The following is a 65,538-nucleotide window of genomic DNA, read 5'->3' on the forward strand; positions in this document are numbered from 1 at the left end:
ACACAATAAAAGACTGTCTGCATTTTTATTTACCGCTTATTTCCCTTCCTCCGCCACTATGATTGCGTCGCTCAGCTCTGCCGCCTAAATATTCGTAATGATCCGCTCTTTACTGCCCTAGATGTACCACCGTTTTTCGCCCATTTTAGTCTTAATCACCCGATAGCATTCCTTTTGACATTGCCTTCTTCGTCTCTCTCCAAAAAGTCCCAAAGCTCGATTATGCCTGAAAAGCAAGCAGACTTCGGGGCCATCATTGTTCTGGTGAACCATCCGGTCGCGATCAACGCCCACCGCTCTTGTTTCCGTCCGCGCATATTCTTCCGCCGCTTCCAAGGCCTCACTTTTTCGCCAAAGGTTTTCGCCCGCACGACGTTTCCACGAGATACACGACCATTGAAGCGTACGGCCCGGAAAGACGGTCCGCGTACGCACTTCCTATTCTACTTTCATTTCCTCCCCCCTCCTGAGACAAATAACCTCGAAAAAAAAAAAACCAGCTGCGACAAGGAAGCAGCAAAAGAAGGGGGCAGGTTACGGGTCGATTCCCCTGACGACTTTTCGCCTTCGCCTTCGGGGCAATCGGCAAAAACAAACCAAGCGCGCGGCATTGTTTTCGACGCGCCTTAATCGCCGCGAGATGACGACCGCTCGGACGAGTCTCCGTCCGCGTTCTCCTTTGCATAACGGCACGACCGGAACAAAGGGGCGGCCAATGAATCCCTCCGCCCGGCGCATTTGCACCGTAGTGGGCGCTAGAGAGCGCCGCAGGGGAGAGGGTACGGCACGCGCTCACCGCCTCCCCCCTTCCTAGTTCCGTGCAGTGGGCGCTGCACCCCTACGATATTGGCCCAGTGAATACTCAATCGGCCCACGTTACTGCGGCCTGATAATTCCACTGAAGTAACGCGTAAATAACTGCATCTCAGAGATAGTTGACAGTGTTACGTAACATAGCCCTGACCATACGAGCAGTGTTGCGTGCAACGGGACGAAAGAAAAGGTCTCTCCCCTGCGGACTTGTACGGCCACTTGGACGGAAATTGTTCGCGGACGCACTGCACGCAACCAGTCGGCTCGAAGCATACACCTTTCTCGCTCTCGCTCTTTCTTTCACGGGCGCCACAAGAGCGAACCACTTTTGACGAAGGGAAGTGCGGAGCAAACCTCGTGGCCGAGCTCATATCGGGGCTCAGCCTCCCACGCTCGGTCTCCTGAGTGAGCGATAAGATTTGAGACAGGCAAGACTATTGAGAAGCGCGCCGGATTTATTGCAGCGCACGGGATCGGCTCCGAGTGTGGTACTGAAGCATCAGCGGGAGGTGACCACGTGAGTAGGTACTTCCAAATAGTAGTTCTTTAAGTGTTCATGTCGATTTCGTTGGCTGCTAATGTTACAGGAAAGAGTTTAAAAAGTGGCAGCAATATGCAGTGCTGAGAATTGGTCGGTGTGGCTCCCATCAGCGAACTTTCCCACGCTCCGTGTGGCTTCCCCGCGAGCGAGCGACGTCTTAACGCATGGCCATCGTGAATGGCTTGAGCGATGCGGCGTCCGCCTTTGCGAGGCTTACCTCAAGCCCGTAAGGTCAACCAGTTCTAGTAGCGCTAACGGGTCGGCCAGAAGCGAGGATACACCAATACATGCTCATAGGGAAGAAATATTTTTAGGTGCCTGAATTTAGGTGAATTTTTTATATTGGTAAATAATTGCGCATGAGGCACCAAATTGTTGCTATGTTTTGTGCCGTTGATTGCAATGGCTACTGAGAAGCACATGCACTTAAGGAAACCGAAAGAGTGATGAATTGCTGTTAAGCTTGGTGAGCTTTTTTGTGTGTGTATTTATGTAAGAGGTATTTGTTGTACAGGAAAGCTGCAGCAAGTAGTTTCACTGTAGCGCCCACTGCTGTTTGAAAGTATACGAAGAGAAGGTTGTTAACCCAAATAGCGCAAGTAAATGTGGACAGGTCAGTTTAGTATTTCTAAACTTGATCAGTCGCATTTAAGACCATCTTTTTTGCCGTTTTTGTAGGAGCTGCTGTAATTCACAAGCATGTCACACACCCAGTTGTAAGGGAAGGCAATTTTTTTTCGCTTAAGAGAGAAGTCTGAGATATCACGAGGGCCTCCTCTTTGGAGGGCTGCCAAAATAAATGTTAACTCACTTCTGCCTTTCTGGCACGACATAATGTCGACTCCGGCGGTTAAAATTGAATTAGTAATCCGTAACATATCAAAACCGAATAAACGTTGTTGGTTAGCATTACCGTTACTTCAATCAGTATCAAATTGGTTAAGTAACATATTATCGCCAGTAATAAATTTATAGCCCCCATCCGCTCCCCCCAAAATAACCCGGTGGAAGCTACAATTTTTACACCAACGGACACATTGTCCCGCACTGAGAAAAAACAGTTCTGCAAACCGTTGGATCACCGTTACTAACCATACTGCAAAGGATTCAGGTTATGGTAGCAAAGCGGACGTATCGGAAGTATCAAAAGCACTGCAGGGGAGCTTTCACAAATTGTGTGCGGGGCACCTCTGAGCGAGGTTTCAGGAGTAAGGACCCATCCCACATAATACTTTTCACATTTGGCACATGTTGTAAAAACAGGACACGAAGTTTCTTCCCGTAGGGGTAACCTACTCGACTTTCTTCTTTTGAGATAACGTTACCAATGTCTCTGCCTCTCGTAATTTTACTAATACAGCGCAGTACAGCCCGTAACGCGAAAATCGTTTATGTTCCCCGAAAAAGCTAATTACACGAAGTAGAACGAACAATACCATATTTACAAATCAGCACTATTGGATGATATCTGCGGCAGTTTACGCGTAAAACAGCGATTACACCCCATAACGCTTTTTTACAGAATTTGTTCGGAACGAATTACAAGTGTGGTACTTTTATAGGGGATACGTTTGTTGGGTGTGTGTCGCCTTGTGTACGTGATTGTGTGTACATCATTATGCGTGCGTCGACGTATGAATAGTGTCGGTGTCATGGAGGATGCTCTTCCGAGCCGAACACTGAACGACAAAATTCGTTTGAGGCTTCCTAGGTTAAGCTGGGGCAGAGGCACGAATTATGACTGCCCGGCCACGAGCTCGCGTTCACTACTGCTGGTTTTGTGGTTAGGTTTGGCAGCCGGTTCTGAGGCGTATGTTCTTCAGCAGGGCTTCTGGGTTTCGGCGCAGCTTCAAGCAGGTACAAAAAAATAGTTGGCATCGCTGCTACATACCTTTCCCAGCGCTCAATTGCCGCAGAAGTTCTGTTCACACAGGCAAATGGCCAACAAATTAGTCGTGGCTTAGCTCGGTTATGCCAGGATGTCCGTAGCGTAAGCTAAGGTTCAGCAATTATCCAATCCAGTCCAATCCAGTCGAGTCGACTCGAGTCCAGTCAAGTCACTGCTCCTCGCGCATGCGCCACACGGCTCTCCAGAAGCCACGCGAAACGGCTATCAAGCGGCTTCGGTGAAGCTTCAGGCTTGGCTACTGCGCAACGGAGACGCGCAGCTTGGCACTCGCCGGCGCCTGTGCATCTGCCGCGGCTATGACGTCACTCCTCTGAAATGCGAAAACCGGCGAAGTTGCAGACCCAATTGTCCATACATCCGTACTCCAATTCGATTAGATTTCAAATCCAATACAATCCAATTTAATCCTCGCGCTTGTGCAGCACGACCCTTCAGGGTCCACGCGAAACTGCTCAACCTCGGTCAGTGAAACTTACGCTACAAAATGCATGCAGCTTCATCGCCCTATTACCAACAGGCGGATAGTTTGAACATGCCCATCTCAGCTACATGTTGAACTTAAGGAAAGAAATATTGCGCATGGAAGCGCATTGTAATAGCTTTTGATGAAGTCCTGTTTCTGAGGAGGGATAGTCTGCGATTTTTTGGCGGTGACAGGTTACCTGCTAATGAGAGCTTGAGAAATTGCGACGGGTGCCTCGTGCGAGAAAAAAAAAATGCATTTTTAAAACTCCTCGGCGTCACGTGAAATTCGCCAAACACACACGCACGACGATCGAGAATGAAGGCCGGCTTCCTCTCAGGGTCACAGGGGGCCTGTTGACCTCAATAAGCGGCGAATCTCTCCACAAGGAAGCTCCCAATTTCACTTCCGCGGCAATCGACGCGTAGGTGTCTGGTGGCATCACGCGCAACGTTTCTCAATCGCCCCCTAAGTGTGGGAAGCTTAAGTGGCAACGCAAGCCTCCTATATTCAATTATGAGTGTCCACGTCCACTATAAATTCAATAGGGAGACTGCTGCCAAGTCCTGCCTTCAAGACTATTGCAATAACCACAGGACCAGGAGTATAAATAAAATAAAGACCCCTTTCTTACTGTCGAAAGCGCAAGCTTTCTTTTATGCAATCCCAGTGAAATACGAAGTCAAGAATAGAAAATCCTTTGACCGAGTCGGAATGACGGAATAGGGTAGACGTTGGATGCATAAAGCGAAGAAACCAAGTTTTATTCCAACGGCAGGAAGGCTTTTTTTTTTTCTGCAGGAGCTTGTGTAAAGTTGAATTTTCTGGAGTGCGTTTCGTAGGAAGAAGGATGCCATCAGTGACGCAAAGAAATCTTCGAGATAAACACGCGGTTGTTCTGTGCAATTTGGTGGATATTTGGAAGCCGCTCAAGGTGGACCACATAATATCAGGTCTATATTTATTACTTCTGTACTAAACACTGAATGTCAAGTTGTTTAGATGGATTTGCTAAACTCTTTATACTTACTGTATTTGAGCTTTCGTTCGAACAAAGAAGCCGGAGCAGCTATTTAAACATGCACTTTTTTTCCGCTCTCTTCTGAGCTCTGCATGTTCCTTCAAAGAACATACGTTCGAAACAGCTTAGCAACCGGGTAATTTGACGTTAGTTGGAATGTCCAGGTTATTACAAAGACGCACGTGCACGTGCACCTGCAATCAAGCATGCAACAAGAATGGCTATTTTTTATGCTACCATTTTTTTGGTATTGTGTATGCTTGTTTAAAAAATATGCAGCAAAAATAAAATACGACTGATATATCTTCACATTTCCTGGCCGCATCGTGTAATATCACGGTACTCTGGCTGCATTTAACGAGCATTGGCTTGCATTAGCCGTGGCTTAAAGGATCAGGCGGTGTGAAATAAGAAAGAAAAACCCGTAAACATTATTCCCTCAGTAAGTCAACCAAAGAGGCCTGCCGGCCAGGGGTTATCTCGAAAGGCGTGTATAGTGAAGTGAGTGTGTTGATCAAGCCCCGCTGTACGAGAGAAACGGGTGGGAGTGGGGCTGGCGTACATCTGTAACCTAGATAGTGTGTGGCGAGCGCGCGAATTTATGGGCATGGCTGCGGAACCTTGTTTATACGGGACCCGTAACTTCCAGTTCGCGCTGGGAAACGTTACGTCCCTTCGCCCCAATCTAAATTAGCAAGCCTCGCCGTTTGTGGGGCTGACCTCTTCAGTGTTCATTAAAACTTTCTCTCTCTCTCTCTCTCTTAAATAGGAACGACGTTATAGAGTGATCTAGGTTAGTTATGTCTGCGAGGCCTTTAGGACAGCAGAGTTAGGGCTGATAAGCACAATTATCAGGGTTCACTGAAGGGTACCTGCAAATTTATCACGGCTCTCCTACTTCTCTTCCGTGCGAGACGATGGCGGTTGTAGCCTGGAGGTAGCTGCAATTAGGATAGGTAGTTCCGGCTCAGACGCCTTAGCGGAGCACGTTAGGTACCAGCTGCTAGCGGTAAAGGCCCGAAGCAGGAGCCTGGGTAGGTAATTCACTACCTCTGCGAAACTCGTGGAACTGCTGTGTCAGTTGCAACGAATATCCTTCTGATGTGTCTCCTGTTTCGTGTATTTAATCTAGCGGTTACGACGGAAGGCGCCTGGCAAGTATACTTTCACCGGTTTTGATGATAAAAGCGAGGCGTTACCTATGATTTGGGTGGTGCTTTCACTGAGGAAAATCAACGTCCTGGTGCAGGTTCGGGTTTTTTCTTTAAACCCTGCACTACATAATGGTTGACCCGCCTCACCCACACCTATACCAAAGGCCGTAGTTCGAGTTCCCGGTCGATACACTAACTAAGAGCATAGCTGCAAAGGGTCTAAACACTTAGGAATTCACGGTACATAATAGATGGTATGTAGCGGCCATTATAGGGGCTTACAAATTTTTTGTCAAGTTATCCATATTAAGTACTTTTTTTGTCCGAAAGGGGGATATGCTTACGCGCTGAAACTACCCCTGGGCTATGAGCCGAGCCGTAGTGGAAGGGCTGGTATTATTTTCGATAATCAGGAGGGCTTACACGTAAGCGAATGCTCGACTCACGGACGTTTTCGTTTTCTGACCTTATTAAAAAGACGATCGCAGCAAGGGAGATCAAACCGGAGTCTTTGGCACCAGACGTACAACGCCTCACCCAACGAGCTAGCGCGCCGGGTTTTGTTAAAGTATAATCAACTGATCTGTTGATTTTCACCATGCCCTTATCTTGAATTATCTTTGGTGGCATATAAACTGAGGTGATGCAACTGGGAAAATTGTTGGAATTTTAATATTGAAAAAAGGAGTAAAAGCCAAAATTTGTTTCTTCGTCGCCATATGCATCTGATGCCGCAAAAAGCGTAATTCCCTAAACACGCAGAAATGTCGCGAGTGCGTACATTGCCTCTCAAAATGCGACAGGAAGAGCGCAGCCAATATACAAGCAAAGGCCGAATGTAAAAACTGTAGTGCCTTGGCATCAGTCGCTTTGTCGTGGATATGGCGAATGGTGTTCTTACGTTTTCATTAAAGGGCGTGTATTCGAAAAGATCCTGCAAGTTGCAAAAAAGCTGTGCTCCATAATAGCAGGGGAGCAATTTAACTGCATTGGCTGGAAGCACAAACTAATACCGGGACAAAAGAAGAGAACAAAAACGAAGACAACACGAAGCGCTACTGCCAACTCAATTTTTATTTCGAAAGAACCCAGCTTATATACATTTGAAATAGAAATTCAGTTGATAGTGTCGCTTCGTGTCATCTGTGTTTTGTTATCTTCTCTTGTTTTTTTGTTAGTGTGCGCTTCCCGGCAATGCAATGTATTACCAATTCGCCCAAGCCTGTTCTCTTGCGAGCGGTTGAAAGTTCCTCACAGTGACTTTGCAAAAATGTCCTTCTCCTCGAAGTAAATACCGGCTGTAATTTCGTAGTTAGCCAAATTGGGTGTTTTTAAAAAGACGGACGCAGGGGAGACAACACCAGGTTATTAGCAGGCGTCCCTCATCAACCGTCCGCAGAGTCGATGTTTTAGAGGCTCGGATTGTATGTCCGCCTTTGCGCCGCGTTAACAGTGTTGGCAGCGACTGTTCATTTCATACGCGTAAGCTGGCAAACCTCTCGCGCTTTTGGGGGCGTGGTGGGATACCTTGAGGCTACAGAAACTAACTAGCTCTTGCACCACTCTCATGGTCAAGCCGTTAATTAGAATCCGGTACTTATGGTTCTCCTCCCTATGAAAGATAATTACCAAGGCCAGGTTGGTAATGTTGAACGTGCTAGGGCAGATTTGGCTGCTGAGCTTCTATCTTATGTTGTCGCTTTTTTTGTATGCAGAGTGTTTCAGGGAAGGCTTTTAGTGATTTGACAAAATAGCCTTTCCGAGGTGAAATTGTTAGTCTGCCGTGGAATGGCCAGGGGCCGCGGCGGACGCAACAAAACGAGTTCCAATTGCAATTTACGGCAGCAATTGACTAGTAGTTGCTAATTAACGTTTTAATTTATTTAGGTTAAGCGTTTGATTGTAACGTGGAATTTTTATAGAATCATCAGTCAACCCGATATCCTGCGCTAGGTTTGCGAAAATGTAGTTGCCCGCACACCTAGGGGCTGAGTACTTCGATCGTCCCGACGCGAGCATCTGAAGCTCGGCGCTGGCACAGCTTTGCAGCCATGCCGACGCGTTGACGTAGGCACTTGAACCAGCAGTTTCGCTATGTGTTTACATCACCTGTTTGGCGTTTTCGGCTCTTTAGGCGTGCTATTTTAGAAAATACTCGTCTGTTTTACTTGTGTTGGAGGCCGACATCCTCAAAATTGGTTTTGCGCATTCTTATAGGTAACGTTTATTAGCAAAAACAAATTGGATAAATCAATCAGTGAAACATTTATTTAAAAACCGAAATGCAGAATCGTACCAATACTGTCGCTTACTGCGGAAACACAAAACTAATTTTTGCATATTCTTAAGCCCTACATATATCACGAAAAATAATTCGATATCAGTACAGGGGCCTTGGTGTCATTTCTCTGTAACTCCAGCCTGAACGAAACCCTGTAACACTTACTTTACTTTACTACTCTGCGTGGGCTGCATGTGCGTTCGTGCGTTTGTCAGTTTGTTAGTGTTTGTATGATTTTCGTTTCTTCGCTTCCTTCACTCATTTTCGCACCTTTCATGTTCATGTCGAGTAGCAAGCCGAGTTTGCGGCGAAGCTACCTCTCTTCATCTTTAAATGCATCCCTTCTCCATCCTCATGAAAGGAATAGCGAGATAATACCGAATTTACGAAAACACAATTTGTGCTTTTCCGTTGGTTATGATTACAATTTCCAAAAATTCCGGTGTAGTGAGCACCCACGCCTTGACTCAAATGTACTCCCAAAATTTCAAGGATGTTGTCCTACCAGTTTTGGCTGGGCGTTGAAGAATTAGTAAATAATTCAATCAGTAAATGGGTCACTTATCTTTATAGGTACAGACTAAAGAAACCGGACCCCTGAAGGGGGCCAGCAGTACTACTGAAAATCATGTTGCATGATTTTATTCGTGAGGCAGTTATAAGCGGCTGAACTCATGAATTCGTGACGCACCTCCATGACAGGTGCTTCGCTCCTGCTGCCGTTTTTCTGGCTCGGCGGGTCTGTCAGAAAAGTGTCCGTTTGCATTCTACGACGACACCATCTAATTTTGAACATTTTGCGTCTTTCTAAAAAACAAAAAATCTTGTGGTATTATTCTTCTTCATTTTCGATGTTTCACTCAGTGAACACTAGCGCAGCTACGTGTGTGGTGAAGACCCGACAAAAAAGCCTTTACGGACGTCCCTTTTTTAGCGAAAAAAAGGAGCAGGGAGCAAAACAAAGAGTTTCGTTTGTGCGACGACTCCCGTAACTTGCCGCTTGCTTCAAGCTCTTAAAAAGGGAACACTTTTTAGATGCGACTGCATCTCATTCACTCGCCTTGTACATGCAGCGTAGTCGGCGTTGTTGTCTTCCGCCGCTCCCCCTACACTATAAAAAAAATAATAGCGGCTTTTGACCCGGTTTTGATCCCACGACCCTGTGGGCTGAACGCGAGGTACATGGCGCTCTTCCCACTGCGCCACAAAACCGAGACAGAATCAAATGCTACGAACGCGCCTTATATCCTTGACACATTCAAACTACGTCAAGATGCTACTGATAAAACGCATGATGGGGCAATGATTAACACTTGCAATAAAAGAAAAGAAGCTCCCACTTATAGCAAAAATGGTGGAGTAAAGGTCGTTGCGACAGCGAAGCCCCAAGCATACCACTTAGAGAGATTGACCAAGATTGGCCAATAAAACATAATAATCATCATAAAACATAATAATCATACACGTTCCCGACAAGTTTCACGCGATTTAAGAATCAATCTAACGGAAACACCAAGTGAACCCCACGATGCGTCGCATCTACTCAGGGTTTCACTCTCGGGGAGGTGGGCGCAACTTTTTCAAGAAGGGGCACGTTTTAAATCTATACAAAAATTATAGACTGAGCTTCGTCTCGATGTCTGAAAACATTGACATTTACCAGGACACGCCTATAGCATGCAAAAGCCCGCTGTGCAATTTAGTCATGGCAGCGTTCCCCTCACTGGACCAGTGATGTAATGAAACAGAAAATAATCGTAGCCGTCAGCTGTTTGGAACGATAGCATTTAGTAAACTGATGTAATGCAGACGCCTCGTAATTTGCTGGATTACGTGACTGAGGTACAAAAGCAGTTCATTCCTATATAAGCCTTTGAGAAGACATGATCATACCCATAAAATTAAAGTAAAATGCGTATAATATCCTCGTTACAACAAGGACGTGCGGACATTCAAACACAGCGTAACAAATTTCCTATAAGAAGCAAATGAAAGGTCCCCTAGTCTAAAATCACAACAGTACCACTGCAAAAACGTAACAAGAATTCCTGTCGCATGACAAAAAAAATTGTTGTGACAACAGAAGTCATATTTTACGTCACATCCATGTGTTGTTACGCCAGATATTTCTGTCGTAACGACAAAGTCAATTTTCTCAACGACAGACATTCCTGTAGTCACAACAGAACTGCCATTTGCGCTACTCTTCACAATGGGCAATTTAAAATTCAAACCATCTGCAAGTACTGATGGAACATCAGGATCATGACAAGACAGGCATCCGGCATGACGGAACATCCAAATGAAGATAGGAATGGTACACCAGACAGAACATCAGAATCACGACATGACAAGAATACGACAAGACGGCAGTACGACACGCGAAAATACGACAAAGTACAGAACTTTTTTTCGTCTTTTTCGACTGGGGCATTGCTGATTATGCTATGTAAACAAGGGATGGACGTGTCTGCTTTATAAATACCACAAAACAAATTGTGGTCAGCTCAATATGTTTGATGCTTTATTACAATCGACTCTTCAACTAGCCTCACGATAGGTTCCCGCGCTCCCTACATCAGCCAGGATTGGCACGTCACAGCCGCTGCTGGCATCTTGGTTATCCATGAGGAAAAGCTCGCTGTCTTATACCCCTGTCATACGGGCACTTTTAATCGCGATTGAAGTGAATCGCGATCGAGTTTTCGAGCGCGCTCGACGCACTACTGCTGCTACACGGCCCGTTTCAATCGCGAACGAGAAGTTGCACCGCTTGCACTAGTGTACGCCAGATGGCGCTAACAATGTACTTGCGCCCGGCGTCTGGTAACTTCTCGCGGTCGTAGGTATACGTAACTATGGAAATGTTAGCGCACGCTTATTTGGGTCAAGTTATTTGACACAATGTGAGGCGTTAGTTGAAGTTGTCACATTCTGTGCCATTACTGAGCGGGGATGAGTGTATCGCCGCTTTCGTTTGATCGCGCTTGGAAGCCTCGATCGCACTTGAGAAACCAGGATTGAGTTCGAGCTGGATCGAGCTCTATCGCGATTGAAACTGCCGTATAGCATGCGCCCAATCCGGATTGATCTCGATCCGGATCGTCTCAATCGCGATTGAAAGTGCCCGTGTGACAGGTGTATTGTGGGTTATTTCAATGCTAGATATATCTCTACCCTCTGCGAAGACAGATGTCATTTCTTTGTTGGAGGGTGGCCACCATGCGTCTCCTGCGGAAATGCTCCTGTCGAGGAAAGGGAGCGAATTTTCACCTAGTTACCATTAGGAGGTTAATGTCCCTTTGTGTTGCTCCCGCCCGACACGGTGTAAGTTACGGCACTCGGCACACAAAGAAAGCTCTTTGTTTGGTTAACCGGGGCTTTCTTTTTGTCAAACGAAAAGAAAACGCCCGCAACGGCGCGCTTTTTGTCGGATCTTAGCCGCAGGCCAGCGTAGCAGTGCTAGCGGAAAGTAAAGGAAACAACGCAAATAAAGAAAAATAAAAACAAGGGTTGCTATTTTAGAAGAATGTCAACAGTTCGGAATTCCGTGGTGTGGCAACAAAATGCGAACATACACATTTTTATCAAAGCGCCAAGCCAGAAAAGCAGTGGCAGTGGCTGAATGCGCCTGTTTAGCAGCGTATAACTTTGGTACAAATGAAATAATTCAACGTTTTTTAGCTATGTTGCTAATCTTCTTGAGGAGTCTTTATTGGGCTATTGCCTAGCCTGCGCATCACTCATAAAATTATGACCGAAGGCAGAAAATGCGCGTGCACACGCATGTTCGATCTCCCGTTGAATCAGCCTGTTTTGACTTCACACACCAAAGATATGTAGCTTCGATTTGGACAAAATGAAAAATGACGCAGCTTGCAGTAGTGGTGCAAGGGTGGAGAAACATCAGACCTGATGGACTCCCTTTCTTCGGGAGAGAACCGGCTATTGCACCTCACATGGATTTCATACTTGCAGCTGAAAGTTCTCCATGATTGGCACGACTGCATGGATCGTTTTGTCCGCAGGCGTTCACATCTCTCCCAAAGTTGACTGCGATAGCACACGCTAGAACCCGCGTTAGCCGGCTTGGCGAACTAGGCGTCTGTAGCGCGAACTCAGCGTCTGTGCTACGTACTTCAGTTGCGAATAACGTGAACTGGCAAGGAGACCAGCATGCCAGAGGTCACGCTACGAACGCTGGAAAAGTGTTTGTCGAGGGTCTTGCCGGCAGACGCCTCGGCCTTCTCACGAGGTGCACTTCGACGTGTGCTCGGTATTTTTTTTTTGTGAGCTCCTTACGTGGCGTACGTCCACGCGAAAGCCTGGACGACGCCTCTGCACACGAACCTTTATGCGATGTGTTTTGGAGCTACATCACGGCTTGGCGGGCGCCGGTGAGCCTCAGCCAAGCCACGCCTAGGCTAGCGAAGCGAGCGCGAAGCTATGCACAGCTGCAGCAGGGGTTGCGAGGCAATTGTCAGGTGTCATCATCGCTCAGCGAGGTTTTTTGGTGTGACGGACGGTAAGTATGGGCTTAAACAGCTCTGCTGCTAATACCGAATGGGCATGTTTCACCTCCCCTGAAATCTGTAAGCAAAGGCGTTTGCTCTTCCGTCACTCCCAGAAAATCACCCCCAATTGTGAGCCCTGAAGCCGCCTCTTTGTGATGAGCATTGCGGCCCTTGAGCACCTGACCGCACGGCAACTAAATAAATAAATAAATAAGCTCGATTCAATGAGAGGCGTTCGTGGCCGAGAGGTATTCTTAAACTATATTGCACTCCCGCGATAACAAGTATAGTAGGAACGTTGGCTTCTTACTGATTCGTTTGATGCTCAGGCGGTAAGATTGTCGGTTGGAACAATTAAAGTGCATTTCAAATTATTAGCAACGCGGTAACATTTAAGGCGTATTTAGCCCCCACTTAAAGTGGGCTAAGGTTTTTTTATTGGAAATGGTTATGATGCGGGAGTCCTCCAGTTAATAAATATTTCATTGCTCGGTTTACGCGCTTCCAACATTCTTTTCTCCGGAGACACGTTTCCGGAGTGCTATGTTTTCAGATCGTTAGCTTGCGCTCGGTTTAAAGTTACAAAAACAGTGTGAGAACGTTGAGGCCAAAAAGACCTGGCACAATTAACCATAGTACGAAGCCCAAGAATTGAATATGCGTTACAGCAGTGGTTGTACACACCCTCCAAAATAGCGATATAGGCGCTGCCATGTTTCTTCTAAAATGGTACAAAACTTCGCGCCACTCCACTCTGTGAAGGTCGATGGTCATCGGGGCTGCACGCGAGTAATTATCAGAATGAAATTTGTAATAGCTACTGTTCTACACTAGCGCACAACCACGGATTGTCGGTTTTCCTTCCGTAGTAGCCCACGTATTGACGAGAGACGGGAATCGCACAATACTTATAACTTAACTGTTAACTACGTAATTATGAAATGTAAATGAAACTCGTAGTTATGTTAGTATCATCTTATTGCCCAATCCTCAGATAATTTGTTTCGGATAGTTTCGATAAAACAAGAGATGCATCCGTTGCGTGTAACCATACTTCCTACGTAGGCAGCAACGTATTGGAAGCAGACGCGCATTTTGCAACCTTTGAAACTTCGCTGTAAACTAGTCACGACAATCAAATGAAACTTAGCATAATTATAGAGTCAGTATGTTTTTACGACCCGTATATTAGATTGAGACCTAAAAAGAATTCGCCGGAAAGTTGGCGTTGCCGTCAACTTTGTCGACGCACTTTCCGTCGACACATCCAGTTTTGGTCACAACAGTGCTTATAACAGCTCCGCTATAGAAGGTCGAACGGTCATGGTTATCTTGGAGCCGGCGCGTCTGCACCGACTGAACGCATGAAAGATTGTACGGCCGTAGGGAAATAATACAGTTATCGCACAATGGATAGATTCGCCCAAAAAATTACTTTTACGGTGGTGCATGCTCCGCTCGCAGGTAGTTCCGATAGGCCACTCTTGAGTGCCACTTCAGTATCTCCTTGTTTGTGGACGCGGAAAGATCTAGTTACCCATTGTTCATTTTCTGGCTTAAGGGCACTTGAAATGAATCATATGACCAAAGCAGTCTCAGGCTAAAGCAACGGAAGCGTCCACTGCGCGTGGTTAGTTGTCATCCATTGTCAAGGAGAGTATGGCGCTAAATGAGAAAGTGACAGACTCATGCTATCGATTGTTCCCTCGGCTTCGAATGATATGAAGACAGGTTTTATTGGGCGAAACAAAAGTGTGCAACTTTTTGGGCTGCCCTGAACAATGTGTGTACGAATTATCAAATATCAGGCATGCAGGTAAAATATATTCGGTGTCGCGGGTGTACGTAACCTTCGTCACCATTATAAACAACATGCTGTCGATACTAACGGGATTACAAATCCAGTCCTTATAAGCTTGTACAAATTTGAAAAATCGACAATTAGAACCTCTAATTTGGAAATGTTGTAAAATGTGTTACATCTATAGTTCAATCGCTTTCATTTCACATTTCTCAAAATCCACCGGGCGGAGTTAACCAGTTTACCTGAGTTAAAGAAGCCGATCACTGCTTGCGCAGCTGAATTATTGTTATTTGCTTTTTATACGTTTTGCACCGCCAGGGTTGGCGGAAGTACTTTTAGGGGCGAAGCTCCTTAAGGCGTGGGTCTGTCCATCCTCGACGTATGTATGTAGCCACCTCTAGTTTAGTTCTTGGATTGTTTACTAGATGGCGTGGCTACCTCTAGTCTAGTTCTTGGATTGTTTACTAGATGGCGGGGAGCGTTGTAATAAAATCCGTTCGCTGTTGGCGCGCGCTCGGAGTCGCCTGATGGATAAGGCTGCAGATGTCCGAGCCCGCGAGGCAGAAGCGCTCCGTGAAGCTGCGCGACGCCGCCGCCAAGATCCTGCCGTACGAGAGCGGGAGGCCGAAGCGTGTCGTCTGGCTGCGCGACGACGCCGCCAAGATCCCAGCGTTCGAGAACGAGAGGCCCAAGCGTCACGGCAACGGCGCGAGGACCCTGCCGTACGCGAAGCGGCACGGCTGCGGCGCCGCCAAGATCCCAGCGTTCGAGAACGAGAGGCCCAAGCGTCACGGCAACGGCGCGGGGACCCTGCCGTACGCGAAGCGGCACGGCTGCGGCGCGAAGAGGATCTCCAAAACGTCAGAGAACGGGAAGCGGCGAGAAAGCGCGCGTATCGGCAGGCAGACCCCGATGCAGTGAGAGCTCGTGAGGCGTCCGCAAAACGCATCAGGCGAGCTCAGCCCCACGGTGCCGACGCGCGATTTAAGCGAGACTTTCTAGGCGTTACGTTCGGACACAGGTGTAGTGGGCGAACTTTCACTGAAGAGTCACGGTTTTACCGATGATTTCCCCTCAGGAGCTTCGCCCACTCATCATCATTCACCCCGTGGATATGCTGTGAATTTTTTTTCCTCCTTGGATTTTGCTTGGCTTGACCTCGCCTGCCGTCGGCACTGTTTTAAGCCTGAAGGCTCTATATCTTGGTGCAGGCTTCACAGTGCAGTAAGAGTCAGCAATGAGAGGAAGCCGATTTCACTAGACAAAGTAGCAGTCTTTATGGAGTGTGGTGGTTCTTGTCAACCATTTAATTCCTCCAGACCTAGCCCCTAAAAACTGGAAATCACCACTTGAATGATGTAGCCCGGGAAAGCCTTTTTACACATGAAATAAATCATTTTAAATCTAAACATGTAGGCCGTACGACCTGTTCATATTTTGTTCATGTTTCCTGTCGCAGAAGTAACGTACGTATCGCTGTAAACCGCAAGACGTCCCGTTTAAGGATTTTCTGAGCGAAGAAGCCAAAGAGTGCGACGCAATAAAACTATTCGTTTGCTCCGTGCACGAGCTGCAAACGAGGAACAAATGAGCAGTATATGGAGGTTCTTGAGCTCGAGTTTATTTCGTCCCGCATTGTGGTAGCAGAAGCGCTCTGTGACCCGAGGCAACCGCACGCTTCGCGAAACAGTCTGGGTCCCAGCTGGTGTATCACTTCATGGGGGATCCTCGTCACCCGCAGCTGCGCAACACAATTGCCGCTCGTATTTGGCAGTGTTGGAGCCATGGGACAGTACTTGATTGTGATATGCGGCGGCAAAAACGCTGCCCTTTCGATTCTTAATTTGCAAAAAGAAACAACATCAAGTTACTTTTTCGAATGTAGCTTCGCTGCATGAGTGATCGCGTGTGTCTGAAAGACTTGGGTAGTAAGCACTGCCGCGTCCAATTGTTGCAGGAAACGCTGAAAATCATGTTTTTTTGGCTCTGAATCGTAGATCATTTTATGTCTCCCCTTTTACAGGCTATCTGGTTGAGCCGCCGGAACAATGACTGGGCGGTTTCAATTGCTGTTGCTGCCACTCGTGCTATTGGCATGGAACTGCGTGGAGGCTCATGCGCAATACCAGTGGCGTGCGGGATCTCCGACTCGCCCGGGCGTGGTGAGTGAGATGGCGTTATTGCACCAAAAAGACATAAATGGTTTTCAGTTGCAACGTCGTGAAACTGATGCCACTCAAGGTTGCGTATTGTGCTATGGAAAACTTTAACATTGATAAAAATATGTCAGGTAGAACTAACACCACGTGTTAGTACATATCTTACCGCGGTTTAACGCAACAAGGGCCTTTTTTTCAGCGGCCATGGAAAATAAAATCTGAGGCAAGAAGTGCAACATGTCTTCTTTCTTAAATTTACAATCTGTTTGGAGTGAGTTGATGAGTGGGCGAAAACTTTATTAAGACAACCTTCAGGCGCTGATGATTGGGTGCCCGTCTGTGTGTGTGGAGAAGGGGGGCAGGTGGCCCTCTCCGCGCTGGCTGCCCTGGCCCTTTCTACCAGGCTACACATGATTGAGAGCTCGGAGATGGCCACTTAACCTGTCCACTGCTCATACCTTAAGTAAAGATTGGGGGTAAAGGATCGGTTTTTCAGACACACTCCCATACCCTGTGGTTCAGGCTTCCAGGTTGGGAACAGAAATTAAAGGTAGCTTTATAAAGCGTTGGGTACATGGCGGAAAGGGGTGTAGCATGAGGATAATAATTTGTCTGAAGTCAGCGAAACGCATTGGCCTCAGTTCTGGATAAATGATGATAAATTATTGCCTGAATATTGCCTTACTGGTGTATGGTGTCTAGTACCCTTGTCACAGGGGCACTTTCAACCCGGATTGTAGCGAACCGCGATTGACTTATCGAGCGCGCTCGACGCGTCGCCGCTGCTACACGGCATGTTTTAATTTCGATTGAGTAGTTCCACCGGTTTCACTCACATACGCTGAATGCAGCCAAAAACGTACTTCGCGGCCCGCATCTGGTAATTTTGCGCGGTCGTAGGTATCGGCAAATATAAATGCTACGAAACGCTTGTTTGGGTCAAGTTATGTGCCTCTATGTGTGTGCCTCTAGTAGAAGTTGTCAACTTCTTGTCAACAGTATGTGCCTCTAGTTGACGTTGTCAACTTCTGTGCCATTACTCAGCGGAGAAGAGAGTATCACCGCTTTCCTCCCGTCTTTCTCGAAAACCTCTATCGCGTTTGGGGAATCCGCACTGGTTTCGAGCGGGATTGGGCTCGATCGCAATTGAACGTGCCCCTGTATCCGCATCCGATGAGAATTGAGCGCTATCCGGATTGAATAAATCGTGATTGAAAGTGCCGGTGTTACAGGGGTATAAATACAGAACTATTGATGCAAATTACAATATATACACAAAGTGTTCACATAAGCTTAAGGAATACAAACATATATGATTCAGCTCCCCAAAAAAGCGGATTTTTGTATATCTCTGTATCATGTTGTTTCATCCTATATTAGACGTTGTACACTACACTAATATTGGCACAGTTTTTTTATGGCGAATATGATCATCCCATTGCATTTTGTAGGGTAGACAACACAATTTCTTTCCATTAAATTACGCAAGACACAGCGCGCTTCCACGTACCGCGACCGAAGGGTCGGCTGGGCGACGACCTAGAGAGGGGGAGGGAGACTAGGGAAAGCCCTTTCGCTATGTGGATGACGTTCTATGTGCTTGAAGCGCGTGACGTCTTGCCAGAGGGCTAGCGACTTTCAACGTATCTCCTTACGCCTAGTATATCTCTGGGCACACGCCACTGATAACCATTCTGAATAATCAGCAAGTACCTCAAGCACCCAACCATGACGCAGAGATAATCAGAAAGATAAGAATGCGGTGGAGTGCACTCAGCAGGCATTCTCAGATAATGAATGGTAGCCTACCATTGTCCCTGAAGAAGAAAGTGTAGGACAGCTGCGTATTACCGGTACTCACCTACGGGGCAGAAACTTCGAGGCTCACTAAGATGGTTCAACTTAAATTGAGGACCACTCAGCGAGCAATGGAACGGAAGACGGTAGGTGTAACATTAAGGAACAAGAAGAGTGTGGAGTGGGTCAGGGAACAAACGCATGTTAATTATACACTAGTACACATTAAGAAGAAATGGGCGCGGGCAGGGCATGTAATGCGAAGTTGCCCAGTAAGGACAGTGGATCTGTAGACAGGGCAAGCGTGGCAGGGTGACGCAGAAAGTTGTATGGGCATATAAGATCAAGAAGTTTGCGGGCATAAATTGGTCGCATTTAGCACAGGACCGGGATTACTGGAGATCTATGGGAGAGGCGTTTGCTTTAATGTGGGTGTAGACAGGCTTATGGTGATGACAACAAGCACCATAACAGTTAAAACACGTTACACGCTATTTCATTGCGACCCTGGTATGCCATGCTGAATGCTTCGTGCACGTCGATTCCCGCCACGGCGTGGGGTCCGACAAAAGTCAACACAATGATTTTTAAAGGACATTGAAGATCTAATGAACGATAAGATATATCGAGCTTTCGCCTTATTAATCTATTGCCTCTCGAGGTATCCTCACGCTCCCACGTGAGTTGGGCGGGTGACCTGACATATACAATGGGCTATCATGGCGTGGACATCAGTCGTGTGACAATGTTTGGAAGGCGTCCCGGCAACTGCGCGAGGGAGAAAGCAGGCACCTACGCTGTGTAGCCTGGTACTGCGCTACTTTAAGTTGGAAACAATTAAACTGGATACATTAAAAAAAGCGCGCAACGTAAATAAAGAAATCCAACTGTATACGTTTGGCACATTCAAATAGAGACGTCCATTCAAAATTTAGGTGTGTTACTGGATAACTGCTCTCGCGGTCACAAAAATTTCCCCATATATTATTTACTCTACGAGATCACGTGCGCTGCGCTCGTATAGATCAACGGCCACTTTACCTTAAAACCATTTCGTGTTTGAGCCCTAGAACCCACCCGTCAATTTCTGGATCTTAGTCTGCCAGTGTATTTGTGGAATTTTTATGAAATTGTCTTCATTGCGCGTCTGCAAAACACACCCTTTCATGCCTGTTGAGATAAAGTGATTTGAAAAAGCTATCTTTTGAGCGTAGTTTAGAACAATAGAAAGTGACACAGAGGGATGTTACGGCACTGAAAACTGATAGAAACTTCAAACGAATTAAGTTCGCTTCCACTTAGGGAAGGATTACCAGCCATGCTGAGCGCCGTCAAAGGAGGGCGCATACGCTTGTTTGTAATTTCCGATTAAGAATTTTTATTGGCTAATTATGCTCAATGAAATCCGCAAAGAGTGCAGTTTATGATAGGGGACAGCCATGGGGCTGTCTCTCTGCTTCTTACGTACGTCGTAGGCATCTTACTGTCTGTGTAGCACGTATCCGAAATCTCTCGACCATGGAGGACAGCACTCACGTCCAACGAAGTCGTGATAAGTCAACTTTGATGTCTCGCAGCAACACGATGGACCTGTCAGGTTTCAGCGCACGTAAAATCACGAGGACGGCAAAAATTCATTCCAAGTCTTCTACTAAGGGACACCGCGTGTAGCTTTGCTGAGTCCAACCGAGTGTTATTTCAAATATCAACTTGTCCTTTAACGGGCATGTACAGGCTTCTAACAATGCTGCATGCTACATTGCATCCTTCAAATGAGCGTAAAACTGTAAAACAGTTCAGCACATCCGGTTTTCCGGGATCAAAAAGGGATTTTTTTGTGATACACTGCCTCTGCGGCTCAATACATATCATTTAGTTGTACCAAGCGCGAGAGTGCGGGCTGTATATGCTGCGGCCAAGGATACCTATTTTTACAGATATGAACATAACGCGGAACCGACCCTTAGAAGTACTTTCCAGCGCATGGCATGGAATCTCGGAAAGTCTGCATTATTGCAGTTTTTGTAGTATAGCGCGCGTCAAAGCAAACGTATACCTTCCGTGCAATAAGCCCCAATTTTACAGCCTAGGGCTTTCGTTGTCTAACGTACTGAGGATAATAATTTGGTGGAATAATGTCTGGCTTTGGGCCAATCCATTGCCGTCGCGAAAAGAAACCGCCAAATGGAGTAGAACTTCAGGGAAATATATGAATGACACAAAATGAAACTTGCGGTCTTCATAGCATTGATAAATCCTCGCACAGCGTAGTAGCATTGGATTGCGCGCTTCTCACTACGATTGCGTTGTCAGTGCCAGATAATTCGCTCCGTATCTGCAAGAAAGTACGAATGGTGTATGCAAGCTATTTGCTGTCCCTGCTAATCACAAACTAAATAGTTGATGGTTAAATGCGCGAAAGGGCTGACTATGTCTCCCACATATTAGGAGGGCGAAGATTCGTTGGCCAAAGAGGCTGGTTTTTTATAAACGCTTAACAGAAAAATATAACCTTTAGCGCTGGACCAGCCGAGTCAATGTGGCAAAGAAGGATCTAGAAAGATGCTCGTTCGTTGGGTGAGCCCGAGAAGGGAAATGCGTAAAATACGCACAAGACAATGTGAACGTCTTTGCCGATCCTCGTATGGTTTTCACTTTGTGTCTTCCATGCAATTAGCATAAAAATGACGCGACAGCACGTGAACTAAAGGAACTAAATGCCATGACTAGGCCCCTTTAGCTTTTATTTCGTGGAGTGGTGGCTTCATTCGCTCACTCTCGCCGCCGATTGATTGCGAAGTGCAAAGTCACGGCAAAAATATTTCGGAGGTCACCCACTTTCAACTTATGTGTGTGGATGCGAGACCATAGGTGTACTGGGCCGTACTAAAAAATGCGTGTGCAAATTGGCGGAACATTTGAAGACGCTGAAGACTTTAAGTGCTGATTCAACGTGTTCTGGGAAGTCCAGACAGGGGTATCTGGTGGCTGAATTCCACGGCTGTCTGTAATCGCGTCTAACGTACCTACTGTGCCATCAGCACTTCTGCTGGCTCCTTAACAAAAATGGCATCGCTGGTTTAGAGGCGCAGGAAGAATCTCGGCCATTTGGAACCGCTATTGTGGGGCTCACCCAGGATTGCAGCCAATGTTAATTTTTCTTCCATCGACGCCGTTTATCAATAAGCCAGTTTTGCTATGGCGTAACACATAACACTGATATAAAACTAAAAGTGGAACTTTTACTGGTCCGCGATATCCGGGCGATAAGAAATAGGGCGTGACCTTTCTGAAGCTATGCAGATGCTGACTTTTAATGGATGGTAAATCATTTCAAGGTGATATGTTATCTTTTTTTTTTTCCTTTCCTTGAACTGAACACATCGCGTACACCGGAAACACTGGGGCTTCACTAAAACTTCGCAAGTACTGCCGTGCGGGCCCGTCTTCCTCAAGTTTCAGGGCCTGAACAAGCACTTGTTCTTACGTCAACAAACGATGGTTATTATTTACTCTTCGCTTAGGTGGTGCCCACCCGCGGCGAGGTATGGCCCCGGCCCATGAACCAGACATCGGGTGCAAACCTCATCCTCGTTGACCCTAGCACGTTCGCCTTCGTATTCGTGGGCCCTCCCGGAGGCTGCGATGTGGCCGACCGCGCCCTGAAGCGCTACCGTGACGGGCTGCTCTTCAACGGCTGCGCTCGTCACGGACATCCCTACTCTGCCCGAGGCAACCGGAAGCCTCCAGCACGGGACCAAACACCGCCTGGTCGCGTAGTTTCCAGCATCAGCTCCCTGCTTGTGCATTTGCGGGGAAGCTGTGAGCACACGCCCCAGCACGACATGGACGAGAGCTGTGAGTGCGGCTAAAGTGGCGCGAGGATGCAGCCATTGATTAATATTAACACATTCCAGAGGGGAATCCGTCGCTGAAATCGCGTGCAGTTGTGGGTGCCGCCAAAGCGCCTAGAAACGTTCCTTTTCTCTTCGACATGACTAGCCACATGCTTCTTTTCGCTTTCGAAGACAAAAACAATAGAGGGCAATATTTTTTTTTTTCTAATTCGTCTTCAATGCAGCTTTTAAATATTCCCTGGGACATTATCACTCGGAGCTCCATTATTATAGTGATAAAATTATTTTGAGAAATCTTTAATCCATTATTCTGTTTATTTGCCGCTACAGCTGAGCTTTCAGCATGTGTATAAGTCATGCCAAGCACAAGTCTAACTTTCCTACCTGGGACATGCTGAAACGCGGCACGTGTAGTCACTGGCGGCAGATTCTCGTCTATTAGGGAAACTGGCACCAGAGCCTTTGTGTATGCATGTATGTATGTATGTATGTATGTATGTATGTATGTATGTATGTATGTATGTATGTATGTATGTATGTATGTATGTATGTATGTAAAGTGTCTCTGTATGTGGTAGCGTGAGTGCCTTACAGTATATATTACTATGAACTCGAGCTAAACACTTCAGATGGGAAAATTTACATTATTCCTTGTATGAGGATGCATACAGCTGTATATAGCTGCGTTGTAGTTAGCTCCACATTCAACATAACGTAAAATGCAAATTTCGAGGCCCGTATGTAATAAACCGTCTAAACATATATAGGCACCGCTCCCGTGTGGTCTCTAAGAGTATCTTTTTTGTAATTGTTGGCATTTGGAAGTACGAAGGAAGGAGGATGTAGAAGGAAGGCAGGAAAGTTAACCTAGCTAGACCCGTGTTTTCTCTCCTGCACGTGGAAAGGAAAAATTGGCAAAAAAGAGAAAGGAAGGAATGAAGAAAAGTTGGACCAGACAAATATGCCCAGCGCCGAAGCACGAAACATTCAAGTTAAGTAATTGCCAGTGAAGGCGTTCAGTCTAATGTCCGGTGTTTATGTTCGTCGCCCGTAGAAAGCGTAATACTTACTTAGTCGCCTTGTGAGCGTACCATTTGCAAGTAAAGTTATAACTATCTACTCAGTCTAAGAAACTGTTGCTCCGCGCTCTTCCTCACAGGATTAAAAGTCTATGTGGAAATTGCTGCTGGCTGTGCCTGTTGGATGGTCTTTTGGTGGAAAGTCAACCAACAGCCCCTAGTGGCGAAGTTTGATAACAGAGGCAATTGAGGGAAGCGTTTATTTCTTGAGGATGCGAGCAAAATAGGCTGAGTTTGAAGTTGACGTACGACCTCAGATACATTCTGCACGAATGTTTAAATACAACAAAAACTCAACACGAAGCCTATTCCGAGACCTTCTTGGGGACGCCTTCAGTGGGTTGTGTCAATGACAGATGTCGGCCACTATACGTGAACGTAACCAACATCTCAATGTCGGCTTACCGCTTGGAACGGCCGATATAGTAATTGAAAACTTGCATTTCTAAAGGACAATAAAGAGACCCTGCGACACTTTCGATAAACGTTTTCCCTCTTTTTTTAGCGTCTGCAACCACAGCGAAAGCTAAAGTTATCTCCAGCACGTAGCGGCACTGCGTGATTATGTCGTCGCACCAAGTACGCCTTCTATTGCTTTATGCTTGTGGCTTTTTTGAAGTTGCTAACCAAAAGCCTTCATTGCAGCAACTGAAGAAAAACCGGCCAACAGTCGCTACATCACCTTGGTTACTTAATTCGAGCCGTCGAAGAACGTCAAGTCCGGGAAAAAGAGAAAAATCTTTTGAGCGAGATTACACGTTATCTGATGAGCATATAGCAGTGATTTTTGGGTAAGGTACTTTGCGACCCCCTAATCTCAGTAGTGCGTGTGTTGGGTGACTAGGTTCTGCAAGCATTTAAGATTTTTAAAAAAGTTGAAAAAAGTGTTGCAGTGTCCCTTTAACCCAAATTGCCTGCTACAAAGACAATTAGAGAAGCTGAAAATTACATGGCGCATAGGAAGATTTCGCTGACCGCCGTTCATTTCTGAAAGTAAAACAAAGAGTGTCAGTGCTGCGAACCCCACTGGGAAGCAAAGAAAATCTAAACGTGGTAGTCCACCAAGTCTTCATTTTCGGGCATTGGGAAAGCTTTTTTTCGGGTTGGAGCGAAAACAATATTGTATCCAGCCCGCGCATACTTCTGGTGAAGGAAGCAAATTATCCGCCTGGAATGATTATCTTTGCATGGGTTGTATACACAAAAGAGTAAAACTAAGGCAATGAATCCTGACTGTTGTGCGTGTTTTGAAATGTGGAAAGAAAATACGTCGAAATTTACTGAAGGAATGCTTGTTTTTAGTACAAGACTAATTCACTACAGAAATACCTGTAATTTTCAAACATCGCCAGGCATTTACGGATACTGTAAACAAATAAATTGTTGCTTGCTCTCGTGATTGAACTTAGAAAAACTCTTACGCGCTAATCCGCTGGTACCAGTGGCCCGACGGCATCCCAGACAATACACATAATTTCCAACAATAACGCTCCGAGAACGTATAGCGTAGACATCAATTGTAAGTATGTTTGAAAAAACTGTCAAGGGGGTGACCTCTAATGTTTTAGTATTCTTTTTTTTCGGCGAGGCTTCTAACGCAAGTTGAGCGCTCGTTTGCCTCAATGGCATATACAACGGCCTTGTAGTAGCGTAGGAGTTCGAATGTTTGTTTGAAAAATGCGACGAGCACATGCCTTCTTTAAAACATGCACAGACGGCGGGCCTGCTTGCTTATAATGTGAAGTATTTTTATCGGCCCTTCAAAATCCGGGGCTAGCGATTGTACCGTAACAAGCCGCGTTTCCCGGAAAGGGCTACGACTAGGAAAACACAAGGATGTAGCACCGGTATAATGAGGCCCCAGCTATCACGTGCTTCGATACAACGAAATATGCCACCGACACCATTGCAGCAGAGATGGAGGAAGACAAGCGTGAAGATCAGATTTAACGCTACAATATGTAATTGACCGAACAAGACCTACCCACAATGTAGGCGGGCCTGAAGCCTTTGGTTTTGCCCGAAATATCATTATTTAGTGTTTTGTACAATTTTTGCTGAATAGTTTAGTACATATGTTTCATTTGGGTAATTTAATATTTGTTTTGTTTTTGTGATTCTCAGACAGCTTGGAGCTGACGTCGTCCTCACAGCCGGCCCTCACCTCTCGCTCTGTGTGGGGGCTACTAAGGGGCCTGGAGACATTCAGCCAAATTCTCTACCCATACGACGAACACCAGGTACGCCTCCACCTATATGCCATCATGGCATGCTTGAACAAAGGTGTTGCTCTATGCTAAGCGATATAGGTCCAATAGTTTAAAGTAGATGCACTCGGTGGCGAGAACTCCATGAATAACTGCAAGAATACATAAATAGGTTGCAGACTTGATCGCCGAAATTGGCGATGCCTAATTTGTTTATATTTTTGGCGCTACGCATCTTTAAGTACTCTCAAGGGAGGGTAATTAATAATCCTGTGATGACACAGCTCACCAATTGCTTGCCAGAATTCTGGCATACGGGCAAAATGTCATTTCCTGAAGTAGGTGTTCCTGTTAATTCAGGAATGTACCTTCCACACAAAGTGCGGGGAATTTTAGGCGAGCAGAGCGAGGGTATTGGTAATCTGCCGAGAGGCGCTACAGTCGCAACCTTGTTTACTTTTACCGGTCTGTTTGTGCGCTGTATTTTTGTGTCTGCTTGTATTTATCTTTCGCTATGCACACACTAAGCTTCTGAAGTAGCCCGCCCAGCAAAGTACACGGCTGACCTCTCTAAGCCTGTAAGCAGCACCACTTGCCATTCGTGCCTGTTGACGCGTCACCGTCTCTTGCCAAGATACGAGTGGTGCCGTCACTGATGCAGCGGCTATTCTATCGAAAACCAGCCCCTTATGCTCTTGTTAGCTTTATGATTCATCCGCATGTCACCAACGTAGATAATGTGTCTGTAGCGCTCATCAGTGGTTGCTCCTAGGACATTTTGGGAACCGAGCTTGCTACGAATCCGTAGCAAGGCTGTCATTTGCAAGGATTGTTGTAAACAGCCGCTCTAAAACGTGAAATTCCTTGGAGGGTTTCCGGATGTTAGATAAAAAGATCAGAGGGCCTCCGCGACCCATTCAGAAAGGAAGCGCTGCTTTAAAAAATACCGTCAAAAACAACTGATCAAACATTTCGTAAATATTTATCGATTCCTTATGTGCAGCAATGGTTCCAAGAAATTGGCATCAATAATTACGTGCAGACGCGAATGTGGACGGTGTACTGTGTTTTGAATAAAAACAAGAGAGTTCCGCAGAAAGTAAAGAACGGGAAGATTACCCATTCGGAGGAGGCCGTGAGACATTTCGGCAGTGCGTGAGAATTTTGCGGCCTATTCGCCTTTCGAGCAGAGCTGTTGCTCCCATAATATTTCCCACAATTTTGAGTGTAAGGTAGAAATTTCTGCACTGCAATACAGCAGTAGCAATTTTAGTAAACGCAGTTCTGGGTGCCCGTTGCGACTTGAAACACCACACAAAAAATTAGCCCCATATTTTCTCCGTGGGCTGCAAATTTTGTAAAAAGAAAAAAGACTTCGGGCGACCCTACCCCATAACCGCCTCTCACCTAAGCTTCACACCCCGCTTATGCTGTTCTGCTCTTGTCTCTGTCCCCACAGCTAAATTAAAACGAGGGTTGCTGAATTCAAATCAATTTTATACGCGTTCACTCTGCTTGCATTCTATCTGTTGGCAGCTCTTGTTATTGTTTTCTTACTCTTGCACTTCGCGCTCCAGCCAAGAAGTCTCTACTCGAGCGCGAGCCCTTGTATTTTGTGGTTAAAACATTGTATTGACATGACTTTTTTATTTTCTAGTGCGAAAATTACCCCGACGTGAATATCTGCTTCAGAGGTTACTGCAGGTGTCAGTTATCTAATGACGGAATGCCTAAAATATGACTAATGGGAATGTGTAGTTGAGTTACTTCCAATGATACATATTTCAAGCAAAACATCAACACATAATACTAGCAGTACTTCGGAGCCCCAGATGGGTTACCAGACTCGTATTTAATAAAGTAAATCAATCAATCAATCAATCAATCAATCAATCAATCAATCAATCAATCAATCAATCAATCAATCAATCAATCAATCAATCAATCAATCAATCAATCAATCAATCAATCAATCAATCAATCAATCAATAAAATGTATCTATGTATCCACTGTTAACAACGCCGACTAGTATGAGGTATACTAGAAATTACAGCAGCTCTGAAATGTTTTTTATATTAAAGTCTCGTTCAAGAATTCTCTTAACTTGTGGCTGGACGGCCGAATCGAGGGAAGAACAGACAAACGAAATGACAAATGAATTTTTTTCGTTCGATTAGCCCCAAAAGACTATTAGGACGTGAAAAAGGTTGAATATTGCAACTTAAAAAAATAAATTAAATAAGAATACCCGTAGCGCTCTACACGTTTGAAGTAACGCCACGAGCAAGCACCGATTAAACCAGTCAGACCAGTACGCGAGCTTAACCTTTTTCTGTAAACCCCGTCTCTCTATCGGGGCATTTCTGAGAACTACACATGAGAAAATTCTTAATCACTATTTCAATCACCTGGTAGTCATTCGCTTCCTATGCGTAACATGGGCACAATAGCTATGAGCAACGGTATTCGTATTTTTACCTATTTCTTGCCTGCTGAGAGAATTCACAGTTGGCCTTTCTTTTTTTTCATGGTCATTCCTGCAGTTTGCATTCAACGAAACGGTCATCTACGACGCACCGAGGTTTGCACATCGCGGCCTGCTGATCGACACGGGCCGACACTTTCTACCCCTCAAGACTATCATAGAAACTCTGGTGAGGATTAGCGATGTGAAAAAAAAAATATTTTTTCGTATTTGACAGCTTAAGCACTGCATTACTCATCCCCATCCCATTGGCTGCTTGAACCAGTGTTGCCATAGACGTTCAAACAAGCAAATGAAAGGATACTTGGAGATTTCCGCTGATTGTTACGGCGACGTAAAAGGTAGTGCACAGGTGTGATTTTAATGGTGTATTGGTGAACAAAAGAAGACATTCTTGACAGAAATTGTTCAAGTGCCGTCACCGACACCTGTTCATTTAAATGTGACGGCGTGAAAAACTTATGTAAACCTCTACAATTTACCTGATGACGTAGCGGCATTGCGTAAACATATTGCTTTTTAACATAATGAAAACTTAAACTCTTATCAGTAACCAGGAGGGAGGGGAGGGCTGGGGGACACAACAGTATGGAGGGAAGAGGAAAGGAGATGGGAGGGGAGGTGCGGTTAAGTGGTTTCAGTTAACATAAATCTGTATGCAACTAGAAGAGAACTGCTTGGGAATACCCCAACACGTCATTGGGAATCATCGCCCCTCTTTGTTTCCTTTCCAGGATGCTATGGCGTACAACAAATTAAACGTACTTCACTGGCACGTCACAGATGACCAGTCATTTCCCTTCGTCAGCCGGACATTCCCAAGCCTGAGTGAAAAGGTAAGACGTACTGGCACTATAACAATGCGCAGCCGCACTTAAATTAGTTTTCTCTTCTTGGTACGTTGATAAGTACCAGCCCAAAAAACGGAGAGAAAATCGTGCACACTGCGTTGGCGTAAAAATAGCATACCTAAAAGATGTGCATTATGAAAGATTAAAACGCGGCAGCTAAAATTACGTGGTTTGCCAATAACAAGTTGCCATTGAAATTGCGCTGCGAAGGCAGCAGGATGACAGCGACGTCATTAAGATGCTCTTTAGGTGATGAGAAAAGAAGGAGAGCGCTATCTTTGAAAATAATCATGCCCTGTCCTGGAAAACTCGGTGTGCTAAGACAGTGAAAAGAAACAGTAGTATGAAGGGAAAGCCGAGCCGAAATTATGATATGAGTTACTGCAACGTTCCCTTGTCTCCCCCAACGTCCACACGAACGGTACGAAAAGTCAAGAGAGGCCAAGCGTAGAAAAGAATGCTACCTGCGCATAATTAATCATTACCAGAGTAAGTAGGTCTGATTAGTTATTTACAGTAATGAATGGTTAGTGAGATGGAATAATTGTGGATGAAAATTAACATTAATTAGGGTAGATTACGGTACATTGCGAATTGCTTTGGGATATATAGTAATCACTAGGAAGGTAAAAATAACGTGATTCAAGGTGAAATGAGCTTCACTAAGGTAAACAAGCATGAATAAACGGTAGCTTAAGATAGGCTAAGATTGGTTAGAGATGTACATGGGTAGAATAACTATGGGTTAAGCCGGATTATTAAAAAAGCGCGCCTGCTTTGTGGACAGGTTACGTGTATATAAAAGCTACTCTTTAGCGGCACGCCAGGCTTTTGCCTTCAAAGCACGTAAACTGACGTAACCAACGTAAACTCTGCACTAACCAACCGCGCTGTCTGAAATCCACCCCATTCTTAACCAGACAAACTGAAGTTTTTGAAGTGTCTTGATGTTCAGTTATGGTACAAATAAAAAGGAAGTCCTGATGACTTCTAAAATCTTCTGCTTAGATGATGCAGCGACAAATTATCTGACAGATTGTAAACTTCCATCTATGTATTTATTAATTACGACGAGTAGACGAAGTGCTTGTCAAATTACAATATAGTTTACTTATTCATATAGGGATGCGAAAGTTTCAGTGGTCAACGTAATTCAGCGACGTTCTTTTTCAGTGGCACTGGAGTGTTATCCAAACATTGCGGGGATTTTTATGAAAGTTTGCCTTCTTAAAAATACTAGCAGGGTGGACAGCTTGCTACTTCGAAACCGAAAACATCCGGCGAGCAATTTCAGTTTAATTGCTCGCAAAGTACAATCTAGGCAATGTGCCTTAACATATTGATTGTGAGGTTAAGCACACCGAAGCCATACCTGATCAATGCGGCGCATAATGCAGAAGGTTTAGAGATATTTTCACTACCTGGGGACATTCAACATTACCCGAAATAACCAAAAGGTCTGTTTTTGCTTTGCGCCTCCATTACAAAAGCAGTCCGCGCGAACGGCGTCGAACCCGCGTTCTTAGTCCCAGCAACAGACTTTCTTAGCCTGTGAGCCACCGCGGAAGGTGCCTTTACTTATTCGCTTGCACACCTGCTCAGAAACAACATACACGCAAAAGGACCAGCCAGAAGCACTACAGTGATAGCATATTGGAATACAGTGGAGCCTCCTTAAACCGTACCCGAATAAGCCGTAGTTTTTTTTTTATACGTAATTAGCCGAATCCCCGACTCGGTTTCCCTTTAACCAAATGCATCCGGATAAACTGTAGTGCCAATTAGTTCGTACTTTCTTCGCGACCCTGCCAGTTAGGGTTTAACAAGGTTGCACTGTGAGTCCAATAATTTTTCTATTTTGCGCATAACTGTTCAAAAGCGATCTCTCATATCGGTGATGTCGTCAGCTGTTGTCCACTTTCAGTTAGAGATTAACGTCCTTGATTTCAGGGTGCTTTTGAGCCCGAAACGCACGTCTACAAGCCAGCAGACGTGCAATACGTCATCGACGAAGCAGCGGCAAGAGGAATTCGGGTCATGGCTGAATTTGACACGCCCGGTGAGCAGCCCCAGATGTTAGATTTCTAGCTGTGTTTTTTTCTAGAGACCATGTTGTGTGTTAAAGGAGCCATGAAGAGAAAACACAAGTTTGGTTCATTCGAAAGATTGCCTCGTTAGAACCATAACGACACCACTTATAACGCAAACTTCGCTCAAATAAGCTACATAATTAGGAAAAACGGGAATGGTCATGCGACCCACCAGCTCATTTCCCGCAACAGAACCTATGCCGTCACATGGGCTAAGCTCTGCGATTAGCGGCATTCTTTTTATGACAAAGAACGGTGGAGTAAACGGTTGAAGTTCCGAACGAACACGCAAGCGTGTGCGCCAATGCGTACGAAACAACCGCCTGGCCGAGCTCGACATCTCGCCGTCGCGCAGACGAATTTTCGGGTTCGAGGCGCTCTGACCTTGGAGGAAAAATGCCGTAAACACCGCGCATTGACGCTCGTATCTTTCTGGTCGAAGCAGAGAGCTCGCGCGAACGGCTTTCCATACACGACACCGGCCAAATGGCATAAGCGATACTGCTACTGAAGTTGAACTATTATTAACCGTAATAAAAATACGGCACATACGTACCAGTCTGTATTCGTCCGTGGCGACGGCGCTGACGAGGCAGCGGTGCCGACGGCAGGGCGTTCGTCTGTTGTGGCTATCGCGGAATGGTCGCTTTCCCGTCCACCGCGTATCCCACAACTCTTGCCGCTCGTGCACTTAGAAGCGTTGAGCGTTCAAGTGGTGTGAGGTTGTTAAATGCAAGCCCGAGCTCCTCGGCGAGAGTTTTGTTCTCCGGATCAGGCGATTCCATGACTAGGGCTGCGGGTGCACTAGGTTTTACTAGCATTTTTAAAATGGCCGCCGTCTCGGTCGACTCCCGCGTGTGGGTGCTATATGGAGTCGACATACTAAGTATCTGTTTCATGGACCGGCCCGTGTGACACCATTGCTCACGTCACCAAATGTGCAATTTTAGCGGGAGATTTAAAATTTTGGCTTAAATTGCCTTATTTCTCAGTGAATAAAGCATCATTTGCTTCCGGGAAAGCGCTTGGGGTACTATGAAACACCTAATCTTTCGAATAAAACAAACTTTTGTTTTCTCTTCATGGCTCCTTTAAGATAGTGCAGAGCAACATTTTCCTGGGTGTGCGCTACTTTATTGGGATGTTTGCGTTTTTCACAAGTAGTCGTCATAGTTATTTCATTTTGGGACCATGCGTTGACAAAACCCGCCCCTGCTGGAGCACTCCTAACAAAATGCACTTCCTTACGGGTGCGCAATAAACACCGATAGATATGAGCAGCCTAGTCGACATATAAACAATTGTGCATGTGTTTCTTTGCATAACAAGTTTTTAAACTGTGGCGACCTAATTTTTAATCTTTCTGTTGCAAATGGCAGTTTTATTGTATGGTTCGATGCTTTGTTCTAAAATATAAAGCATACTTGCAGTAAATCTCAGTTGCGCTAAGTGTGTATGCAATCTTTGCGTCGTAACATCAAAACTCCCAGGCTCCGCATGCCTCGGAAGTGCGGGGCGCTCTATAGCGTGACGCCATTTGCGTATTGTAATATACCCCAGCAGTAGCAAACTCGAAAACAGACTGAAAGTCCTCAAAAGCGTAAGACGGAAGCAGTGTGCAAAGCAAATCGTGTAATGCGGCAGGAGGACAAAGTAATTCGAGAATGAGCGGAGAAAACGAAGCGTCCACTTTCAGTCCTTCAAAACTTTCAAAGAATGCTTTAGAGTCCTTGGGCTGTCCTCAGATCATCGGTTAGTTGTAATAACACAGCCACTGTAGTTGTATGCCGTCATTTTAATGTGGATACGTTGAGACCGAAAAGAGGGTAGTCTAGGCGTTTCGTGTTGCAGACGTTTTGCATTCAATGCCTCACCGATGCGTCCCAACCGACCACGTTGTAAAGTAGGGAATCGATCCGAAATTATCTGAAGAATTCTCTCGTGTTGCGAGACTACAAATCAGCGTATATCACGACTACAGCAACTACATTGTCATGGCCGTTGAGAAGTGCCAATGATTGTAGATGACTGCTAGTTGTCTGCATTTGCACGGAAGAATGATCTTGAATTATTTCATACACCCCCCCCCTTTTCATACCCTCTGCTTCGTTTGAATTTAGAATTAGTACAAGTCTTTTAATTAATTTAGAAGAGTGTCACCGATCACCAAATTAACGCACAAAAATGCTGGAATTCAACTTTATACCCCTGACGATGTTGATAGTACTCCTTTGATTAATGTGTGCTAGCTTGGAATCTGCCAGCTGCAGAAAATGAAATTTCTATTGTGATTAAAAGTGATGTCCATTTAGCACTAATGCAAATATGTCAGTGCGTTCGTTCAAATCTTCTTTATGCTGATGTTCTCAACGAGAGAAATTGTTAGCAAGGCTGAGATTAATCGCAAGCTCAACGAACGCAGGTACTTGTATTCACCCAAAAAGCGTTCTCGAAGGAAAATAGATTGCCTGAATTGCTCTTGACAACGATTCCGAAATCAAGCAAAATAAATGTCCAAGTGTCTTCTTGTGTGCGTCTTATAATACCACAGGCCACACCCGCTCATGGGGACAAGGGCACCCGGAATTCCTGACGACGTGCTATAGTGGATCCGTGCCCAACGGTCGCCTGGGACCGGTTGACCCGTCGCGCAACGACACGTACACGTTCCTGGCGCATTTCTTCTCGGAGGTAGCGCGGGTGTTCCCCGACCAGTACGTGCACTTGGGAGGAGACGAGGTCGGATTCCTGTGCTGGTACGTGAGCAGTTTAATGGCGCAGCCCTTTGGCAGCCATCTCTGGGGTGAGCCGCGTCGTCGTTGTAATCGGTTTAACGATGGCAAGACCGACTAGTGAAAGAAAGCTATGGAGGAGAGTGTCGCGAAGACCGAATAGTGAAAGAAATCAAAGGAGGAGAGTGTCCCGAAACTGTGAGGGAAAGGTGGTTCGCGGTGGCGGTGCGAGCGCTCTCCGAAAGTGTGTGGTGGGGGAGGGTGGGGCAGTATGCTGTGCCCACACGAGACGCTCGTCTGCACGACGCTTGCCAAAACGTGAGGGGGACGTGTGAATGACGATGGTGTGCGTTTTCTATCTAAGACGCGGGTCGTGGTCCCTTCGTAAGATGCATTTCGCGCCGCTACGCAGAGGCTCATCATCGTTGCCGTCGAGAAAACGCACGAGTGAGTGCTGCCTCACCGCACTGCTGCTGCGCTCACATATGGCATTAGGGGGTATCGTATTCCCCAGCCAATTTTTTCTGCAGGTAAAGACTCCATAAATATATCACACTGCGAAATAAAAAAAATTCACTGGACAGGGCATATGCATTCAAACCAAAGCACCGAGGTAAATGTCGGGTAATAGGCTACCTCATTTGTAAAAACACATTGTTCACTGAATAGCGCCAAGTAGACGGTGAAATAAGTGATGATGAAGACGACACTCGCTCTGCTCTCATCGTTCACTGACGTTTTTTTTTTTATTTGACCCACTCATTCACGTCCACAATGTTACCAAACACACTGGCACAGCTTTCATGTTTTTGAAAATACAAAACTTTAAAAATCCCTCACAAAAACGTTGATACCAGCGTAAGTTGAAAGAAGCTTGTTTACAGACAATATTTTAACATTTCTCGACAGTACGAAGGATTCTTGTATAACACGTTTTATACGCCAGTCAAATACAACTCATATATTTTTACTGTGGTGTTTCCCTTTCAGGATGTCGAATCCCAACGTGACGAGCTTCATGCGCAGTATTGGAATTACTGGACGGTACGACAAGCTGGAAGAATACTACATCCGGAGGTTGGTATTTTTCCTACTGCCATAACACACAGTAGAGAGAATTAAAATATGTACCGGACCACCCCCTATAGCTTGTAGAGAAAAGTATTGTAAAGGAGTTGGTTTAGACACTTGTTACTCCAAAAAATACAAAGAAGGCACGGTTGCTATTTGGCGATAAGCACTTTAGCACCAGGTACGGAAATACGTTTTGTGAGCTACGCGAATATTATTACTACCATGTCGTACGGTTTTGGGCCTCAAACATTTTTTTCCTGATATCCTCTGGCCACTTAACACCATTGCTTGCTGTTCTCTTTCCTTTATTTTGTACAAAACATTCGATGTTAGCCTGTTCACGTCAAGATTCTCCTGGGCAGCTTCCTCAGCCGGCTTACTAAAGCCATTTGGGTACTACCCTTCTCACGCTGGTAAAAGAACTAATGAAAAAATGACACCATCGAACACGTTCTGGAACGGACGTAACAAAAACAACAACAAAATTACCCTAGCTGAATACGCATAGTAAGAGTCGTGGGAAAATAAAGCACAAAGCAAACTATTTTAATTAAAAACAAAGCCGTTACTGCTCTTTCAAACGACAAGCATAGTATGTCCATACCCAGCTTTCTCGCTCGAAATTCCGACCTCTCAAGGACCTAGCAAAACCATTTCAGGAAAGTAATATTTGGCAAAAGGCAAGAAGTCAACGTGAAGAAGAAAACACTAAAAGAATTTTCCATGGTTCTAAATATTTCGTGCGTACTTCGCTGTCAAATTTTACTCCCCATGCATTTCTATGGGATAGTTTCTATGGCTGAGGAGCTCAGTCGCGCAACGTGCGCGATTTGAAAATGTGCACAAAGCAAATTTTACCCCCACTATTAGCAGCGAAAAAAATGTTTACAGTAGTAACCACTGTTGAAAGGACTGCCATGAGCGGGAAAGATGCACATGTCGAAACAGGTTCATTTGGATCGGCTGTAGTGCTGTTCATGCGTAATATTTATATCCGGAGTACCCTCACCGTGCTTATTATTAGGTGGGGAATTCATTGTTTTACAACCTTCACACATTTAAATTTTCACTTTCTTAAAGCCATTGGTGCACACCGTAATTTGTTCCACAGTCGTGTTTCTAATAAGTCATCTGTGTCCAATAATACACAGGTGAGAAGACTATCATGCGGGAAGGACGTAAACGAAGCACTAGAAATTTTCTATAAGACTGGACAGGCATGTCTCCTAAGTTAGCAAAGTTGCGCTCGCCGGAAAGGTTAAGCATTGAATACCGTACTCAAAGAAAAGGGGAAAAGCAGAAACGCTAGCCCTCTTTAAAACGACAAATGTCATTCCTGCACCATTTCAGGTTGCTGGAGATCGTTCAGGTGCTGCATAAAAGCTACATAGTGTGGCAGGAGGTGTTCGACAACAAAGTTCAGGTGAGCACTTGGGGATTTAAAATGCGAATACCTCTCGCAAATTCTCATTTATTCGTTAAGAAGGGAAACGTTTTTTTTTTCTGCGATAAGTAATAACCTCGTAGCATGAGTTTACATTGCTGTGTTTTCCTGTGTCTTGCGATATTATTTTTCAGTTCTTCAGCTCCTGGCGCATATCTCGCGTCTTTTCTGTTGACTTCTTTTTTGTCGGAACGACTTAATGACTAGTGGCACTTTCCACATGATGACGGAGACGCTGTGATCTTAAAAGAAATGGTAGCACTTGTTTTAGCTCTTTTCAACATTTTAGTGTAACATTTAAGGCCGGGTTCAGGCTGTTGCCGCGACAGTCGTAATAACTTTAAAAAATGACGTCATTTTACGTCTCCGCCACCAGAACTGCGTGATATGCCTTTTTGTTGCGTCCATAGATACGATATGGCCATTACGTTAGTAGTCTGAACATAGGCTAATGTGACGTTTACACCTCCTCCCTCCACCCCCCTCCCCCCCCCCCCACAACTTCTTTCATTTCCCAAGCCAACGGATGTTTTCACCCTTTATAATAAAGTTTCGTTATGTTATGTTATTTGTTACGCCATGGCGCTGTCTCGAGATTCCATTACACGAATTGTCTGTGCTTCAAATTTTATAAAAATTACTCGGGCCTTAGGTACAAGTGGGATTGCGGCATTGCGAAATGCGGTTGAATGTAATTCCTCAACGGCCGCTTCATCTCATCAAGAATGCGTTAGTCAGAACTTCCCTCCCTAATCGCCATTTTTCAGAATAAATGTTTTTCTCGCACAAACATTCAAGCCAGAAACCATTTTTTTTGTTACTGAGAACATATGTACGTGCCAGTTTAAAGTGTGGAGCATTTTTACAGCCTTCTATACTGGGTTTAAGAATCCACTTGGAAAATAAAAATAGAGGGAGGAGGTACTGGACCAATAAACAAATTCGTGTGTTCGCCTCTCATATAATGTTTCTCAATGACAGTCTATGCTCCCACGTTCGACCTAATATCCCACAAAGCTTTTTGAATATATAAACTCTTAGACAGGTTAAGAACTGGATTTTTATTATAGCTTCAATAACAACTTCTAAAGTTATAATTAGTTCAACACGCCATATAGCACTCAACAAGTCGGAGCATACATAATTATCGAAAGTTATATTAGCGCAAGGTAGCTGATAAAGAGATGCGAGTATTGAATCGCAAAATCAGATGTAGTCACTAAAGAACGCGTTCAGGTAACGTGTCACGGTGGGTTTTTCAGGGTACAGGAATATTTTTGTTACAAAAGTAGGCGAAATTACCAACCATTAAAGAACATTTGCTGAAACTCAGGTGCACAGCACCCAAATTCAAGAACACACATGAGGTTGTGGTGGACGTACAGCCACGATCAAAAGTTTACGAACCAGAAAAAGTGCTATTTTAGGTTACTTCTCTTCCTTTAGCAGCCCGACAAACTGTCGAGTACATGCCAGATGTCGTACTGAACTAATGACAACTGAACGTACTGAACTAATGACAACTGTCGTACTGAACTAATGACAAGTACTGAACTAATAACAAATACCGCACACAGTACTCCTGGCTGCCGTGCTGCAGAGAAATAACTCAAAATTGCGGCTTTCGTGGTCCGCAAACTTGTTCTCTAGGTTGTACAATGAGCACGTGAATTTTTCCGCAAATGGACTGATTTTAGCAATCGACTGTTCTGCTCCTGTCAGATTGCTTCGGACACCGTGGTGCACGTGTGGAAGCAACCACAGGAGCTGGAGTTGGCTTCAGTGACAGCGGCAGGATACCAGGCGCTGCTGTCTGCCTGCTGGTACCTGGACCACATATCCTACGGCAACGACTGGAAGAAGTACTATGCGTGCGACCCACAGAATTTCCCCGGTAAAGTTTCAAGCCTATACATCGAGTCTTGTGCGGAGAACGAGCACCAAAAACGTCGCATTGCACGTTAACGAACAAGGAAAATTATTATAAACCAGTAACATCAGTTATGCCCAGATACAAATACTGGATTCAATGGTAGCTGCCTCATCCTTAACTGGTCAAAATGTTGCCCGAATGCAATCTCGAAGCGTTTTGTTAGCGTCATAATTAGCTGTGCGGGTCACTTTTAGTATGCAAACCTTCTTCGCTGTCTTCCTCTTTAGTTTTTACTTGTCATAAGCTCCCCGAAAAGCTGATATGCGGCTGAGGACGGCGTGCCACATGGCTAACGCCAGCTTGAAGGGAAAATGTTACAATTTTGCATTAACAGTTAATTACTGGGAATAGCCTGAAGTAAGTTGAGTTGGGCGCCTTAATTCCGCTTTGCTATGTGACTGTAAGCGTGAAGCAGAAGGCTGTATAGCCATACGTGCAGTCAGGATGAGGGCAGTCAGCAACGCATGTACCATGGGGCATGGGCCCCTCCCAAAACATGTCCCTAAAATATTTGTCGCCAGTCTTAAAGTGAGAAAGAGTGACTCCTAACGGAAGCAGGTAGGGTGTCTTGTCAGCGCAGAACGCTGGCGCCGTTTGTAAATTTACGAAGGTGCGTTACTTTTGAACGTAAATTCGTCTACGCCCCAAATACTGTTCCCCAGGGTATAGTTTTATGGCGCACTCAATATTCTTGTTGGAACCTTTCACCGTTACTCCGTAATAGTATAACCCGCCAGTCAGTATTTGATGTGGCGAAATTTTGTAAACCACACGTGTACCTTATGCCATTTTGGGTTAAACAGCTATTCCTACGCATACGTAGTCTCACCGGAACATTCAGCAATGTATTGCGGGGGTTTATTTTATTATGTCATTTTGGCGTCCCATTTCTTCATTCTGCCGATGTTCCAGTTATGATGCGAAAGCGATGTGTGACTATGTACATCTGAAATTCTTCATCTTAAGTGTGAGTAAAAGAATCCATTATTTTAATTGCCAGATGGTTTGCAAAATTGCTTAGGGCGCAGACAGAAAAAAATGTGTAATGATGTTGGGAAGGAAAATCAGCAGATTAGAGCCTGGACGGAAAATAAACCCCGAGTGTCTAAAATTCGAAAAATCACGCATTCCCGATCACGGATCGATGGCAGCAGTTGATTACAGGTTCACCTAAGGAATGCGTTGCTATTTTCGACATAATAACGTGTTGTTAAGCCGCGCAGTGGGTGTTCCTGGTCTAATTGCCCAGTGGGTGCTAATTTCACAAGCAGCAATACGGCAAACATCAAAGCATTTTTCCTCTCAATTTTCTCTTTCCTTGCCGATGCGAACGTGGGTGTGTGCCGACATAAAGTTAAGCCTAACGTTAGGCTTCGAGATCCTGTACACTCAAGGTTTTACGTTTGCGCCAAGCCCAGTTCGCTCAGAGTTACGCAGAACCAATATGACCTTGCTAGGAAAGTTCGAATAGTCTACGTACAGCCTGTTGAACGTCAAACCTACATAGAGGTCTAACATGAGGTTTGAACACAGCTTTCAGTGATGTAACAGCCAGGATTCCAAGGTTTTAGGATGATGACTACGAGAGAAAACGTGATTCCAAGGCTAGCCATGCGGTAGCCTGGAGTTTGGCCGCCGTCTTACCCTGCGGAGCAGATATTGCAAGAGTTTAAAAGCTCCAGGGCGCCACCCACAATTCCGGCACATATGTTTCACAATGGGGTTCTAGGGCTTCCGCATTAACAGCACGACAAGTGCTGGCCTCGTAATTTTCATTTTCATATTCTTCTACACTGCAGCGTAAAACATATTTGTACAGAGGGTTCACAATTTTCTGTATTCAGTACTTTCCTTTATCTGCCGCACCCCCTATTTGCAATGCACCTCTTTTGTGTTGCTCTAATCGTTCTCTGTCATTGTTTTATCGCAATAACATTTCGCTGGCATGCACCATATCAGCTTTCTGATCCAAGCTGATAATTTTAACCCAATATTTTTTAAAATGCGGAAAATAAACTCAGAAACGTATACACAAATAAATAAATAAATAAATAAATAAATAAATGAATAAATAAATAAATAAATAAATAAATAAATAAATAAATAATGAGAAGTACAAGGATAAATAAGGTAACAGAGATTTATTAGGAAGTGGATAATACGCAATCTGCGAAGGGGAGCGGAAAACTGAATTGTTACGAAAAAAATGATCGAACGTTTTGGAAGCAAAAACCATTTCTTCACTACTATTGAAAATTGCGAAAAACAATATCAAATAGGCGCCATCTTGTTCCCTCTTGTGAAACCTCGACGGCATTTAAAACTCTGGCACTTTTCGAACAGTCGACGTGTGATTCTCCTGTGACAAAAATATACCACCATTGTGGAAAACGCACCGTTTTATTGTAGAAAGTGATGTTTCTGTTTGCAATGGAGCAGAATGTTAATTTTCCTGTTTGTAAGTATTAAGATGTTCCCAGCTTTGTTTATTCAATATTCCCTGCTTCCTGCATTCCCTCTAGGCTCGCCAGAACAGAAGGCGCGGGTGCTTGGTGGCGAAGCGTGCGTCTGGGGCGAGTACGTAGACGGCACCAACCTCATTAGCCGCACGTGGTGAGTTCTTCCCTTCTATCGTTCAGCTATTGAGAAGGATATTCTAACTCATCTGGTAACTCAGAATACAAGACGCCAAAACCGCGTGGGTCAACACATTGCGGAGTTTGCTTATGCACTGCGTTACGCCGACTAAATACATTATCAATGGCTTCAAAAGGACAGCTATTTAGTAGGTGCGGAGAGAATAAATGTACCGGTCAACAAGGGCAAATTATTTGCAAGAGTATTGCAGTATCTGATATTTTCCCTGCATGCACTATTGAAATAATGTACTTGTTGGGAGGTGAAATTACGTGAATACATTGAAGCGTCTTTTTAGTAAGCGATTGAAAGTAGCTGAGCACTTGAACAGGCTTAACATAACAAGGAGACTTGTATGCTAACTTGAAAACTGGTGAAACAAAGCATACTAAGCCAGCTAGATGGGGTACTGATGCTGCCACCTATACCACAATTTGCGCCGTTCAAGCAAGCCTGAGCTAAGAATGTGGTCCAATTGAGCACAGAATCGTTCGTATTGTAGACCTACATAACCCGGTTTAAGATAAACAGCCCGGTAGGGCTGTTTGGAAGCAGAATATGCCAGTCTGTCCATTTCAATAAATATACCTTGGGCCTCATGGTATGTGGTGCTGAAAGAAATGAGGATCTGGAAGAAAAAAAGAGAAAATTGCGGTAAATGCACCCATCTGCCTATATAATCCATTCTGGGGCTTCCGTATGCTGAAAGAGCTGGTGTGAATGCCTACATGACACAATGTTTCACGTAGCATGTTCGGCGTTATTGCTTTATTACCATATTGGAGAGATGAAATTTTATTCAAAATCTCTCGGCCATTGTTATACAAAAATACTGCAATTCTTACCACCCACTTTTCTCGCCGAAAAAACGTCACATTTTAAAATATTGTAGATGCAAGCAGTGACATTGAGGAGCAGTAATGCAGTCTATCCAGCCCATAGGAAAGTTAAGCAAAAAAAATTTTGTATTTTTTTTTTACTTCTTTAGAAATATGTTCCGTACATACTTCTACAGGCAGCACGCACTAAAGTTACTCAAAACTTTTTTTTCTTATAAAGAGCCCAAATGCGTTTTAACCAAGCAGACCGCAAGTACTTGCGAATACTCATTGTAAACTGCAAATGGAACTCGCGAGGTTCACGAAAAAAAAGATGCCAAGGCCATGGGCACAAAGACCAGGTTGTTAGCACTCTACCAATAGATAATGCAGCTATGAGGGATGCGAAATTCTGTTCTCTTGTGGGTACAAGTTCACCACTTTCTTCGCGCACAAAGAGCCACAATCGTTTTTCCTTAGAACACTTCTATTTTAAACAACTGCTACGAGAGCCTTGTTTTTCGGCCTCAGTAGCCTAATGGGCTTTAGCGAGAGCGGCCCATTAGGCTAGCTTTAGCAAGAGCGGCCTGGATTCGAGCCCCATCATTTTAAGGATTTTGAAGAGCCGTGATATTTCATACCGTTAATTGTTCATTTTGCTTCATTCTTCACATTATTTTCGTTAATAAGAATTATTTGGTTTGTTTCGGCCAGCTTAAGCACCGGGCGTGGCATGCGAACACCCTTTAATTAACGTTTTGCGCCACACAGGAGGCGCCTGGTTGGTACCTATCTGGGAACAAAATATCGCATAAGAGCTGCAAGGCTAGGATACGGACATTTGGTATAAAAAACGATTAAAACCGCACTCGATATAAGTAGCTGGACGTCAATGGAAGAGGTCGGCCGTCCTAGCGCAGTGGATAGTGGACATTATCATGAATATTTCTAACGACGCTGCAATTACGGGGCCAGTACACTTTTTGAGTAGCAGATTTAGCTACTGAGCGCGTATGTGTGCCTCATCCCGAACGGGAAACAATGTCCAACCACTGGTCACTGCTTCAGAAGTGCTGGCGATAATATGTTAATGTCGATTGTAGGGTTTAACGCGCCGACGCAACGCAGGCGATGAGGCGCTGCGCAGTGGAGGACTCCGGATTAATTTTGACCACCTGGTGATCTTTAAAGTGCGCCGGAATCTCGTACGCACGGTCGTTTTTGCTTTTCGCCTCCATAAGATAAGCGGTCGTTGCAGCCAGGAACCTAACCCACGTCCTAGTGCTCAGCAGCGCCACGCCTTAGCCACTGAACGACCGCGGCGGGTCACCGGAGATAATGATTAATCTATGCCCAGTGCATAACGATGTAGCCTGAGGAGAGAAATGCAGAACGCGAACAACAACGACGGCATGCACATCGGTCTATAGTAGCTACCGAATAAATTTAACTCGGCTATTAATGCACACCTTCTGACTAACAGCAGGTACTTCAGAGATTTAGTAGCGCTCTTTATTATAACCTATGTTGCACCTAGGGCTTGTTTATACACTATTCATGAGCAGGCATAGGAGCATTGACTGTCTTGTTGTCACGTTACGAAATTAAACTTCATATGGTCAAGTGGTGGGTCAAACCACATTGCGCGAATAAATCTTTCCTACTTAACGGCAATCTATCGCCAAAGTATAGGTCAACAGTTACAACACTATAAACACTCGGTAGGCTTCAAACAGAGATTATTTTTAAGAGGGTGCCACTTAAACTGGGAAATCTTGCAAGCGCTTTCAAAAAAACGTTTTTTTCTGCTTATTATACCTCTTTGCTTTCACTCGCTGTCGCCGGAAACTGGACCCGAACTCTTTGGAAATTGCGAAATAGCCATCCGATGTTCGTAAAGGTATTTCCGTTATATCGAGGAAATTTTTTATATAAACTGTAATTCTTCCAAGTCTGTAGCAGAACCCCTTTGATAGGTTCCCGGTATATACGATTGCCCGGTTTCTGCGCTCTTTATTGAACTACTGAAGATTCCCGATATCGTTACGGTGCTTTTCATCCGATTACTACGTTCCTGGATGACACGATTTCACGGTGAATAAGTTTAAAATTTTACGAAGTGATCGAACTATGATTGGATGTAATGTTTCAGGGTGAACAAGAAACGTGTTGATGTGCGTGCGGACCGAGCCTCAAAGAGTGCGGCGCAATAAGCAGGCACTGAGCGACGGTCGAGCCGTCTGGGTCACCGTTGCGGCTTTTCCGCAGTGCTGGGCTTGCTGGAGTCACCTGGTAATGCGGGTGCCTTTAGCCAACGTCTCCTGCATAACGACTTCCCAACGTGCGAAACGCTAATTTGGAAGAAATCATGGCGGAATAACGCCATCAAGCAGCGTCGGCACTGGACAAAGCCTCCGAGGAAGATGGCGGCGACGACGGGAAGGAAGTCTCCGGCGGTGACATATGCTCAGGCCGTAGTCGGCTCGGAAGCCCTGCGGAGTTACTTTAACGCAAAGCACAATCCCAGAGCGGACAAAAGTATTCCATATTAAAAAAAGAAACTCGTTCTCTCAAAAAGCCTCAGCATGCGCTTGCAGACTTGGACAGACACGTACCAGTGAAAAAGGACATTAAATGCTCATGTTCGTCTCTCAAATCTTTTTGTTTACTGCGGTGGATCATACGTTTTCTCGGATAGTGCGTTTCTCCCTACCGTTTTTTAACGTATCAACGAGGTTCTAGTGCATCTTCTGTCGGCCGTTTCTTGCTGACGCTCGGTGTCTACCTTTACAGGCCTCGCGCATCGGCAGCTGCTGAACGACTCTGGAGTCCCGCCACGGTCAAGAGCGCTGATCAGGCGGCACCAAGGCTAGAAGAACATCGATGCCGGATGATGAGGTACGCGCAGTGGTGTCACACTGAACGCAATACGTCTCACTTCATGTGAACGTGGCTTGCGTGAACTTAGTACCCACGGTATTTAATGTTTCTAACTGTTCGTATATTGACATTGTCGGTCATAATTTCTGGGACAAGCGGCAAGCGTCAAAACCGTAACGCTCTGATTCAGGTTTCGTAAAGAGGACGGTTTAGCGTAGAAAAAGTTTCTCTTGTGAAGGAACCGACAAGCACAGCGGAAGGTTCGGACAACGTAGGCTTTCCTTTCACCCGACCGTCTTGGAGTGTGAGCCTCAGCACGTAATGTGTCGTTGCCACTTAGAGAAAACTCCCTGCATGAAGCTGCTTTCAAGATAGAGGAGAGATGATTCTTCTTGTAATTTTTCACTGCAGTTGAACGAAAGAACGTAAAACATAGACCCTCAATATGCTACCAAAACGAAATACCGTAATGGAGTTCGAAAACATATTTATAGCTGTCACCATTTCGACGGAAGGGGAGTGTTATCAGAGGAACTGAGAATGCAGCGCCGCCCTTTAAAGACGCTTCCTTCCGTTTTCCAGAGTAAACCGTCCCAGCGAAGCACACGTTGCGAGGCGTTCGGGCTGCGTAGATGTGGCCAACTAGCGGTGAGGCCACGCTGCCACATACAAAGGAAGGGCTGGCTACATAGCCGAGGGTGCTTCTGAGGCGTTGTTGAAAAACAGATAGCATATACGTAGTGACTATCAGCATAGGCTTACTTCCGGGGAGACTGCACAATACCACGCAAGCACTAGGTAGGCACGCGCCAATTCCGTTAGCTCCCGAGGTGGTTTTGTCCACATCTGGTGTTTTCTGGTGGCAGCGGACATATATAATACCGAAGGCGGTGTTCTCCGGAGCGTAATTTCTGTCATTAAAAGAAACAGTTAGCAGCAGGGTATTTGACCGGACAAATACGATGAGTGTGCGTGGTCCGAGGTAGCACGGCGGACGCGAACGCCTGCTCCCAACAGTTCGCGCTGGGCAGCTCGCAATTGGGGGTGAAGCTACTTCTCGTTGACCGAGCCGCCACCGTCGCTGCCAGCTTTCGGCCGGCCGCCACCACGCATTCCCAGCCAACGTACTTGGATAATAAAATGATTTCTCTCTTTCTCTCTCTCTTTTCAACTATTTATTGTGTTTTAGGGCGTCGATTCTACGCCTAGACCATCATGCCCATGGTATTAGAAAGCTACAGACTAACCAACCACACATTTAAACAATATTTGTGCTTGCAAGACTACTTAAAACACAGAGTTCAATCTTTTAGTTTCCTCTAATCCCTGTAGTTACAAGTTTACAACAGAAGTAGCGCGAGATATCATGGCGAACATTTATCAGAATATTGGCACTACAAGGATCTCGAGCGACGTACACAAGCACCTAAAACAGTTTTTTTAGGCATTTAACACAGAGTTATAAGTATAGTGATGGTTGGGGCAATTGCTTTAACATTTTGAATGTTATTTCTGCCCACAGGAGAGGTCTGACCGTTGAACCTCAAAATGGCCCCGGCTACTGCGACTGCGACAATGCCATCTGATCTTGGAAGTGGTCAGCGACGCATGCTTGTAGACTGTTGGAAAACAAATTTCTTGTCAGCCAATGAACAACACAATATTGTTTGCCAAAGTTCATGCTAGAATGCTCCGCCCATTGCTTACTTGCGTTTTACAAGGCAACGAAAATCTACGCTGCGTACGAAGCAGTGTTAAGAACAAAAAAGGAAAGGAGAGCCAAATGCCGTTTGAACAAATTATAAAGATTACTCAAGACGACCAACTGTTTAAAACAGCCCAATTATTTGTAACGGTTTTAAAAGCAGGAATTTTTTTAAAAAAGTTGTGTTTTCCACAGCGTTAATCATGAACGCAAACGGCAAGGCAATAAAATAAGAGAAGAACTAGCGGAGGAGATCCAGAAAGTATCTCGGCTACATTGCATGACGGAATCATCCATTACGATGTAGTAAACAGTTTTGAGAATTCGTCCAGAGTACGTCAAAATTTAAGCAAAGCGAAAAGTAGCTTGATATTTTCCCATCACCTGTGACATCTTCTCACAATACATGATATGTAAGTAATAATTCACAGCATCTAACCGACCTATCGACGGCTAAAAAAGTTTCCTATCTTTAGAGAAGCATTCTTAGCCGTTGAGTGTGTTGGTTTTCGTACTGGACACACAAAATCGCCTTGTTGTCGCTGTTATTGAATGTCAATAAAATTGTATGTACAAATAAATCAAACATTGTCGCTTCACATATGACGCTAACCACAATTTTGGCAGCGTCCGACTGTTCGTTGTTTTGGCAATATGACAAATGTGACTTATTTCACGTTGATAAAAATTATAACGTTATAAATACACGCATCACGACACCTGGTATTTTTGTTGAAACTAAACTTCATTGGATTTGATTTGGTTTAATTTGGTTTGATTTGAAAAGGCGACTTCGAGTGTTGATGGAAGCCCAATCTATGAGAGAAATGTGCTTGGCAACTCGGGGATCTATGAAACTCTGGGCTGTTATCGAGTGCGTTAGAGTACGCGTTTTTTCCTACGAGTATTGAATGTTTGCGTTTGCAGTTACTATTCGGCCACAGGTCTACCATTGCAACCCAAGAAACGGTTTTATTTCGGCAAAGAATATTTTAAAGGGCGTTTTAAGCCAATCCCTGACCTGTAATTATGTCTCGTCTGAGAAACCCTAGAGGGAAGATAGCACACCAGCCAATAAGGACAAAGTTTTGAGGCCACGCTGTAAAAACTTACTCAAGCCGAGTTTCGCAGTCGCCAGAAATTTAAATTATTTTGACCGCAGCTGTGCGGTAGCCTTGGCAAGGCATCACGTTACTCGCTGCGCCGAGCATAGCCGCCATTGCACTCTAGGCGCCTGTGTTATCCATAGTTGGGTCGCCACCTGACCATGTAAATCAGCGCGGGCCTACGGTATTGAGCCCTCGTCGGCACGCGGAGTCTGACCACCCCGCATTCATCGCCCGGCGATCTGCTTTCCTGAAGACGGTCCAGATGTCAAGCGCGAGAAGCTAGCGTCGGAGACCCAGGAATAGCTTAACGATTTGCGTATACCTAAGCATAATCACAGCTAAATCAAAGGTTAACCCCGTGAAACCAAGACTTATCAAGGCTAAACAAAGCTGTCGCTTTGCCTATCAAGAGTCAGCTGAGCTATGCTGCACCCATTTTTGTACTAGTTAAAGATGCCGTGAGCGCCACACACGCGAAATGCCGGGAAAGGGGGGGGGGGGGGGGCAGGGAAACGGAGGGCGCTACATGTCTTGGGCTTTGTGCTCGAGAGGCTGTAGGAGTCGCCAGGGAGGAGACTTTGCTCGCGAGGTGAAGGCCCAGCCAGAAAGCGATGTTGATGACACTGTCGCCACCGAAATTAAGATATGCAAGGATTATAGGGTGCACGCACACATGGAAGAGGGCGATTGGTTACATGATGAAACATATCCTGTACCGCTGCTTACGCGCGCGGCTTTCCGAAAAAGCGGTCACCTGGGCGCTGCCTAAGACGCGTTGGATGCAGATAGTATGGATTCAGTTGAAAACGTGAAAGTTTTCAGTTCCGTGGAAGCGACTACCGGTCACAGTGTTGTACGAAGCCACGCGATAATTAACCGTGGACGTTTCCTGAAGCACTGTATTAGGACCAATGAATCGCGAAAGCAACTTTTGTGAGACACCACGTTGGCGTAGGGGTGTCCATAGCAAAACTTCGTCTCCTGGCCGAAAAAAGACATTGAGGTGAATCGCATCGTATCGAGACTTGAGGAGATGACCAAAGGACCTATTCTCGCGGTTGTGCTTGCCAGATACCATGACGTCTTCCGCGTATGCGGACATTTCGCTGTACCACATTTTGTTGCTTCATTTTGGTGTACGGGCATCATCGCTGAATGTTAAGGGCGTTTTTCTTGGTGATTCTAGTATCCTAACCATACAGGGTAGCTTCAGAGTATGAGAGCTAGAGTCGACAGTGATGTGATTAAACAAGGATTAACCAATGTGTTGTTTCAGTACGTAATACATCATTTCAGAACAGACGTGAGCAAATAGTGGTGCGTATTTATTCCAGCGTGGTTCTTTTTGTTTCAGTTAGTGGAGACAAATATGCTCATTCTGAACTCAAATTAGAGACTTTTATTAACAGTAATTCTGAAACGAAATTGAAGCTTTCATTTACTGCATAAAATCTGGCCCTTCAAGAAAGAGGGCTCAAATATCATAACCGAGTGATCCTTAAACCTATTTCAAATAGGCCCATAAGGAATACAGTTAAACAACATATAGACTCATATCATAGGACTTCGCATAACGCTGGAATTCACTGCTGCTTTTAGTCTTTTTCAACTCACTCCACACACATCCTTCAAAAACTTGAGCGAAAAAAAAGAGAAAATAAACCGTGGTATTTTGGAATGTTTGATTTTCTATATTTCTGGTGGTTCGTTAGTTTTCCGCTGTAGTATACTTTCTGCCGATCATTCTAGGTCCCAAGAATGGAGGGCTCGGCTGGATATAGAAAATGGTCGGTGTTTTAACAACAATGCTCACCTAAGCACGTCAAGTGTCTCACAGATTTTCTGCACAAGGCCGACAACATGGCGTAGAGGGTCTGCAATCACGTTACACGAAAGGAGATGACCCCTTCACTGGCAAAACCAGTGACTTCCCACATAGCCGTCTGAAGCTGTCTTTCTTAGAGTGCCTCTGAATTCTCCTTCTAAAGAAGGAAAAGGAAACGACGAACTCCCTGTACTCATTCGAAAGCTCGTACATACTCTTTTCGAATTTTGGGCCGGATGGCTGAAAAAAAAAAGGCCTGCCTCTCCAGCACGAGCAATGCTTGGGAGCAACCATGGGCGAAGATGGAGCTACAAACAAACATGCTACAAACATGTGACTGGAACTTATGATGACCTTTCTTAGATAACCATGCATTTTACACAACTCCGGAAAAAGATGTTCAATTTAGTGTTTTCTGAACCCTCATCACTCTAGAATAGAGAAAGAAGAAAACGGACCTCGCCGAAACAAATGTTAGAAATAAATAGGCGACTAGTAATGAAGCTCCTCGGCTACAGGATAAGTGTTTGTGCCTGAAGAAGAAAAGACATTCAAATGCTGAATTGTAAAGGTAAAATTTTCAAACATGGCAATAAGAGATTCAATCAGTGCAATAAACAGTCATTCCTGCCATGCGATTAGCGCTTATAAAGAGTTATGGATAGTTTCGGGCAAGTAAACACGCAATTATATTTACCAAAATATTTCCGCACAGAAATGTCTGCACTAAACCGAGCACCGAAAGCTCCAGCTCCGAAATGTCCTAGACCCATTTTGTACCACAGAGGGGGAAGGGAAACATAGTTGGCGGTTGAAGCGACGCGACAGATAAATGATAAGCTCTTGCAGTGTACGCTTTGACACTTCCCTAACATCACTGTTCCGACCTTGGCTTCACGGAGGGAAGGTCATGGAACCTCAGTTCTTAGTAAACGGCTTTATTCAGTGTTCCTGGCAAGCCGAGTGACAGTCGTCACACGATGGACATGTGTTTGCTTGTGTTATATTTTTTCTTAGCAGGCGGTGAGGCTGTGTGTTCAGTCTTTTTACTTTTGTATGGAGAGACGACATCCCCTAGGGAGAAGGGAATCGTGGGTTTAGAGTCGGGAAGTCGAGAGACAGTTGTGGGCCGGAGAGTTCAACACAGCATTTGGGGCGGATAGATGGCATATTATAGCTGAACCGTGGTTGGCTTAAAGCTTGCACCTTACGCCTTGTAGTGGACGCTAACGAAACTATACGTTTTAATAAACAGTCGTTCCTACAGGCGGTCGTAAAGAATTCCCGCTTGTGCGGCCGTTTAAGCTGCTTCCAACCTTCAACAAGTCGAAGTGTCTCTCACAGATTGCGACGGAGCCCGGAGCAGCAAATACGCGATTGTTCTCTTCCATGGAGCGGCTCGTATCACAAGTGTAGCAAACGGACCTAAAGCTTATCTTCCACATGCAAAACATCATGCACGTTCCGTTATTGGAAACAATGAGCCGTTCATAGCTCGCTGCGTTACTCCCCGCAAAGCAGTTGTGTCACACCTCCGAGAAAAGAAATCTGTGGTATTCACGAACTAGCTCTCGCATACGCAAAGACAGCAGGAGTGTCATGTCAGATGTACGAAAAGCAAGAATCGATTCCACTGTAGAAACAATAGGACTCAAATTGCTTCGTACACTGGTGAAGTTGTATTATGTCATATCCAATTGGTGTTAATGGAAAACTATTTGAACGTCTTTGGAATTCTTCTTTCCAGGTAGGCAAAACGACTGAAAATCTTTTTTTAATTACGTACAGAATCGTATATGGACCTTTCAAAAGGAAACCTCAAACCGACGGGCAGCGCGGTGCCGCGCCGTCAGCGCTGTGGCATCAAAAGTCCGACTGAGCCAGTGTGGCTCGCCTGCGCTTAACTGTTGATTCCCCGGTATGTTGGGCACCCGTACACGTGTTTTTCTAGCGCTTGAAGCTGTTTTGAGTTTGTTTTTGAGGGGCAGTTGACGCGGTACAGCTTTCACTTCTGTAAAGGCCAGCACTGTGCTGTGTACGGAGATCACCAGAAAAAAAAACATGAAGTGGAATGGACGCACATTTATTGAAGAAAAAATGAAAGGGAGATCCCCAGGAAAGTTGGCCGCGCACAGCCAAGCGGCTTTCATGATATGACCAAGGAGAAGTGCAGCTGCCAGATGTTTTCGTAGAATTGTTTTGATGCGGACCCGCATTTGATGCAGCATTCAATGCGTACGGCCATCTGTAAAGATTTCACGCCGACAAAATCGTCGTGTTTGCGTTCCAACCACTCCAAATTCAATCCCGTGCCGACACTTACTATTGGTCACGAAAAATTGCGGTGAGTAAAGCGCGGCCAAACACTTGAAAATTTCTGCATGCGCAGCATCCCCACCCATTCGTTTTGCAGGTAATAATAAGCATCCGAAGTCTTGAAGTTTTTCATAGCCGGGAGGTGACAGACATTGGCATGTAGGAAATAGTGCAGCCCACCTGCTGCTTGCAAAAAGGGCCCCTGACGAACGTCGTTTGTACAGGATGCAATGACCGGTTGGTGTACATTTGGCTGCCTAGGAAACAGAAAACAGACAGAAAAGAGTAAAAGTAACGCTTCCAAACAGCACCGTGTCTTCAAAGAAAACATTCTACGCAAAGAAAACCATTGATGATGTTTTATACAATACGGCTTGTTCCATAATAAATCTTGAGCTAGTAAGTAAAAAAAGCGAAATCCTGGTAATACACATCATGTTATTTTGTTTACAAGAAATCCAAAACACAGGTAATCCCGCAGCCAAGAAAAAATCAGGGCAAGCTTGTACAATGGTACCAGTCTGCCGTTAGAGCAGAACCACAAAGTATTCGTCGAGCGTTCCCTCACCATTATTGACCTGCACTCCTACTTCTTCCTGTTCTTCGGCGCGCTTCCTGATGAGTTCCCTCTTGTTCGGGCGTCCGGATATTCTGTGGTCACCGCATTCCCCATGTGCGCGGCAAGGAGTCGGAGAGAGTTCTCTCACCGCCGCCGCGGCACCTGTGAGTTTGATGAGCGCAGGTGGTTGCACCTGGCAACGCTGAGCCAGTGATGACACTTGTTTTCTCGGCGACGCTGTTAAAGCGAAGCTTTAGTGTCCGCACTTATGCCGTTGTACGCCAATGCGCCTGCAGGAAGGTCAACTTTCTCTGACCGTGATGATGAAGGATTGAGGGTGAAGTGAAAAAAAACTTGGTTCCCGTGACCGGACTAAAACATGTGTCCCTAGTCTTATGAAGCCGGCCTCTATCCGATTGCTGTATTTTGACATGGTCAAAGCGAACGCCAAGTAGCAGGTACCGATTCGCGCGGCACTCCTCAAACCCAATCGTTAGGCCTACGGAGTGCACACCAGAGAATTTCTCTGGGTATTGAGAAAAGTGCGTATTTCCATAATAGCACATACTCGCCGTGTGGGATTGGCCAACCAAAGAAGCCGTACACAGAAAGCTTCGCGTTCGACCATCATCGTCGGCGAACGAAAGGTGCCTGGTTTTCTTTGCTCTCAAACGCTGACTGGGACGTGCGCTCCGTGTTTGTTTCTTCTCTTTTTGCGAGACTGTCAAGTGGCGCAAAGCCATGCGCAAGCCTTGACGACGCCTGGAGCTTCTCACGAGACGCAGGCTCACGTGCGCTTGGCATTTCTCGGTCTTTTTTTCTGTTTACGGACCGCGTAAGAAAGAGCCTAAACAGCTCTGCGGTTAAAAATTGTCATGCTGCGCAAGTGCAGCGCAGCTTCAATAAATATGCAAGCATTGAATATTTACAGCTAACGAATGATCCCACAGTTTTGCATATGGTTTGTTCTGAACTGATTTCACGTGTCTCGTTAACGAATAATTAACGGTGACGATGAATTGTGCATGAGAGCGAAAGTTCACTTGCTACTGACTATTGCCGCCGGCAAACACAGAAGTAATTCCATCGAGTCTAAAAGTCCTCTACCAATTACAACAGCGTCTGTTCAATCACTTCGCAGCCATCTGTGCCAGTCACTGGTAGCGCGACTATCAACATCTGCGTACCCATGCGGGCGTCGAGTGATACGCTCTGTCAACGTTTCGAGGGCCGCGTTCACGCTCACTAGCAGAACCAGCACCTGGACAGCACCTAAAATTACCGACGCGAAGTTCTCGTGTTTAAAATCTGATCTGTTTTTTCGGTGTCAGCAAGTGTGCTGCATTGAAAACAGATGTTTATTGTTTCTCGGCAGACGCGCGGCGAAATGTTCGGGCTTATATTGTCATTCCAAGCCCAGGGTACGGTTTCAAGAGGCCCAAAAGTCAGGATTGAAGAGGGCAGGTGTTTGATGTTTATTTGGTTGTTTGGCTATGGTTATTTTCAGCTGTGAAAAAGTCGCAGGCCAAAATAATACTCGCCACTGCCGCTACTACGACGAGTGTTCGTTGAATATATGGGGAGGGCTCATAAAATGTCGCTTAATGCGTCTTTGATGCGTTCAGTGGTTAATAATTGCGTTCGTAACAGGCGCTGCTTTCTCGCGCATGCAAGTTCCCGTCGGGAAGTTTTCTCCAAAGCGTTCATACGTTTGTTCTAGCCACTTGTTACGCTTGTAATGCTCAATACGGCCCCGGAAAAGTGTGAGGTAAGAGGTATTGCAGGAACAGTAATTTTTTTCGAGATTGTTTGTTTCAGATTCGTAGTGCCGATCAAGCGAAAAAAAGGCCATTTGAAATGACGGAGATCAGTTAATAGCTGAAAAAGTGGTGCGTGATGCTCGCCTAAGTATATGCAAGCGCACATTTGTGTTGAGCAAGCGCAATTCTCGTTTGTGCGCAAAGCGCACAATTTTGGCACGAATTTTGGCAGAAATAGGTGTTGCAGCACTCTGCACTTCCACTCGCTTCAATGATCCTATGGTGAACGAAACGCCAACTGGAAGTTCTACGGGAGATTATCTTTGAAGTTCATTGAAAAAATTCACAGTGCCAGTCCCCGATGACTGCGGCTTCGTATCCCTCTTTGGCGTTGTGTCGCTGTATTACAGTCGCCGACCGTTTATTCGGACTCCGAAAATTGGATACGCTGGTTTATTCGGACACCTTCGTGGCACGGCCACTTGTCCCATTGAAGTACAGTAGACTCTCGATAAACGGAACTTCAAGGGACCGGAAAAATTAGTTCTGTTTAACAGGAGTTCTGCTTACTGAGAGAGATGTTGTAAGGTGCAAATTTATGTGCGTACACACTTGTAAGGGCATTTCGTGGAACTATAACCACTAGAAAGTGACTGCAGCTGATAGTTTTCAGAAAGTAAGAAAACTACAAGAAGCGCAGGCACAGTATTCACAAAGTTGATTTGGCAACAATGAGACAGTGCACTACAAAATGCGTCAATTATTTTTGTTTGAGTCATTGCAACTGCATCTTCACGGAGGCTAGAGGCCTCCTCTTCGCGAGTGCTTACGAGCCACCGAAATTAGAAGACGGCAACGTGGTAATGAAGGACGAATAGCACAACGATGGCACGAACGAGGCGACAGGAAGTGAGCACTGTAGCCTCGGCGTCTAGAATTCAGACAGAACGACTGGAACAAGAACTGCGATGTTGCATTCGTTGCGCTAACACAGCTAACCATTTACGAGAGGAGGCTTACGAGGCCAACAAGGCTAAAAAAGCATGAAGGAAGAAAAAAAACGAGACCGAAACAGCCGGAACCGTGAAAAGCTGATTCTCATGCCAGTGGATTTCAAAAGAAGTTCCATTTCTGGTTCCGTTTACACGGTGATGCGGAAGTTTTAGTTCCGATTACCGAGAGTTTTTTTACGTTATCTGAATACAAAACCAACCAAATTCCAGGCAACTGTTCCGTTTAAGCGGCAATTCCGTTTAACCGATTTCCGTTTATCGAGATTTTACTGTACATGTACATCCACGACCGACATTTGGGACGCCGTGCAGCCCGCCGTTCGATTTTTCGGACTCCAGCTTCGGTGCTCTCAAGGTGCTCTCACGGGACCTGTGTCACCACCTGGCGGAGCCGTGGCACAACAGAAGGCAGTTGTCGGACTGCCCGATACGTGGGTGCGCATTTCGGCCGTCGTCACGGTCAGTCGTTTTCTGTGCTTTGTGTACCGTTGAGTCTGCTGCTTGGCGGGCAAAGACTGATCTTCTGAAATGGCTCCGACACCACCCGTGCCACCACGGCCACCTGCGACGTCAGGAGCAATCCCGCGTTACAAAGAAACGAGGCAACTACCTCACACTCACGGTGGAGAAAAAAGCTGCCATTATCCGTCAAATTGAAAGCGGCCGACCGCAATGCGAAGTTGCTCGCTAATTTTCGGTTTCAAAGCAAACCGTCACCGATTACTTGAACAACAAGAAGAAGATCCTGCAGGCAGCAGAAAAAGTGTCTGCGGTAAAGCAGAAGAATCTCCGAGACGGCAGCCACCCGAAGCTGGAAGAGGCACTTAACATCTGGCTGTGCGCCACTTTGGCTAGAAAGGGGCCAGTTTCTGGAGATATGCTTAGGAAAAAGGCAGAGGAACGCCCTGCGCATGGATATTACGGACTGCAAGTACAGCGATGGCTGGCTTCGCAACTTCAAGAAAAGATACGACCTGGCCTTTAAACCCATGTGTGGCGAGAGCGGTGCTGTCGACGTTACCCTTGTGGGGAATTACTGCGCCGACAAGCTGTGTTCCTTGCTGGGCCAGTACACCCCAGACAACATATTCAACTGTGATGAGAATGGCTTGTCTTATATCATGTTTCCTGAGAAGACGATTGCGTTCTCTGGCGAACCGTGCCACGGCGGGAAACACAGTAAGGAGCGATTTACGGTTGTCGTGGGAGCCAACATGTCGGGGACGGAGAAGCTTCCGCTCCTCGTAATAGGCAAATCAAGAAACCCGAGATGTTTTAAAGTGCTTAAATCGCTTTCAGTTTGGCACGAAGCGAACTCGAAGGCCTAGATTACGCAGTACCTCTTTGAGCCGTACATGCGGAAGCTCGACCGTAAGTACGAGCAACAGAAGCGCAAGGTGCTTATGTTCTCTGATAACTGTGGCGCCCACGGGCACATCAGAACGGTTGTGCCTGCTATTCCGCAGGCCAAGGTTGTAGTTACGAACAATGTTAAAATTTGGGGGTAACTGATTAGAGACTGTGATTTTATTATTTAACCATTATTTGAAATAATAAGTTGTTTGAAGAGTTTCGAAAGTTTTTTGAGCGGGCTAATGAAAACGTTGCATTCGTGGTGACCGGTGAACCGCGACCGCCAGCTAGTTTAAAGGAGCCATGAAGACAAAACACAAGTTGGCTTTATTAGAAAGACTGCTTAGTCCTGATAACAATTATAGCAATATCATCGCAATCTTCGAACAAATAACGTAGATATTAAAGAAAACGTGTGAAGCAGTCGCGACCCCCTAGCCAATTTCCCGCAACTTTTCTATATGACGTCACGGAACCTTGTTTGTGCAATTGGCGGCCGCCTAACTTACCTGTCGCGACGACACATGACTGGACGTCTGTAATGGGGCCTGTAGTTTCATTTGACCGCATCACTTGAATGCTAACATGCAGTTAATGCGCTGAAAATTACGTTTTATTGTTGGCCCGTATGACGTCATTCTTGTCATAACACGTCACCGTGGCGCAAAATTTGAAAGTTTTAAATATTTCTTGCTTTTTTTCGTAAAAAAACATATTTTGTGGCTGTAATGGGGCTGAGTGAGATACTGAATGGTAGTTCTTTCAAATTAAACAAAGTTGTATTTACTCTTCGTGGCTCCTTTAACAAGAAAACATGGCGTTAAACAGTCGTGGACGATGACAAGATAGGACGCATAGAAGCGCGCGTATCTGCCGTATATTGTCTTCGTCGAAGGACGTTTTGTTTCTTCTTTTCGTCGGCTTCAAATTTTGCGGCTGCATATTACCCGCTCACTCCTACGTCCTGCGACTGCGGCATGAGCAACGTCAGGTGAGATGACGCATTTCCTGCTGTTTCACTGAACACGGCTAACACAGAAACGGGAGGATTTCGGCTTCCTTGTAGTTCGTAAACGTGTTAATGCATAGTGAAGAAAGCAAATCCCAAAAACCGCTTAAGAATCCATTTGTCATGCCAAGCCCAAGCCAAAAAGGGGGGTCTTCCCATGAACCCACACAACGACAAGGCTTACAGAGCGCAGTTTCCTCTCTAGTATACTTACTAAGAAACTCGATGACAAAAACTACGCTGTGGATGTGCTGTCGGCTATCAGCATCCTGTCTGACGCTTGGAGGGCAGTGACGCAGGACACGATCAGCAACTGCTTTCGGCATGCGGTATTTGTGGTTGGCAGTGAGGACGAGGATAGTCACACTGCCCAGAACCCCACAGCTGTGATGCCGCCTGCCGCATCCTCCGACATTTTCGATGACCTCCGTGCAAGCGGTGTCGATGTGCGAGCGGCTAAGATTTCACCAACATGGATAGTGCCTTCCTGCCGTGTGCCGAGTTAGCTGATGACGAAATCGTACGCCAGGTCTTCGAACCGGCGCAGGTGGACAGCGACTCCGATGATGACGCGCCACCAACGGCAGAGGAATCAAATACAAATCTAGCGCGAGCCCTAACATTGCTATTGTCTGCTTACAGTGACGGACAAGCGCTGGCGGAAATAGAGGCGGACTTAGTCGCACGTGTGTACAGACGAGCACACATACGTTTTTCCAGCCGTTGTGCCAATGAAGGTTTTTTTTTTTTTTCAGTGCATCCTTTTTTTCGGACCACCGATTATTCGGACTTATTGGCGGGTCCCCTCGAGTCCGAAAAAACAGTCGGCGACTGTATTTGAGTCTTAAGCCCTCATGACTGCATACATTAAAGCAGGCCTATCCCTGAGATGGTCCAACTATATTTCAATCTATAATGTCAACTCTCCCGACACCGCGAAACCTATTTGAGGAAGAACAAAACAAAAATTGGCGCAGTTTGCACTAATGGTGCAAGGTGGGAGCAACAGTGGAGTTGGTGGCCCCTCTCCCTTCGTCACAGACCTGGCTGTTGCACCTCAAATTTATTTCCGAACTTGCCGCTTAAACTTCTCCGCCTCTGGCAGGCCCGCATGGTTTCGCCCGCTGGCTGTCACATGAAATCAAATTGAAATCAAATCGAAGTTTATTGTTTTCATGAAAAGTATTCAAATAATTGCGGCAATACAGAAAGATGTCGCAAAGTCAAGAACTGCCGAGGGGACTTCTGTCTCACTCCCAAAGTGGACCGCGTTAGCGGGAGCTTGAACCCGCCGACAAGCCAAAAGCGAACGTCCGCGCTACGAATCCAAAGGAAATCCTGGGTGCCTAGATTATGATAAATGCTCGATTAGATAGACGCCGGTTTTTTTAACGCGACGACCAACGTTCGACTCCATTCGACTCCGTCCATGGGAAGCTTTTTTTGTTTCTAATTTGAAGCACATGTTATGTTCCCCGGCGCTGCTAACTCCGTATCGCTCTGGCCTTTGGGGTGGTACAGTGGATTAGTTGCCGGTTTCAGAGCATAAAGGTCCTGGGCTCGATGGCCAGGACCTTCCTCACCGCATATTTTTCTTCAGGCGTCGAGGTTTTTTGGTATGACGAGCGGATTTGTGTAGGCCTAAACATTAGCCTGGCTGTTAAGAAACACTCGTACCGTTGTCTTGATGGATACACGGCATTTTTCGCAACTCTGGCATGTCAAGTGATGCCTAGACACAGAACTGTGTTGTACTTTTCATTTATTCTCAGTGTGCTATGAGATATGTGTACAGTGGCGTCATAGGCGGCCATTTAATCTAAGTATTTCAGCCTATATGTGCAGTTTTCGGCTTTTATTAAGCGTATTGACAGTAGAGAGAAACACCTTCAGTCGTGTTCCAGTAGGTTTGGATAAACCAATATTTATAGCTATTACAAGAGTAATATGAACAAAACACGCATTCGCTTCTTTTCAGCTGCATCTTAAAGATTTGTAATGGGTAATGAGGCCTTCTCGGAAATACGGTGCATTTTTTATTTTCATAAACGGGTGGGTAACGTTACCGTCGCTGCCAGGTGGAGTCGCGTGTTCCCTCCAAACGCAGTGGAAGAGACCCATAATAGGAAAAGAGTTATAGCCCGTTGGTGGCCGACCAGGCATTATAATAGAGGTAAGTCCTGGCAGCCTCTCTCCAGGAAGCAGCTTACTGCCGGGAGTTGTGGTGAGTACGCTGAGGCTGCGTTGATAACGCCGTCTGGACGCGAAGCCGAGTGTTTATTCACATACAACTTTGCTTCCGTAAGATTTTTTTTGACGTGGAAGGTTGATTCAGGGGTCTTCAAAAGTAGAGTTGTATGATGCGATGATGAAATAAGGGCCTCACAATATGGTTCGGCAATATTTTCAAAGGGGGACAGGTAACAAAAGAGCACTAAATGGGCGCAGCTACATGGCTTGCGTGCGCGCCTTTTTTACAACACGCCAGATACGCGTGAAAGGTGTGTGAGTGTCAAAATTTGTGCTAAACGTTTCTCCACCGTAGTCAGTGCATCTCATTTAGATCAACACTGACATCCCGCACTTCTCGCCGACAAACTCGTAAATGATCTCCAGAGTGTGTGGTGGAGGAACTCCGCATGGAACGGCTGCGCAAGGCACCCAATCATTTGTCCTCAGGGTCAGTAGCTGATAGTTCACCAAGCTTTGCTGTTAAGCTCGTGGTTTTCCAAAAAAATAAAGTAGTCTAACAGCGGAGCTGCTTAGGCCGAGCATTATCAGTCCGTTGCACTAACAAATCTCGAGGTGTGAGGGAAAATGGCGATGAGGCAAGCTGCCCACGAGCAGATGTTGACAGAGCCCGCCCCAAGAAAAAAATGGCTGCAGCTTAGCTCAGCCAACCTTGGATATGCAAAGCAAACTCTTGCCTTACTCTGGTTGAATCTTGGTTTCGCTTGGTTAACCTTTGATGTAGCGGTGTTGCCTGCCACGACTCAAAGGCGTTCTTTCCCGTGAAACGCTCCCATAAGGAGGACCACCCCCGCGTCCTCCCACGCATGGCAGGACGTGGGGGTGGTCGGCTGCCGCTCAGCTGATCGGCCGCGACGGCGGCGGCGGCGGCGGCAGCGGCCATCGCTCTTGCGGAGCAGAACGACTAAAAACTGGGCCTTGTGCGCCGCTCCCAAAGCGGACATAGCGAATCAAACGATGCGCTTCGAGGGCGGTGCCGCCGGGGGTGTGTCTCCACTCACAAGGTCATTTGCGCATCCGCCGCGAAACTGCTGGAGAAAACTGGTGAAGCCTTGCTTTAAAAATGTCGTTAGGGCGGTCCCTGGAAATAAACCGGATACCTTTACGCCATGAGACAGGCAACTTAACCACTCTGTCTCCGAAAGGCCGGAAAGGTACGGGGTTATCAGCGGCGGGTACAATAACACGTGCAGCCAATCGTAAACAGTAAAAAACGCTTTCCCTGACAGATTCGAACGTTGGTACCTCGAGTGATGAAGCCGGCGTCTATCCGACTGAGCTGTCATCGCATTCCGGGCGCACAGTATTTCCTTTGGGTTGGAAGCGCCGGCGTTTGCTTTGGTTTAGGCCGCGGGTTCAAGCCCGCCCTAAAGCCGGCAGCTTTGGGAGAGATGTGAAAGCTTGCGGAAGAAATAATCTTGGCCTGCCAATCATGGAGCACTTTCTGCGGCAAGTTCGGAAATAAATGTGAAGTGCAACAGCCGGTTCTCCATAAAAAGTGGAAGGGCCACCAGCTCTGCTGTTCATAGCGCTTTTCCAAACTAGCGCAAGCTGCGCCAATTGTCTGCAATTATGCAATCACGCATAGAGCTGTTATGTTGTTAGTTGAACTTGAGTGGAGGTATTCTTGTTTGAGCAAGGAAGCTTCACTTCTGAGTCAGCGCTAAAAATGCAAGAGATAATGTTAAAATAAGGTAGTGACCACTTCCTCGTATTTACGAAATCGGTGCGCCAGCGGAAGTCATCACACAATGTGCTTGCGATGAATAATAGATAAATATAGCTCGTTCTGTTCAGTGATCTTGTCTGAAAGAAGTCGACTGATGGAGCATTTCCACGATGGGATACGCGGCCTTTTAGGCGACGCTGATTTCTCTGTTGTTTCAAGTATTTTTCATGCCAGAGAAGAAACTTTCCAGAGGCCCCACGAGTCTTTGATGCATGGGGTGCTCTATGGCGCGATACATTTGAAAATAAGCGTCCCACTGCTTGTGTGTGTGTGCTATCAGCAAAGGGCAATCACCAACGTACAACGCCGTTCAGTGAATATTTGAACCCCACGCTCATAGGTCTTATTTCCTTGATATGAACCTTGAGTACATTAGTTCATAATAGTCATCTTTTTTAGACCATAAAAGGCCTTAGATGTCAAGCTCATACTGCTCCTGCCTTAGTAATGTGTTTGTTGTTGTAGATTATTTAACAACAGGCATTATTTTCATGATCAGTCGAGTTGAAATAAAAGCGTGTGTTTGTATATCTCATGAATAACAGCTATCGGCGGCGATGTGAAAGAGAAGGATACCTATCACAAGTCCTATTACAATGACCGACTATGGCATCAAAACAACCGAGAGGTCTATAAAGCAATACTTTACTTTAATGATAAAGCGATAATAGCAATAATAGCAATTTCAAGCTATAAGGGCAATAATAAAACTATAAAGCATTAAAGCAATTCACTTATTTGTTTGATCGAACTATCACTCGGTCCGGCATGACCAGCGTGACAAGATTTTTCCTAATAGCACGTGAGGCGTGCTCACTTAAGTAAAAATTGCTTATGGTACTGAAAGCAGGGTAATCCCCGCAAACACAATATCGCATTCAGTCAAAGCAATACGAATGCCTCTGACCTCAAAAGCTTCGGGAACAGCCACGCTTTATATTGCACGGCATTTCCTGCTCCCCCGCTTTTAAAAATGTCAGGTCGTCGATTACAGCGATATGCACACGACAGGTAGTTCTATTGATTCACAGAACTGCTACCTTCCCTTTCTGTCGAAGCAGCTGGCTTTTGAAAGCCGCCTTCTCGCCACACGCAGACCTCGTGAAACAGACACGCACATGGGCGCATTTGGACCCTCAACGGCACGCAGTTTCTGGCGTTGCAAGCACACTCAATTTATTGAGGACGCTACTGGGTACGGCAGCCGTACTAAAAGCACAGTTATAGAATGGAGCTTGCGAAATTTCCGCATTCGTGTGCTTTAATAATTGGGGCCTTCTACGTGGCCGCGCTGTGGACAGGTTTCAAATATGTGGCACTGCGTGGGCTTGTGGTATTGATTGGTTCATGCTGATTATTCCGATAAGCTTAAACGTAGTAAGTTGAGAAGAAAACACTGAGAGGATTCACTCCCGACCACGGTGGTTATTTTACGTCGAAGCTGTTTGCTGGCAAGTTATGGAAAAAGTGTGTCCTTGGGCATTAGCTATCTCTAACCGGATTTGGTCGATGTCGTGAATATACTGTTATAGCCAGAATAACTGCCGTAGCGCGTTAGTTTACGTGCCAAAAAAAAAGCTTGACGAAGGATCCGTTGTTGTCCGTGCTCGGTACACCACACGCCGTCATAGCACGTCATCAGTGCACCTTTCATTCCGTTCTGGTAAGACCCGAGTCTTACCGCTGAATTCGGTATGGGTAAGGAGAAACGTCGCCATGCACAACGGCGCGACTGTATAGGAAAGCGACTATTACCATTTAGTAAGAACATGTCGCGAGTGACAGCGCAACCAACTACAGCACCATATCGATCCTAAGCCATTGTTCAAGGTAGTGAAAAAGTGAATGAATAAAATATGAATTACAAAACAAGCTTACGTGAATGTGAATTTAAACAACCAATATTCGAAATAAACACATATAACTCATTACGGTTGCAAATAAAGTAAACAACTTCGCTCGTCTTTCATTTTCGCACAGTGGAAGAGCCGTTAGTTGTTTAGTATGAAGCAAAAAGCCGTATTATCGCTTCCTAAACAAAAAGGAGAAGCGCGAATGCTTTCTGAGTTCAAAACTGCGTCGAAAGTGCGTGAACACCGTCGCAAAACAATGTGTCCAATCTTCGCCGAAAGTGCGTCTAATCAATCGTGAAGCCTTCAAATACCCAAATCGTAAACGGAGAACGAACACATGCGATAATTTTCTTTCGCGCTATAAGTAAACTCACCTACGTTTGACCTATGTACCGATACGTGTTTTATGAAATAAAGGTATACCAAAGTACAGAGGGCAACACCCTTGTCTATAACACCGGTTTTGTACTTATTGCTTTATCTTGCCTCGGCCAAAAAGCATTTGAAAACTATTGTGTCATTCTGAAGTCTTGACCATACATATTGACCACAACGTTTTTTGTGAAAAGTTTGAGTCAGCAGTTATGAGAGGTAACCAGTTGAAGTTGAACTCAGTATTATAGACAAGGGTGTTGCGCACTGTACCCCTTTGTAATCTAATCGTGTATTGTCTTATATATAACTGTTTCTTCCTGGCGATGTTAAAGTAACCATTTTGGCACAATGGAAGCGCGCTTTCACGCCGGCGCTGGTTGTCGAGAGACGGTATGAGAGCTTTTGGGTTGACCAACCGGTCATTGGGGAAATGTATTAGTATTTTGAAGGGACGCCGTCGGTCCAAGTAAGAAAGCTTTCACTTTAAAACAAAAGCGCCACTGTGTTCAGAGTTTGGCGTAGGATAAAAATAGCCAGGTTGTGTATTCCAATGAGCGTCCGTACCTAATATCTGTAGCTTCGGCGCAAGAAGTCCTCGAGATTTCAAATAAGAAGACACGGGACACAGTGCTTACTGTGTCCGTATTTTACTCTCGTCACAACGCAGTTAAGTGGTTACGAGCACTGCTCACCATTGGGAAAATGAAACACACTGGGTGCCCTTTTCAGATGAGTTTGTGAGATTGTCCCGCTGGTACTCACCGGTAAGGGTTGCAGAAGTCTTGAAGAAGTTCAAAGCTTTTACTCTACAACAGGCGGTTTTGCCTCAGGCATTGCAGTGATGAAAAAGACAAATCGCTCCTATGTGTGCGGCTGTTAGCCTTCCTGGGTATTGAGGAACATTTGTTAGCCATGCAAACTTTTCATGGGTATAATGAGGAAATATATTTAGCCGCTTCCAATTCGCGTTGCTGCGCCTCGTATTGGCGCAAATATTGTTGTACACGAATTATGTAATATAACCCTTAGACCTGATAACACCATGCCGTATATGGTGTATGTGCATTGTATTTATGCCTGGCCAATTTAAAATACTATTGCCTTTTCTTCACTGAGGCCCAGACGTACGTATTCTTGCGAATTATTCAAAGCAGTAACGCACTAGGGAGCGTTCACAATCAATGTTTGCCAAAAAGCGTGCGCGAGTCATTCAGTTTTATTGCGGTCGTTTTTTTCTTTCTGCACAGTTCAAAATGGGAAGTTTCTGTGAGCTCTCGTGATGTATTGGCGTTCTCTGCATCGAAAAGAGCGATGGAGCAGGACAAGAAAGCGCACGAATAGCACACTGGTGAACAATAGAGCATGTTTTATTGCGAAACAAAAATTATACACGACATACATTTTTGACAGGCTTCAAAACCGAAGGACTACGAATGGAAAATAAACGGCTCCATTATCTCTACGGGACCACCGCAATACCCAATTTAGCAGGTGAAGTGTAGCTTTTTTCGAAGAACAAATGCTATTTTTCATACTCGTTTTCTGAAGGTGTCGGATTGCCTAGTCAAGTTTATTTTCGCGCCACTGCCAAGTGAGCCGAGCGGTTCATCAACGCTAAGTTCGCATATTTCCCGCAACTGCTTGCCTCACATTCGCCGTCGACTGGTTGGTTCGTAAGGTACGTATGCACAGGGCAAGAGCCAGGACTGTTTGTCTGTCTAGCGACTGTTTGTCACCGCAATGTCGTATCAAAGAAATTTTTGATACTGCTATGAACACTCATTATGGCAATGATGATGATGATAGATAAATATTGTGAGACCAGTGGTAGCCTCGTTTGTTGAAGGTCGGAGCGCTGAATGCAATGTCCCAGTGAAATGCAATCATCACTGGCGCTCAGTTGCGGCCACGGCTTCATCTCTGTATATACTGATCATCACCGATTCTTTTACATTCTCGAACTATCATCATCGGTAACCTGGGTCGGTCGCGATCTTGCTGCCAGGCAGCTTGACCTGCGAATAAAGCGGTTTGCGCGTACTGGTCTGCCTTCGCCTACCATCGGCCTTACAAGTGGTAGAGGTGCGTTTCGGTCCCGTAATCCACCTCTCAAGCTGCCCCACTGGAGCTCCGCTCGG

General features: G+C 45.5%; 1 protein-coding gene across 2 annotated transcripts; it reads left to right on the plus strand.

Moving 5' to 3' along the window:
- The first annotated feature begins 1,159 nt into the window (after positions 1 to 1,159).
- On the plus strand, positions 1,160 to 46,848 carry LOC144138720 (beta-hexosaminidase subunit alpha-like). 2 transcript variants are annotated; one of them, XM_077671129.1, is made up of 14 exons: positions 1,160 to 1,334; positions 16,524 to 16,662; positions 21,981 to 22,314; positions 25,517 to 25,632; positions 28,144 to 28,254; positions 28,820 to 28,921; positions 30,887 to 30,995; positions 33,578 to 33,782; positions 34,749 to 34,835; positions 36,183 to 36,255; positions 37,999 to 38,170; positions 40,732 to 40,822; positions 44,458 to 44,562; positions 46,067 to 46,848. In XM_077671129.1, the coding sequence occupies exons 2-14, from the start codon at positions 16,549 to 16,551 to the stop codon at positions 46,128 to 46,130; spliced, it is 1,683 nt and encodes a 560-aa protein (XP_077527255.1). In that variant the 5' UTR covers positions 1,160 to 1,334; positions 16,524 to 16,548; the 3' UTR covers positions 46,131 to 46,848. The 2 variants fall into 2 exon arrangements, with proteins under 2 accessions (XP_077527255.1, XP_077527254.1); XM_077671128.1 differs by having other exon boundaries at positions 1,160 to 1,330.
- The last annotated feature ends 18,690 nt before the right edge of the window (positions 46,849 to 65,538 follow it).

This window comes from Haemaphysalis longicornis, unplaced genomic scaffold, assembly GCF_048455015.1.
Source record: "Haemaphysalis longicornis isolate Haplotype H1 unplaced genomic scaffold, Haemaphysalis longicornis Haplotype H1 scaffold_5, whole genome shotgun sequence".
NCBI classification, from domain to species: domain Eukaryota; kingdom Metazoa; phylum Arthropoda; class Arachnida; order Ixodida; family Ixodidae; genus Haemaphysalis; species Haemaphysalis longicornis.

Coding starts and splice junctions, on each gene's coding strand:
- LOC144138720 (XM_077671129.1), top strand. CDS start 16,549: ATGACTGGGCGGTTTCAATTGCTGTTGCTGCCACTCGTGCTATTGGCA. Junction 30,996..33,577: donor GGCTGAATTTGACACGCCCG/GTGAGCAGCCCC, acceptor ATAATACCACAG/GCCACACCCGCTCATGGGGA. Junction 38,171..40,731: donor CGACCCACAGAATTTCCCCG/GTAAAGTTTCAA, acceptor CATTCCCTCTAG/GCTCGCCAGAACAGAAGGCG.